The following is a 72,089-nucleotide window of genomic DNA, read 5'->3' as shown; positions in this document are numbered from 1 at the left end:
CAAAGTTCCTGAGCATCACAAGATTTCACTCTCCGCTGCCACACTCTAGAGGGTGAGTGCAAATGGATGTGAGTGGGTGCCCGTGTTGGTGTGTGCAGCATGTGCCCAGTGGTGCAGCAAGCTCTGGTGAGGAAGCAGAGCTTTGATGTAGGTCTATCTAAAAGGAGTACAGTCAGGTTGCCTCCATTAAGGAAATCAAGCATATGTTTTCTCCCTTTGTAAATAACCTGCAGCACCCAGCACACATCTTCCCTTCCATCACAGTCCGATAGGAGTCCTGTTGCAATTTGTGAAATAAGAGCCGGGGAAGATGTGATCCTGAAATCTGAAATGAACTTGGAATGGAAAGGAACGGAGAATGTCTTATTAAACATCTTTTCGCCGTGAAGCCCTCTGTCCAGTTCGACGGGGCTTAAAAGTGAAGTACTCAAAAACTCTTCAGCATGATGACAGCCCTGTGCCTGCTTTTAAAGTAGCTGTAGCTGCCGCACCTTTTCCATGACAGTGTTCTTTGTTAACTCTCACCTCTTGCTGTATTTTACTTCCCAGTAGCCCTTTGAACTGACACCTCCAAGCAAACAAGCTGCATGTCTGGGGCTGATGTCTGCCAGACGGCGGGATCCATCCGACTGTTTTATAGTTGCAGCACCTAAAAGAAGCGAGGCGGAGATAAAAAGCTAGACACTGGTGGGATAAAAGAATGGTTTTACATAATTAAGCAGATAAAAGTGATTACAGCGGCTTATCCATAGAGCACGAACTGCGCATATTCAGCCTCATTATGAAATCAAAGACTCCAAACTGTCGCTTATGACTTAATTACAGTTTCACCATGGAACAAATGCTAGAGCCATTAAGGCAATTCAGAACCTTTTCCTGATCACAGTCATCAGATGGAGTGCTTTCTTTCCTGTCTAATTTCTCCTTTATCTTTGTATTTTTTTTGTCTCATTTTTAATCATAAAATGCCCCTGACTTCTTAATGATCACACACCTCTTTATAATGTACCACCGTTACCTCTGTTACCAGTGTTACAGAAAGACGAGGAGGGAGGAATGAAAAAAAAAAAAAAAAAAAAAAAAGTAAAAAATTCCCAATAAACTAGCAGTATGTCCCCTTGGACTTGACATGCTTTCACAAGTCTTTTGCAGGGCTTCTAGCTGCGTGGTTGTCAAAGGCTGAGCTTGTCCCCCAGGCTTCCACAAGCTCCACAGAGGTGGGCCAGCAGGCATCTGTGTGTGGACTCAGCAGTTCCTGGGAGTTCTTATTCTCTGTTCTCCTTCTGCATTATTGAATCAGTCGACCGCCTTGAGCCTGAACCTGGATACAGCTGAAAGCAACATGCAGATTTGATGAATCAATATTTCCTAGTGGAGCCGTTTGGGAGATGGGGACGCTTGCATAAAAAGGATCAGAAAGAAACGAAGCTGTGAGTGTCTACTTAGTGTCTCATTTGCTTGTGTCTCAATAAAGGCGACGTTATAGATCTTGACACCTACGGACAAAGGTCCAAGCATGCTGCAGATTGCATATCATACCAATCTATGCAGATAAAACACATGCACATGTAGAAAGCAAACAAAGCACATGTACTGGTGCTCCTTCCCCTGAAGGCCTTCATTAGATAAAAGGAAAACAGCTCTTTCCAGAGCTGCGGCGCAATTATTCAGCGTAGTCAAGCATGTCTCTGTGTGACAAAGCAAATTGCTTTTTCAGTTTGCTGTTCCTGATACAGATAGAGCTTTCAAAATCTGAGGGGAAGCCTCGCGCCACTGCTCCCAGTGCTTGCAAGAGATACCAACAGTTATTTTCCACCACTGTGTGCGCTTGAATCTGCACGTCAGACGGCTCCGTACGAAACCGGTGTGTGTGTTGTTGTGCAGAAAGAGGTAGATGCTACGCTGCACATAGTGATGTGTGGCAGCCTTTAAGAAATCATGGCTTGATTGATAGAGGTCTAGTGAGGAGTGGAGCGTTATGCTTTGAATAAGAGAACCTTGTGTTGTGTACACTGTGAAGAGATTTTCAGTAAAAACAGGCTTTTAATGTGCCAATCCTTCATGCTTTGCAGCAGATAATCTAACCCCCACTAGAGCTGTTTGTTAATATTTGTTTATATGTGTGTGTTTGTAGAAGCAGTCTGCATGTGTGTGTGTGTGTGTGTGTGTGTGTGTGTGTGTGCGCGTGTGTTTCCTCTGTCAAAGAAATGGGCAATAGTACTGCAGTTTGTTTTCTAATGAATCTGTTAAAAATGTTAATTAAATCTGATTTTGCAGCTCTGTAAGTGTTGAGTCCTTGTTGTGAAGGTGATGGCTGAAGGGATTTATTTGAAAGTGGCCTGAGAAATACATGGCCTCTCCCGCGGGACTGGCAGATGATTATCCCCCTCCTTCATGGTATGCTGAGTGAGAGAGCTGTTCTCGGCCACTGACTCCTTATTTATCTTATCCCTGCACCCTCCAGCGGGCTCCCAATCAATAACAGGGGACCTGGAGCAAGAGAGGGAGACACAGGACCAGTCATCTCGAATGAGGCAGGGGGGGAGAGAGGAAGTGCAAGGACAGAGCCAGAGTGTGTAAATTTATTTACGCTGCCTGCTGGTTCGTGGCCACACACAGGGAGACAAATGTTTATGGGAAGCTTCAGAAACCTCCTGGGTCACTATGAGCGGTGTCAATTGATTTTGTAATGATTTTCATTTCTGTGCAACCCTGACTTTGTTTGTTACAAGTAATTTTTACTTTATGATCACGCAACTGATTGGAATCCTAATAAAGGGCAATGAAACATGTGCAGATGTTGTTGAGCTTTGCTTTATTTCTTGTTTAGCATCATTCAGTGTCACGGTAACTTGAGACTTTAACAATTTGCTTGTGAGTAAATCTTTTGTTATTCCTCCCTATGAATATTTTTAACCATTTCTGTCTATGGGAAGACAGTGCATTAGCTTCTATACTACATGGTTTTGCAACACACTCAATATAAAAAACACTACATATCAAACATAAAAAGAAAAAAAAATCTATTTTCTGGTTAGACCGTTGCCATAGAGACATGTTGTTGTCATGCCAACAAGGTGGCCAAAGTAAAACGTGAAAAAACAAAGGATAGGGTGAGTGGATCAAACCAAAAAATGCTCAAACTTTGCTGTGGATTGACGAGGTGACGGCTATGTGAGGAATCACTTGCTGCTCAGGCTGTGAGAGCTCGTAGCTTAGGTTTTTCATTTTAGCTCTAGGTGAAAGCTAATAAAACAAAAAATAAGTCTTTTGGAGAAATAAGCTTAGAAAATAAAAACTAGAATTGTCAAGACAATGGAGCTAAAACTCTCTATTGTGCTGTTCCTGGTCTGTTTAAAAAGGCTGAGGAAGCCTGGCCGGACACTTAAAAAAAAAAAAAAAAATCTCAATTCATGCTATTTGATGGTGTCCAGATGTGCTTGGAATATCTGATCAAATTCCACTGATGTAGTTTTATGCCTGCAGGCTGTGGAAGAGATTGAGGGATTGTGGAAGGCCAGATAAGAGAAAGTAAGTACATAGAGGAAAGCTGGGGAGGGGATGAAAGAGACAATGGAGAACGATTCAAAAAGAGGGAAAAAAGCTTTGACATATACTGATAGAAGACTAGGATGTGCTAAAACGAGGCTAACAATATTAGCGAATGGATGAAAGCCAGAAAAAGAGAGAAACTGAACAGTATTGGGCTCAGTGGAACCCAGTGACCACTCCAATTATCGTCTATTTTCCTCCAAAACGGTTGGAGTTATTGTAAGACTGTCCCTTGGGACCCAGACTGCTCCTCATTTTCTCCAAGATTCAATTCCACTCCATCTCCCTCTGTCTTTTACATATAAAACACTTTCTTCAATTATTCCTCCGACATTCATATCTGTATTATTTGACGCCTTTGCCTATTCAGAGTGACTGCTCATTTCGCCCCACTCCTGTGTGACTAGAATCAATCCCTGGCTCATTCCAAGATAGGCAGAAAGAATGAAGGCGAGCATTCGTGTGCATGTTTGAGTAGCTGTGTGTTGAAGACGACTGAAGGCACGAACAAGGCTGGCGCAAAAAAAAAAAGAAAAAAAAAAGAAAAAGGCAGACCTGCGGTGAGAGGGCAAATTCCTTTTACAGCAGCATGCAAATGAGTGTTTGTGAGAGGGGGAAGAAGGTGTACTGGAGTGTGTGTTTAGTGTAATGAAGGTGTTTTCAGCTCATCTGTGCTCTTTTCTTTCCCTTGTTTAGGACAGCATGGCTTATTTCAGATCAAATGAGGCTACAATTACACGGTGCATGGCTTTCTCTTGTAATTGATTTGAAGCAAAAGTAGATTCCGTCACAGGATTAAACCACAGGGTTTATCTTCTAAAGCTGCCTTCTCTCCTCTTCACCTCTTTTTCTTGCGTGGCGTGTCTTTAATAACTAAAGTGTTGCTTTGTTATGTGAATTCAGGCCACAGCTGCAACTCATTACTCTCCCTCTCCATAAATACCTGGCCCCTGCATCCGTCCGCTCCTACATGCTCGGTGCGTAACCCAGCAGTCAGTGAGACATTCTCTGTGGTTTTTGTTTAGTTATTAGTTACAAATTACTTTGTTCCTCCTTTGCCAAGAATCACAAATTGCAAACCTCCTACCACCTGCTCCTGGTCTGCGCCGTGTCACCCAGTTCATATTCCAGGACTCCCATGCCAACTTTACCTTGCATAAAAAATGTAGTCAAGCCATGCCTGACTTCTAAATAAAAATATTTGCTTTGCTTTCATGAAAGTATTACCAAAGCTTTTGCTGTCATCTCAAGTTTGAGGCAATGTTAGTGGTTAAAAATGTTATTTTATGTCAAATGATAACATTAAGTTGCAGATTTAGTTATCTCATCGCTAAAGTTTAAGTGAAATAATGAGAAACGGAGTTAACGGAGAGTTTGACATGACTGCGGAATAAACAAAAATTAGTTTGAAGCATATACTCAAAACTTACATAGAAAACTTTCTCTTTTTTTTCAAATAGCAAAAAGCAAATGCATAGTCTCCTTTGTGTTCAGCCCACCAGGTCAACTGTAAAGTTGTGGAGAAGAAGACGTAAAACGCCTGAAACCTTCTTGTTTATAAAATGTGGCAAAGTTCACAAGGTGTGAATAAAACTGCAAAATACTTTAGTAGAAAGATTCTTGGACCTTCAGGACTCTGGGGAGCTCACAAAAAGCAACTATGTTCAGTTCTGACTATTACTATTTACTATTAAGAAATAATAAAATGTCAGAGTAAGTAAGATAGAGAATGTTTGTTTTCTCTAATATGCTGAAATCACCTTAAAATATAAACAAAAAATTATTTAAATCAGCCTTTTATTATTTGCCACTCTTGTATCGCAGTATCGTTATCCCTCTCTGAATGTGCCTGCGCTTCAATAGGGAATATCATTCTCTTTACAGGTACTTCTTCACCACGACCTTGTGTTGCTCTCTGAGCCCTATGCAGACTTTACGTGGAGTGGCTGTTTCCATATTCAGTGTGGCGCTCGCCCCAGTGGGAGTGGTGTGAGCTCACAGGTAAGAAGACATGCTGCACTCAGGCTGTCTGGGGAAAAGGCATGATTGGTATTCTCTCGACTGCAGCCACAGGGGGCCCAGATGAAGGGGATATGAAGTCGCTGTCTATGTGTGTACGCGTGCACGTGTGTGTGAAAATCTGCATGAGCTTGTGTTTACGTGTGTATGTTTTCATATCTGTGTGTGAAAACATACGGGAAGGGCTGGGATTGGAGTCTGCTGGCTGACAGACAGTCTCTTGGTTAATGAGCAGCTGTCGACCATCACTATTCATGAGCCCTGTCACTCACCTCCTCTCAGAGCACAGACACCTGAAGCTCCACCACTCATTAGTGCTGTAGCATAGACACACACACACACCTTTACATGCACCCTTTATTCTACCCATGTTCATTCAACACGTGACTACTTGCATGTAATGATGTTAAAAATATTGCGGATCAGCGGAGGCTGGATCTTTGATTGAATTGAAATAGAACTATCTTGTTTTGAGCACGGCAGGTTTGTTCGGGTAGTGAAGTATTCAATCAGCATCCCTCTGCTCTTTCATCTGGTGCTGAAAAAGGCACACAGATGGAGCTTTAGCAGAAATGACTATTTGATGTGTTCTGGAGGAAATGGAGGAAGAACAGCAGGTATGCTTGAATACCTCACTTTTTACTGCTGTGTGTTAAGCAGGTTTTGAATACGAAACAAACACGAGAGCGCCTCAAAATGTCATAACCTTGCTTCTCTTTCATTGTCCTAATACAAGTCTGCTGGATATTAAAAAAATGATTTATTCTCGTGCAAATTAATTCAGACCTCTTAAACTTTCATACAGTAAGTTAGAAAAATATGGCTGCCTGTGACATTGTCTGAAATATCTGGCCATACAGATATTTAATAACAAGACTTTGTGGTGAGGAACAAATTGGGACACCCCCACATTTATTCACGTTGATAACGGCTAAAATTACACACAGCAATATTATTTTTATTAATAATACCCAGCATTTTAAAAGGGGGTTTCTCTGATTAAACCCCGGTTTGGTGTGTTTCTAGATATTTAAGTGAGAGTGAGCAAGACTGTTATATTGAAAGAGCTCTTCTGGTCCCTCAGAAAAAAGACAATAGTTGGTTGTATGTAGCATGTAAATTAAAGCACTTTGAAATGCCTTGCTGCTTAAATGTGCTATCCAAGTAAAATTTGATTGATTGATTTTGTAAAGATGATTCAGTTTACAGGTGGAGGAGCTTCAAAGCAACCACCAGGTCTGGTAATTAAAAGTGATCCTCTGGAGTTGGATGTACAAATATACAAAACTTAAACTATAAGTTTATATTTCAGTTGTGATTTTAATTGAAGCATTTAAAAGCTATTAATCTGCTTTAATCAGTTTCATTATGCTCAGCAACACTCTAGGAAGAAAAATAAAATGAAATTTCATATAAGGCCAGTCTTATTTATTTATTTATTTATTTATTTATTTATTTATTTATTTATTTAAAGATTGTTGGGTTTTTTTTGGGCTGATCTCTCTTTTTTTTTCAATAAATTGGAAAAAAAAATCTTAATTTTTGGAGACATGTTGTCTGAAACTGGCATTTTCAGTGGAGAGGATCGCCATGGAAGAGAATGGTTCTCTGTCGGTCCAATTCCAATAACATGCTGTGAAGAACAGTGTGTAGAAGAACAGCACCTGTTGCCCCTTCGGAGCTCAGCGCTGCCCTCTATCAGTGCAGCACGGTACTTTCTGCCTCACCTGTCCAACACCACTACACATTTATGGCTGATCTGAAAGACTACAATGTCACACATTCATTACATATCTTAGACAGACAGTGGAGCATTTGTGTGTGTTGTACATTTGTAATTAAACCTGCATGTTGGCACCAACTGCCTGAATAAATCAGGTTGAGGCACTTTTCTCATGGGTTTGAACATGCAGTGTGCATATTCAGTGATTTTCACCAAAAAATTTTTTGAAATCCTTTAGAAAACAAATTTATAGAACAACTGAAAAGCAGTTAGTAAGAAAGAAGCTAAAATAAATCTGTCAAAACCTGTAAAATGTCACCATTTGACATTTTACTGGTTTCCCCCTTTTTTCCTCCAAACGTAACTATGGTTACTAAAGTTAAACAATTCTGTTTTAGTTTCATCAGTCAACAGGACGTGTCTCCAAAAATTAAGGTATTTGTTCTCGAGTTCACTTGCAGAAAATTCCCTTCCTTAATTCTTGTTTACACTTGCATGTAATTGAACAGATGGATGTGACTGCTTTGGCCACCTGAAAATTGTACCAATTTTCTTCTTTTTTTTTTTTTAAATAAAAGCTTAAATTATGTGACTGATAACTTCTAAAACAGGCAGAAAACATATTGTTTTGTCTCTCCTCTGTATTAATGTTAACACATTTACACCTCAGGCAAACCAGTTTGCCTATGCAGCTCACTCCTACTTGGGAGGATTTATGAAAACGTCCAGGTGCCCATGAAATGCTGTCACTTCCGATTCTCCGTGACAGAGTAAATACCATATCAATTTTATCACTAATACATGACAGTGTGCTTAGATGATTCAGAAAGAACAGGAGACACAGGGAAAAAAAACATATAAGGGTGAAAGGGGAGGGAGAATGATGGAAAAAGAGAACGACAGAGTGAGCGGTGGAGAGAATATGGGTATTTCAACGCATTCAGGAATACAGGCGGGAGTAGCCAGACTCATTGATGTGAATGGAAACGATTAGTTTCCCTCCCTTTTCAGCTGAAGTCTGAGCCAGTGTAATCCCAGAGCTGAATCACTCAGTCTCTGTCTTTTGCTTGCTCTCTTTCCCTCTCTGCCTTGTCTGATTTATGGGAAAAAATCATTTCTATTGAGTGATGGGGTCATGCTGCTACACCGCTTTCTCTCACTGGCGCTCTCACTCCCTAACAAATCACACCAAACCACACAGCTGAATACAGATCTGCTCCCTGCTTTCCTGATCTGGGCTGAGACGGTTCATGAAGAGATACTGTGGCTGGTTAACACAGACTCCCATCCCTCATAACAGTTTAACACTTGTGAATGAGTGTGACTCTGTTTGTATGTTTCTTGATTCTTCATGTTTCTTATCCCAGTGAAGTTAAAAAAAAAAAAAGGCACCACCGATACATTTGACTGGTGGGAGAGTCTTTGCTCTTGTAATTGCTGCCAAGCAAAATTACTTTGAATGGCAGTTGTAGTGTTTGTGGTGGTAGCCGTGGAGGTGAATGCTAACAGCTGCAGCAGACAGCAAATTGCATCCTGGTGTTTGCAGGTGAAGGGGGCATTCACAACAAGCTGCATGTTTAAATCTGGGCTCTCCGTCTGCCAGATAATCATCTGACACTCCCAGACACACAGGGCCTTGGGCTTCCAAATCACTGTGAGCTGCTTGTCCAAATGCCCAGGGATTTCTTTTTTTTTTTGTTTTCCTCCCTCGCCTTCAGGCCATGTTTTTTTATTTTTTTTATTTTTAGTGCTTTACTAATGTTGGCTTTGTTGATAAGAGCTTCTGATGAGAGCAGCACCAGTGGAAATAATTCCCCCCTCAACCTTTTTCTGAGATGCACACTAATAAAAGAAAACTTCTGCTCAGCTTCAATTGCTCACGATTTCCCATCGCCACACGAATGCGTGTATGCAACATCGGGCGTTTTTAGCTCACGTTAAAGAAGATCCAAGTTATTCATCACCTCTTGCACAATGCAAGATGTACGCATGCCAACAGCATGCACGCTTATGCACACATCAGTGGCTCGGAAAATAATGTCTGTAGTTATCAAGCTGTGGCAGAACATTTGGAATTGGGTGGACGTGCTGAGACCCAGGGAAGGACGCTGTTCTCGCTAAAATATGGCAATTCCTGCTGAGTGTCTCTAATTAATCTGAACATCTGTTTAATTTGTTTATATCTCATTGTGACTTTGTGACATGTGCAGCTTGGGTGAAGTCGGTGTCACAGAAACAGAAGAGCTGAGAAGCAAGATGAGAACAGAAAAAAGTAGTGGGGAGGGGGGGACAATATTTTTAAATACAGTACGAAGAGAGAGAGAGAGTTAGGAGCAGATGACGGAAAGAGAGAAAGAGAGAGAGAGAGCTGGAGGGAGTGATGGAAAGAAGGGAGGAAAAAAGATGGAATGAGAGACAAAATCTTCCAATCATCTGTCAGTCCAGTACACAGCAACTATGGATCTTGCTGCCTCTGGGTTGCACTAATGTACTCCTGGGCCTGAAAGTAGCTCATCAGTGCCAACTATAGACTCACAGCTCTGTTCGAATCATTAATGGGACACTGAACAGCAGAGCAGAGCTGGTTGAACGCTTTGCTCAAACGTATGCCTCTCACTTCCAAACAGTAAGAAAGGGCAGGTGACAGAATGTTGCGAGTGTGACACATAATGCTTGCACATCAGCATGTTAATGTAAGCGTGTGATAAAATAGATACAAGTGAAATGTTACTGCACACAAGACCTTCAATACTTTAAAAAACCCCCAAAAAAGACAGCTTTACAGGAGTGAAGAGTTCAGTGCTTGGTTGCATTTAATCACAAAACTAATTTGTGGTCAAATTAAATTAAATGTAATTGAAAAGTAACAGAAATCTATTCAAAACTTTTGTCTCGGTGGGGAGAGTATGTCAGCATGGGGTGGGGAACTCCATTCCTCCAGTCCTCAAGAGCTGGTATTCTGTCCGTGTTTTAGATCCTCAGTCCAACACAGCTAAAATAATAGCTAAAAGACCTCCTCAGGAGGTAATCAACACAATGATCTCAATTTATAAAGTGAGGTAACATCTAAAATGTTGGCCACCCATGCTGCACACTGTGCTGCCAAAAGTATTTGCTCACCTTCCCAAATCATTGGATTAAAGCGTTTCAATCACTTTTATGGCCACAAGGGCATAAAATGCAGCACACACTCACACACACACACACACACACACACACACATGCAGACTGCTTCTACAAACATTTCTGAACAAATAAATTCCCAAAAATGGTACAAATGCAGTACAAGTTCAGTCTTGCTACCTAATATTACATAGTGAGCTATTAATGTTATTTTGGCCATTAAGTGGAACAGTTCATATGTACGCTGATGTGAATAGAGAGCAGAGGTCGCCATCTTTCTACAGAGTGAAGCGAAAGACCTCCAAACTTAATGCGACCTTCAGATTAGCTCAAAAATAAAGAGGCTAAGGAGATAAGTACTGAAGGTCTTGTATGCTTTCTAAAATGACAAATAATGGCCCTAACTATGTAGTCTGTTGTGACACATTTAGAGCATTTACACTTACTACTTAATATTTTTTGCCTCGAGAAGTACATCAGGCCTAAGTGGTTGCTAATAATGGAATCAAAATGAATCCTTTTATCATGTGAACTGCTGTGACTTTACTCACTGACTGCAACCTAAAACAGAGACGAACACAAAATTAATTTCAATGAAGGGCTTTAAAGGGTTTTATAAGCTTGAAGTGGAGGCAAAAGCCTTAAAAATAGTAACATGGTCATTATTTAAGGCTCATTTGACTTTTACTTTTCACAGTATTTCCACTCCAATCACAAGGGATTCAAGTTATGAGAGGTAACTTAAAAAAAAAAAAAAAACCCGCTGCAGTCCTTCATGTGTGATTAATAATTAGTTTGTTATCACCGTTTCATTCAGAGCTGTTAATGAAACACTTATTAACAGATTGGGCAGTATAACTGTGTATCAGTTATACTGCCCAATCTGATATTGAACTAATTTTTGTGTAACGATTTATTCATTAAACATTCCCCAGTCTGCTCGTTAGAAATGAATCATAATCTCATTACACTTTCAGGGAAAATTATTATTAGGAATGTGCTTGTCAATTCAGCATTTATCTTGTAATTTTTTTTTCTCAATAGTTCCATAAAAATATATTTTTATTCTATTAGGAACTACCTTAAAATAATTATTCTAATTTTAATTATCAGATAGGTCATTCTACTTTGCCTTCTCAAACTTTTACGGTGAAAAAAATATGCAGTGCAACCACAGCATCTAAATCAAGTTTATGTCCAGAGTCCAGGCTTAGACTAAGCTCGACCAAAACCTTTTATTTTGTTTTTCTGAGCAATTCAGAGTTAAGCTTGCTCGAGCTTGAAGTCACAGACAGATTTCCAAGCATTTTCCTTCAGGTTTTTGGTAGAGAGAATTTTCTGCTCTTATCAGCTATGACAAGTATTCCAGATCTTACAGAAACAAAACAGCCTCATAATAACACAATAACACCAACATTATGTTTGAATGTTGGTACAAAATGTATGTTTCCAACATACTTTCAGGTCCAATGGACAATATGTTACCAAATGCATTATTACTGTGTGATTATAAAACTTAAAGCAGCACTTTGTGTACTTTATATCTTCTTCATATCTTAAAAGACAAAGAGGAATAAGTCTAAAGGATTACTCATTGACTGTACATAGTGCATCTTTTGCTCTGGATTGTGTTCTTGTGAGTACAGATGAGCTAAATAATGTGCTAAGACAGATTAACAACAACAAAACTTCAGGCCCTGCTGAGTTAGATTCTGATTTATATGAGCAACATTTTAATCAATACTTGACTCTGGAAACATTTCAGATGTGTATGTAAGTTTATGTTCTGTGAAAATGTTAGACTCGATGTATTATGCAGCAGTAAGATTTGTATCTCCGTCTTGTGTTTGGTATGCATCACTGTTTCTGCTCGGCCTTCTTTCCACAGTTGTAAATGGGAACATTGGAACATTTATCTTTACAAGGCCATATTAGGCGTCTTGCCTATTTATTCTTGTTTATTCTTGATCCCTAGGAGTTGTAATCTTTGGTCAGAGACAATTATTTATGTTCATGACAATGTTCATTTTTCAAACACAAATTGCTTTTGGAGAAAGTGCCTTTCAAGTATTTCCACCTCATCTTAAATTTTATCACTTGCCTTGCCTGGCTTGTATTAAATATAAGACTGAGGTCTATTAGTGTGCTAAATGTATGTGCAGTTACTGGAGGATGCTAGTAATTATAGTGCTTTGCTGTAAATTGACTTTTATTTTCACATGTTTTATGATGGGTGTTTAACTTGTGTCTTTAATGTAGAAAAACACCTGAAAGTAAGCTACAAAACAAGACAGTACAAAAGTAAGCTTCCATATTTTCATTAAGTACCAAGCCAATCAGAATCGTTGCATTCATAGTACAGCACAAACAAAGCAAAGCAATTCTAATAGCTGGCTAGATAAAAAAAAAAAAAAAAGTTCATTGTCTATATTGTGTAAAAGATTCTTATCTTTTTCACACATTTGTTAAAACTGTCACTGTGTTTTGACGGTTTATTTTGAGGGAGATAATCTGTGAAAAGGTTGAGATCCTTTGCCTCCTCCTTGTAGTCCTACAGCAATCTTCAGGAATAAACCACTCAGGCAGAAAACAACCAATCATGGCCAGGGGGAGGGTCTTAACTCTGTCAATCACTTATGCACATGCTGCTCATACCCTCCTCACAAAAGAGCATGCCATCATTGCTCAATCTGGTTAACATGGTCACAGATTACAGTAGATAAACAGTTTTCCTGTAATGGTAAGTTGTTTCTTTGTTGTCTCTCTTAGCACATTGAGCAGCGCATGTGCAAGCATGATTGACAGCGGTAAGATCTTATGGTTACCCCATGACACAACTGCTGCATTTTTCTCCATTTGTGGATAAGAGCTATCAGTCATCTGTTGGAATCAAAAAATGACATTTTGTAAGTATTTCAAATCCAATGGAATAGAAATAATTTTTCTCTTTTTTTTATTGCTTTACATTTGGGTATAATGTGATATTTTAGCCTACTTTATTATGTTGTTGTTGAATTTCTTGATTTATGATTGCTGGATGTGGCTGGGTTGATGAAACTGAACCAAAGAAAACTTGGTCATTGGCAATTAATTGGATTAATTGGATGTTGCTCCCCTTAATCAATAAAACACGTATTTTCAAAACTTCACTTAGTATTTCCTCAGCATTGTCTGATATTGAAATATGTTTGATCTGAAACTGATCTGAAAGGGGGTAAATATTATTTTTTAAATAACTTTGAATAGAACCAACAACAACAAAAATAATAATATTAATGAATGAACTACTACAAAACCTTCCCTTGTTTTAGGACAGATTGAGCAATGATCGATAACTTTATTCATCCAAAGCTTTCTGTCTTTATGTTGTGGATCTAGTAAGTGTTTGTCCAAAAAGCTTATTTACTCATATTAGAGCAATTTCACAATGCCCCTCAAAGCTTTTACGGAAATGAACCGTCAGATCAGATGGATGAAGGGCTCCTCTTACTTCACAGGCTGCACGTGTTTGAAATGCAAAGCTTAATTGTAAATTCATTACAGTTTTACAAATCTCTGAAATAATTTTGGAACATATCACTGCATAGACCTGGGCTGGGAATTTCCTACACAATATACACGTGTAAACTTTCAATTTGTGAAACTTTTGATCCGCAATGTCACAGGAGTGGTGGAGCGATATTTTTGAATAAGAAAAAAGGCCATTGCATTGTTGAAATACCATAGTGCCAATCATTCTGTGCTTCTGCTATTATTATTCAAAGGTGGTGGAAACAGATGACCTTTCCTGGCCAAGAGCTTAGTCTAGTTACATTCAATTTAGTCCAAGAGGGTGAAAACAAGAAAGGAAAACATGGTAACCTTTACTTTGACATTGATTCTAACCTTGAACAATGGTCCTTAAAGGACATGAAAGCCTCGACTTGTGCCAGGATCTGGGGCAAGAGAGCAACGCCTGCGCTCGTGTGCATGTAAACATGCATGTGTTGTGCTTGTGCACTGGCAGGAGTCTGACAAAGTGTTTTTGTCGGCTTCAAACGAGGATCTCTAGTCTTAAAAGCTCTTTCTATCTTCACTGGCAAGACCACAGAAGCATTTCTTATCTTCAGTCATTTCATTACAGACATGGCTGTTTGTTCTCACCATTCATCTTCAAATACGTCCCTTCCATCTGTCTTCTTACCGCCTTTCCTCTTGAGGACTGAAACAAAGCTAATTGAAATAAATGAACTGGGGAGCAAATCAGACTTCATTACATCGATTGTGTGGGGTTTCTGATTGCAGCTTGTTGAGTGAATGTTCCAGGGCTCATTGGTAATGAAGAACTACACTGTCGCAACAAATTGCAAGCAGTCAGATTCTGACTGACTGGATGTTGTTTTGTGTTTTGTTTTTTTCCCCCAAACTTGTTCTGTGGTTATTTGATTAAAAAAAAAAGAAAACAGAAGAAAATCTTGTAGTCTTATTTGCACATCAACTTTTGAAAAATACATTTTATTGCAGGCAACAGGCTGTTGGATAGAAAGTCCAAGGAAGAACTGTACAGTTTATAAATTTAATACAATGAACACTATACACAAGAGGGGCAGTGCTTGACAGGGTCAGGAGGGGGAAAACAACTGTACTGCACAAACGCCATCAAACAAACATAACAGCAGGATGGAATAGTATAATTACACATGCTGTTTAAGCACTCTATTGTTTGAGTCAGAGGAGGTAGTTAAGCACTGAGAAATGACACTTGCTTGAGATAAAATTGGCTATAACAATGTAAGTCACAGGCATACTGTATGTTATTTCTACATTATCTCACTGCTCCGTTTGCCAATCCAAAGAACAATATTTAATCCAGAATGTAGAAACAGAGTCTTTGGCTCTTAAAATGCAAATATACTAGAGTTTGGAGATGTAAAAAAAAATGAGACTTTGATCAGCCATTTAATTTTTTTTTCCACATATACTGTAACATGTATCCTGTGCAATTACAAAGGGGAAAAAAATATAAGAAAGAATGTAAAATGGAAAAGCTGAGCTAACCTTGTTCCACACTATTAAGCGAATACTCAACTGAGCATTTGATTCAATTTCAGGAGTCAGACTTCGTGAGTTAACACCTATTATCAATTACAGTGAGTCTGACAAAAAATGAGAAACGGATCAAATGTTTGGAAAAGATTTTCTTTGCATTTGATTATTTTAATCCTAAAGTTAAAACTCTAGTTTGCAAACAAGTTTCAACGGATCAAAGGGATGTTATTGTAAATGGTATCAATAAGGAGAAGCATGTAAAAAAATAATGTATTAACTATAATATTGCACAATGAAGGTTAAAAATGAGGAAATATGGTTGTGTTTTAGATGAGATAAAATTTCTTACTCCAAATAAATATGATTAAAGACAGTCTTCTTTGAAACAAATGAAAGAAAAAATATGATCTGATAAAAAGTATAACTTGTTGTCTTTAGATAAATCTGAGTATTTTGCCAGAGTGGTTGGTTTCTGCTAGGTAGTTGAGAAAGAAGAGATATGTCATTTTTTTGGGATCACAGTGAATTATGCCAAAAATGCACTGGCATCACTCACTGTGATGCCAAGTGGATTACAATCTGTCAGCCTAATAGCACAATTGCCAAAGTCCCTTTTTTTTTTTTTTTTTTAAAAAAAGGACTTAGGCAATTATGCTATTAGGCTCACGAATTATAATGGACAATTGTAACCCATTGTCCATTACAATTGTCCATTGTAACAGATAATGGGTTTCATCCATTGTCTGTAACCCCTTACAGAGTGGTGGGGAGTTGGTGCCTGAGGTGGGGTCCACCAGTAAATTGCAGGGCACACAGAGACACACAGGACAAACAACCATGCACTCACTGCATGCAAATCAAGGACAATTTAGAAAGATTTGAAAGTCTTGCTTTTGGACTGTGGAAGGAAGCTGGAGAATCCACGCTTCCGGTTTAGACTAGGGACAACATGCAAACTCCAAGCAGAAAAACCCCAGGCTTCAAACCCAGGACCTTCTTGCTGCAATGTAACTGTGCTTCCAACTGCACTAATATGCAGCTCAGCATATATCCAAATGTTAAAGAAAAGAATGACCGTCATATGGAGAAAACGAAACTGTGGATGTTCTCACCAGAATCTATAGAAAACTTTTGAGCATAAACATTTGGGGTGACCTAAAGAATGCTGCATACAAGAGATATCCTCACATTCTTAACCTACACCTGCATATTTTGGGCCTGTGGCAGGAAGCCAGAGTGCATGGAGGGAACCCACACACGCATGACAAGAATATGCAAACTCTCGTTCAGAAAGGCCAGCAGTTTTTCTGCTGCAAGGCAACAGTGCAAGCAGCTTTTCCATCACTTATACAACCAGGTGCACTTTTATATTTTCCCCCTTCAGATGGATTTGATTTTTTTTTAATTCATAGCACAGGATAAATGTTACATTAGAAGGAAGTAGTTCATTTATAACAGTCTCAGTTCTGACATCAAAAAACCTGATATTTCAAGGCAAATGCCAAATCTTTGCGAGCCATTGTGCGTTACCTTCACAGTGACAATTAAAATGTGGTAGTTTCCAAATCAGATTATGTTTTTATGTTCTATGCGTTTTAGTTTAAAGAGATTGTTGTTTAAAGATACTAGGTTTTGCTCTGGAAATCCCTGGAATATCAAAAATTGCCTTAAAAGTGGGTTTTCCCCTTAAGAGCAATCAACCATGTTGCTCCGTACTGTTCAGTCTCTCTCTGCTGGCTGTGTGAAAATGACACAATCAGCCAGGAGATGTGCAAATAAAACGGAAATCCGTAGTCCCAGCCCTGTTTGAGTGTCTTGTGCTGCTGAAGGAACAATAACCTCTCCTTCTCCAGTCCTATAATCGTGCCCACAGAGACGCACAAACATCGTTACACAAAAATAACAGAATTATCTGTAGCACCACAGAAGAGCAAATTGTGCCTGAATAGCAATGCTGTCTGTCCAAAATTCAGCATGTGAACAAGAGAAAAGAAAGGGGAAAAAAAAAAACTGAGTTAGGCAATGACAATTAAACATGTTATGTAAGCAAAAGATGCATACAATGTTTCTTGGTGTATAGCTCTCTAGTTTAGACTAGAGAACATTATTATCGACATGCTCTTAGTTTGTCTGTTAATGTATTTTCATTCTCAGTGATTATTTATCTCTGCTAAATGAATGTTGCTCTGATGCAAACAAAACTCTGGTCGGCAGAAACACGACAGACTCGAAACCTCCATTAGGAAGGCTATGGAGGGAAGCAGTCCATAAAGGAAAACAGCCTTATTCGGTCAAGTAAGTGTTGGGTTCAATAGCTCACTGCACCTAATGAATACACAACAAGGTAATTCACTGAGCAAACTGCAGTTAAAGGGTAAAAAGGACAATTTATCATCTCTGCACATAGAAATTTAATTACAGTGCTGGTGTGGAATTAATATGCTCTGCTGATTCACAACTGCTTTGCAATTGTCATTATTGAGAAATGCAAACATGCAGATGAGTATTGCAATTCAGATTTATTCAGTCTTGGATTTTGCAAAAAGCTAGCAGGCGGGCATATTGTTTATCTGAAAAATCCAAACTAACTGTCCCATGCTGCAGTAAAAAAAATAAATAAAATAAAATCCTTACTCCACACATCCTTGTGGTTTATGACTGCTACTGCTTCTGTTTTCTGCAGCAGAGTAGTCCTTCTAAATCCAGAGAGTCATTTATAGCCTACAAGAAAATATTTCAAAGAAATTAAATATTTTTAAATGCAATAATTCCCTTTTGTCCTCACTGCCGCATATTTTTTTTCTTGCCATTTTCCTTACTGTTAGAAATTCACAAAATATTACAAAAAAAATGCTGACGAGTCTTAAATAATATACCAGAATCCCACAACAAAAAACTTGACACTGTGTGGCCAGCCCAGTTTTTTTGTTGTTCTTGTTGCTGTTGTTGAAATCATACTGTGAAGGTCTTCTGTGTTTGTGGCTCTCGATGGGTTTAGCCGTTGAAGCAGACTTGTCCAACTTGGAATCCAAACTTCTTACTGTTGCTGCCAAAGTCTGCTGGAGCAACATCTATAACGGGGAGCAGTTCTGCAGAGGGGGAGACGATCTCTAAAATAGTCCTTTCCTGGCCTTTGCGAGACTGGAGAAGAAAAATGAAAATCATTATTAGCATCCGCTTGGGTTAATTTCACTAACCAGCCCCACCCCTCCCCCCCTTTAGCTTGAATCACTAATTAGGTTAGGGATTTGATGGTTACAAATGTATTCAATCCAGCTGACAACAGCAACACTGTCGACATGCACATTACTCTAATTAATGCTAATTCCACTTTGTGCAGCCTGTCTTTTTCTCCGACACGTGCCAGCACTGACCTGGCATCCATCGTGCACTGCTGCAATGAAGGGGCTCTTGGCTTGTGTCAGCTCCTCGCCGTTGCTGCCCCGGAAGCGGAGAGCATGCTGGTAGGAGCGGGAGGCGTTGTCAAACCAGCCAGCTGAATTCTGACAGGTATAGGTGAAGCTCTGCCTGGCTGTGGCACTTAGCAGCTTAAGGAAGGTCAGCTGAACTACATGCACCGGGTTCCCGTCGCTGTCAATGTAGGAAAACTGAATGGCACACAGACACAAGCATTAGTGTGCGAAACTGGAGGACAAATGAAAAGAATTCTCGATCCATTTTAATAATAAAGCAGTACAAACAAACACAAATCGGGTTTTCTCTCGGAAATTAGATCACAAAAACCTCCAAGCAGCTGCTCGTGAGAAGCCGTGAATGCTCGTCAATGGGGAACAGCTGCGTATTCGTCTGAATTATTTTCACAGCTTAAATCAACCGCGGCCAAAATACAACTGTTTCTAAAATGACTTGAAATTGTCAGAAGTTTGATGAAAGTTGCTTACATTAAAAAGATTAAAAATGAAAAATAAAAGACTTTGCTTTTTAGGATAGGGTTAAAATTAGGTTTATCACTGAACAAATGAAAATAGTATGTTACTCTTAATTTAACATTTTGTAGCAATCACTGTCAACCAGCAATCTCTGTCCTTCATAATGAGGCTTATTTGTACCATCAAATTTATTATGCATTGGGGTCTGGAACGCTTGCTAATTACAGAATGAGCTAATTTTATTTTTTTTTATATTGCAGTTCAAGTAATTCTTTCCAACATTAATATTGTGTACACTTACACTTGCATGAATAAATTCCTGATATATTGTGCTGCTTTTCTCATGGAACGCTAACATATCTATCAATATTAGTTTATATATTTACGAAACAAATTGCAAAACCAATTTTATCAAATTAAAGGCATCCATTTTAAATGAATCCCTTTTCAACGTAAAATGAAGAACTGTCAATGAGCAGTAAATTAGTCTTCATAGGCCTTCACAATCATTCTTATGCATAAATATCAATTAAAAAGCCTCCGTTGATAACCTGAAAACACTGTGCTGTTTTTTTTTTTAAGATGCCACATTTATTCAAAATTGATTACTGATTGATTTTGTTTGTGCAGTTATTTTACCTGTTTTCCCCTCCTGTATTGGCTAAACCAACTTCCTGGTTTCTCTTTGTTCCATGAGGATAATTTCACCTGGGTACAGAGAGGTTTATTAAAGTTTTAGGATTTTTTTCAGTGTAACATCACAAAAGCCTGGCTTTGAAAGAGACCAAAGGCTCACCATCTCAATCTTTTTGTCAGGGTGGAGACAGGTCTCTCCAAAGGCTGTAAAGTTACAGAAGACCTTAATGGAGTCTCGGTGACAGCCCTGATTAGGATCTATCCAGTACTCCCCTAAAATGGCAAATTTGGAGACAATCATAAACAAAAAAGTTTAATTTTTGAAGAAACGCTGTTCTTCACATTCGTGTCAGATAAAACCCTTTATACTCTAACCATCTTTGTAGTTCGATTGAACCATCATGAGCTCTTTGCAGGTCCTGGCAGGGCTTTCAAATGTCCCCAGAGGTTTTCTCATGAGTTCCACATCATTCTTCATGGAAGAGAGGGTAGCAAAGACCTCTTCCATTCCCTCTACATCTTCCAGAGGCTGATCTCCCTGGAAAAATTCCTCCGCTTTGAAACGGACATCCTCCCCCGTCAACGGGGCTGCTCCTCCCGCCTTGTCTGAGTGCCTCCGTCTTTTCCTCCTCCCTTCCTGAATTGGCAATGGTTGAACAAATGTTGCAGGGGGTCCCTGATGGTTGGAAAAATTGTTTGTTTTTTTTTGGTTTTTTAAAAGTGGTGAAAGAGAACAAAAAAGGATGAAATCAGCAAGCCATGGAGTGGATCATCCAAAATACTCACTGGGGGTCCTGGAGGACCAGCAGGCCCTCGATCTCCTCTGGGGCCAACAAAACCCTGGAATAAAGACAACAAGAGACTGGGTCGACTTTCTCACACCTTTTATCTAAATCCCGAATTTATCCGGGCAGATACTGTATGGCTGCTGCTTACAGGATTTTCCAGCTGTGTGCATCAGCACTCAGTGGTCAAAGCCGTGACACACTCACTGTCAGGATACGCATTTCTTTTTTTGTCAACAATATCACGCACACCAGACCCAAAGCCTATTAAAAAGCTCTAATAGAAATAAATAAATAAATAAATAAATAAATAAAAAAATCAAAGCTGTACAGTTCGTTTTTTTGTTCCAAAGATATACTGTAAACACAGAAGTGTACAGTGATTAGGAAGCATAGGACATTTGGGCCAACAAATCTTCTTTCTTCTTTGTCCCCCGGCATATGGACCCAGCAGCTGCTTTCCGAGAAGAGGTGCGATCGCATAAATAAGACAGATTACAATACTTACCATCTCCCCCTTAGATCCCTTCTCACCCGCTGCACCCTGCGAGTTGAGATAACGAATAACTAATCATTAAAAACAAGCACAGTTAAGAAAAAATTGAAACAGTAAAGTTTTGACATGTTGAATTATTCCAGTACTGGAAAATATCAACCTGACAGCTACTTTTTTCCTACTTTTTATGGACTGTCAGAAATGTATGCAGCAAAGAACCAAATCCGAGAGGTCATGTGAGTGTCCTTTTTGTTAGTCGTTTAAAAGCAGAATAATTATACATTCAGTTATGAAGGAGAGCAAGAACTTGTTCAAGTTAAGCCACTCACAGACAGTCCGGGTAAACCCGGGGGGCCGATTGGACCAGATGACCCGACCGCACCCTAGGAGTAAAAACAATAATCTTTATTTGTTGGGAACTGGGTTCCCCTGGTGCATCATACTGTGACAGGTTACCACTTACCCCATCTCCTTTGGACCCTGGCAAACCTTGACTTCCTGGCAGGCCCCTGTCACCTTTCTCACCAGCCTCTCCAGGAGGGCCGATTAAACCAATCAACCCTCCGTGGCCCTGCAAGCAGTGACGGACTTTATCATCAATATCCTCCGGGGTCCGATTAGAGCACACAGCTCCAACCACTAATAACTATGCACTCACTTTCTCTCCCTTTCTTCCGGGGTCTCCTTTTAATCCCGGTAATCCTGGCGGACCCTAAAATTGAACGTAGAGAGTTGGCCGGTTGAAACTGTGCTGCAAATTCCGTACGGCTTTATTTAACAATGATCATCGCAATGGAAAAATCTTCTGTCTCATTTCATAACATGTTCATTCCTCTTACTATTGGTCCGGGCGGTCCGGTCTGTCCTGGTGGTCCATTTAAACCTTGTTCGCCCTTTAAAACGGCAACATGGGGGTGAACGTGAGCATGGTGAGATGGAAATAGCAGCAATATTTTTGGCTTCTGCGGTGCATTCATACTAACCGCAGGACCTGGAATGCCTCGAAGGCCTTCTGGACCGGGCCTTCCTGGATGGCCTTGGGGTCCCACTGGCCCCGTCTTTCCCACTGGACCCGAAGTTCCTGTGGCTCCCTTGGGAGCAAACGCACAGACAGAAACAACAGAAAGCGATGAAGAAAGATTATAAATGAAAAGTGGAGCTCATAGTCAGAGCTGTTCCTTACTTTGACTCCTTTCATGCCTTGTTTTCCCTCTTTTCCTGCTGCACCAACATGACCCTGGCGGAGATAATGAATGTGGTTGGGACAGTGATTGAAAGTATTAGCTATGAATAAGCACATAACATTGTTTACAGACATATATAGGCTCAATAAATTAATCTCACCCTCCGACCAGGTGGCCCAGGAGGGCCAGGCTCTCCAGAGGCTCCTGGTGGTCCCTGCACGAAACAGTAGAAATCAAAACAACAGAAACATCTACTTTACGTAGCGACAGTTGAAGGGAAAACATTCCATTATTTTCAGACTTTCCCTTGAGCTGCAATTAACTAGAAATCTACACCCGAAGGTGGCCCTGACGGGAGGTAGCGTTTTACAGGTGGAGTTTTATGGTGAGAACTGAACATTTCCTGCATTCGTTTCAGTCATCTCGCACTTTAAACTCATCTACAGTTCTTGTGTTTTGGTAGCATCCTTGTAATCACAACTTTACAGTTTACCGTTTACTCATCATGACTTTCAGTGTTTTGCAAATGCTTACATCCAAATGCATTCATACAATTAGCTCTAACAGTTTTTTTTTTAATTACATTTCAGGTTCAGGCAGTAAACACTGGCTAAGACTGGTCATGTTTAGGGATTTAAAGTGGTAATTGTTTAAGTGTTTTGCAGTGATGATGTTGAAACAATCACAACCCGGTATGATTGTTCGCCATTAAACAATTCTTAGTTTGAAAGAAACAATGCATGCACCGAGATGCATTTATAGATGTTAGTGCTTTTTTGTGATATGTAGCAGAGGCTTTAATTAAAAACGGATTAATGTCACAAACGCCCTCTGACTTTGGAGTGACATTAATTCTGCTTTGTAGAGTAAACACTGTGAAATAATCACAAATTATGGCTGCAGAACAACAGATTGTAATCCCAGCTGCAGCTCTAAACTCTGCTGTCAAAACAAGATAATACAAAGGTCTGTGTTGGAAGTAACTTTGTACTTTCCATAAAGTCTGAAGTGTCTTTACATGAGTTGAAAAGTGTAATTGTTGCTATGGAATCAGAGAGAGAGAGAGAAAAAAAGTTTTGCGTTTGAAAATCGTGGCTTTTATTTTAATGATGGGAGCCTCTCTCCCTCACACTGAGTAGTACTCTAACACTAGGAGGGGTGGCCATCTCACTGTCAGCATGCATAATTTAAAGAATTGGCTCAGTTTTGGATCGTACAGTGGGGGGGAAAAAAAATTAGCCTGGGTAATTAAGTTCCACAAGAAAAGTGTTCCAGGTTACATAGTTGAAATTTGGCTCTAGACTTCTAAGAGGTTTAATTGAGGAACAATAAAAATGTTCCTAAAAAGGACTCCTTACTGTTTTTCCAATTTCCCCATTGTCCCCTTTAGGTCCCGGTGAACCATCAACCCCCTGAAAGACAAAAATACTAGAATTGCATCGGCATCAATAATATAATTCATAACATTATCAACAGATGAACTAAAACAATAACTCTTACATTGACTCCTGGTTCACCTGGTGGGCCAGAATCTCCAGGAAATCCAAGAGGACCCTAAGAGCAAAAAAAAAGTTGGTTTGAAAACGTCTCGACTCACATTTTGGCTGATTTTAACAGCTGTAAGGAAATGATGCATCCGCTCACCAGGTTGCCTTTTGGTCCATCCTCTCCAGGTGTTCCTCTGGTTCCTGGGGGCCCCGCTGCACCGGAAGGACCAGCATCTCCCTTCTCACCAGCATTTCCCTTAACGCCCTGCAAAGAAAAGCATTACAACGTTGAAAATAGTTTTGAAAGATCAAAATTAAATTAAAGTTTTAGCTTCTGAGCAATAAAACAAAAAAAAAAGAGAAAATGAAAGGAAAGTCACTCACTGGAGGGCCCGGCTCCCCAACCAACCCCGGGTCGCCTGCTTCCCCATCCTCACCCTGACGAAGAAAGAGCATTTAACCATAAAACACAGCTTACAGTATGTAGGGAAAAAAAAAGAAAAAAAAAAGAACACCGGGGTTTGCTGACCTTCTCTCCAACAAGACCTGGTTGACCGACTCCTCCAGGCAAGCCAGGTGGGCCCTGCGTGTCATGAGAAAGGAAAGCTTGAACTAAAACAGGGGCGGGTTTTAAATATTCATTTGATTTCTGAAAATGTGATTCCGCTGTATTTTTTTTCTTTGCTTGTCAGCATCTTTGCTCTCACAATGCAGAAACTGGAACAGAAAGAAAAAAAAAAAAGACAACACACAAAGAAAGTAAAGAAAGGCAGTTGCCGCTTTAGCATTTTCTCCGAATAATGTTTAAATCATAAAAGTTTCTAGTCACTTTCTTTTCTTCATGTTTTTTTTTTTTTTTTTTTTTTTTTTTTTTTTTTTTTCTTTTCGTTTTTGCATGCACATGCATGACTGAGTGAAGTTTCTGTCAGGCAGAGGCAACCATGCAGAGCCACTGAACCCCTGCTGCCACCGGCTTTTCTCAAATCTGTCTCTATCTCGTTCTTTCCTATCTTTTCTGTATCAATCTATTTATAGATTGAACCATCTCTGGAGTGCTGCATGTCCATGTTCCTTGTGATAAAGCACTAGCGTGAGTCTCACAGCTCTCTGCAGCTGACTGCTGAATAATTGAGCAATATAAGAGGCTGCAGAGGGACAGCCTTTACTTGAGGTAAATATAACTGCCTCTCCAGGATAATAGCCTAATGCCTCTTAATGATTCATGGAGGCGTAAATATAACTATCACAGAGATAACATTCTAATACTTTTTAATCATTAAACTTTCAAAGGCCGTGGAAAGCATGTCTAAAGACGTGCTTAGAAGAGATGAAAGGATGAAAATAAGCGCAACTACATTGACATTATGATAATACAGCCTTTTGAACAAGGGCATTGTTTGAGAGAACAGGATCTCAAAACCAATTTCCATAAGGTTTCTAACACAAAAAAGTTTAAAAATACTGCGCTATCTTTTAACATTTTTTACATGGCAAATTAAAACGGACAAGTTCATGTTTTCAAACCCCATAGAGTTGTGTTTTAAACAGAATGCAAAACCCAAATATGACAAATTATGCACATTCATGTATCATGAACAGGCCAGCTTGAAAATACAGTGGTGTTGATTATGTTGATTGCATTACCTAATGAAACGGAGCTTTTTGTTGCATTTACTGATTCATCTAATTGAATACAAATTATCTACATATGCTCCACTTGGATGTTTTCATGGATGTTATGAAGGGGAAAAAAAACATTTTGCCAGCAAGGAAGAAAAAGCATGCTAATATGAACTAAAATAAACCCTGAGAAGAACAATATTCTTTTCAGTGCGTATTGTTTCTGTTGAATCGAGCAAATGGCCTAAATCTAATGTAGATATGTTTGTTTTGTTTTTTTTTAGAAACGATACCTCAGCTCCAGAGGGCCCCTGAGGGCCTCTTGGGCCATGCTGTCCTGGAGGCCCCTGAAAAGAAAGAAAGGAAACATTTTCATGTGGATCACATAAAACATTCAGCGTTACAAAGTGAATGTGAGCTGGTGCCTCCTAAATTAAATAAGAGTTAGATGTCAGCCATCGCTAGATTGCTTATGCAATGGCCCCAGTATCTCTGATTATTATTGCACTGACATGATGAAGACGTCCAGACAGGTCATTACCCTCAAAATGACAAAAACTCCGACTCTTTCCCATTTCGCCTCCCACTGCCTCTCTCTTATTCTCACTTATTAATAAGAAACCTCTCGCCCGCAATATGCTCGAGCATATTCTCTCAGCCAGGGAGAGCATGTGATTTGACTTGTCTGTGCAGCTTAAGAGAGCACCAAGCAATTAATCTTAACAGTCCTTGGCTTCGGTTTTAGTTGAGTTGATGTTGAGCTGTGCTCTGAATCACTCTCAAGTCTTAGAGGGAACCTTGTGTTGTAAAGACTCTGAAACAGAGAGACAGACAATCTGCCCAGGGAGAGACCGTGTGGGACTGAAGGAAACACATATCCTTCTGGCACAGAAACATTTCAGCGTTATGGGGAGAACTCTGTGATCCGCAACAGTGACACATGAATAAAACTTCCCCACTGAGTCCTCAGCATCTCCCCTCTCTTCCATCTCTCTTTCTCTCTCTCTTTCTCTCTCTCTCTTGTTTTGGTTCCATTTTAATGCATTCCCTCCCTAATCTGACTGCAGAGAAGGCAAACTATAGAGAATCTTGTTGAGCGAGTGTTCATGGCTGACAGCGTTGCAAGATGACTGTCACAAAGGAGGATGCTCATTAGACGGCCAAGGCTGAGGCTAATCTGATTAGCAGCTGTCACACTGTCTTCCTGCTCACAATGAGCGCCCCGCCTTTTCCTTCCACTCCAATGCTCCTTTCTGTCACTACTTTTCTCTTTTATGCTTTTCCTTTTACACGCTGAGCCACCATGTTCACTCTTTTGGCTCATCTTTTTTTCCACGTGAAGTGGTGGACTTTTTGCTGTTGAAAAACACACTGATTCAAACTGTCAATGTAAAGCTAATTCTTTCAAGTAAACCTCATTACTATTCTGATATTTTTTATGGAATATAACCAGTGCTGAGATACGACAAAGAAATAGCAAAAGACACAAAACTCGTCAGAGAAAAACAGAGTTTTAATGACTATTGCTCTTGGTTAAGAATCATTTATTTGTTAACGGTCCTGTTGGGCAGTGATTGTGATAAATCCCTGCTCCAGTCTCTCCATTTGTCTCTGCGTACGATGGCATCCTGGTTTAGCTCACAGCAATTATTACCAGAAGCTGCGGCATAATTAGCATTATTAGTTACACCTATGTTTATTTCTGTAACAGAAAAATCTAATTATCTTCTCTCACAAAGGTTTTTTCCAAAGGGAAACACAAATTTAGATGGAACGCTCCACATTACCAAAGCTGTTGGACTGGAGAAGAAGCTCAAAGTATTAGAGCTTGAGGCAAAGAGTACACATTTCCTCCTAATTTCTGTGCATTTGCCTCAGTTTACCAATCGAAATGTAAAGCCCAGATAAATGCGTCTTTAAATATGTCTGAAAAGTAGCTTGAAAATAATGAGACTCGGCACAAACTCATTCCCACAGTTAGAAACCACTTGGGATTGGAGGAAGCCGATGTTAATGACAGTCATCAGAGTTTGACACCCGGCAACACAAACAGCACAGCTGTTCCTAATTAACTTAATGGCTGTAACTAATCAAAGTTTAATAAGATTAGGTGGATTGGCCAGGTACTACATGTTGTTCATACAAAGCCGAAACTGGCTTCACAATTATAAAATCTTGTGCTGCATGTAAGGAGGAGTGTCATGATTTGCAACGTAGTTGGAGACAAATGAAACAAGATGACCTTGGATATCCAGGAAAACCCAAAAAGGGGTGAAGCAGTGACAAGAGGCAAACAAGAACATTAGGGATGACTGGCATGACTGGCAATGAAAAGAGAGAAGAACTGGTGAATATCTGGAAAGATACTAGCATTAGACAACAGAAATCTGACAGAAAGCTAAGCAGCAAAACTTCATCCAAAGGTGATTTCTGGATGTCTGGGAGGAAAGAAAATGTCTTGGAGTAAAAAAAAATAAAAGATAGACAAAAAATGTAAAACTGAGAAACTGAGCAGGGGCAGTAGGACTAGCAACAGGGGTCAGAAATTAACCAAAACAACTAAGAGTCAATGGTGGGGAATCAAAAGGGTCTCTGGTGAATAAAATGGAACTGATCAGGTCCAACAGAAAGACTCTGAGCAGCATAGATATGATGCAACCAAACCACAAATACAACCTAGCAAAAAACTAAACTGACAGCTATAGAAACCCATCCCTTTGTGGATTAGTGAGGTCATTTCTGGGTTCCTCAGGAAGGTGGTTTATGTTCATGCTGGAAACCCCATATCCTGTGGGACAGTTTTTTTAAGAAACAAAGTAAAAACATTTGTGCTTTGCCTGGATATAGCATACTATTACTCTCGCCATGAGTCCTGGCATCCCAGTATTACCAAAACTATTCCAAGCTCACTGGTGTGAAGCGAATAGAAAACAAAGCTGAGTATTAGTATTTGAACTCAGTGGAACCTCCGCATACAAATTTGATTCATTCAAGGAGGTAACATTGTTTCTTGGAAATTTGCATGGGCAACAGTTCCCCCCTTAGAAATAAACAAATGTAAAATGAGTAGCTCCAATCCCCTCTCTGACCCACTAACAAATTTGCGCAACACTACATATAAAAATAAATTTAACAAAGTAGAATCAGTAATCTTGTACGAGAGGTACAATAGCAGCACTAAAAACAATGTATGGTGACACCTCAGAGAAACAAATATTGAAAACAGGAAACAGTTTCAGTGGAACATCCATAGGTTTGAGTTGTGGCTAAAATGGTAAGAACAGCTGACAGAAGGGGGGTATTTTTTTTAAGCCTGGCACACATTATATAATTTCAAAAATCACAGCGCTATTACCTGAGTATATGATATAAAAGACATACATAAATTATAATAGCTTTTTTTCACACGGCACGATGGAAGACGCTGGAATGCAGACCTCGTTGTTGCAGGACAATCGCATCAGACAAACGCAACAGACAATTAATAAATGAGGACTAAGTTATTAGAGTTTAATGTTGGCCGAGGATGAGGAACAGAATGAAAAGTAGGCAGCAAAAGACGTGAAGAAAAATGTACAAACTCCCCAGAAAATATCTGGAACTGCTTGATATTTTTCACAAGGCATCTTTAGTCATTGAAGCGTCAAATCAATTGTCAATGGTGTCACATTGAAGGACTGTTGATTCCAGCTCAAGGCCATAGATTTTAGGTTATTGACCGCATGCTAAACTCACCATTGAACCAACATGCCCACTCTCTCCTTTCTCCCCAGAGGGTCCTGGCATTCCCTACAAGCAAGAAAGTGAGATGAAATTTTAACTGTTAATTCACAACGGATGTGAAGTTTTAAGCTATCTGACTGAAATAATTATCTTTACCTGCAATCCGGAGGGGCCAGGTGGTCCCTTAAAGCCCCTAGATCCTTCATCCCCTTTTGGTCCATTCAGGCCCATTTGACCCCGAGGGCCTGGCTCACCATCTGTCCCCTGAAATAACCAGAAATAGTTAGCACACCAGAAAAAAAAACAAAAAACACACATATACACACACACTCTCGCTTATGATTTAGAAATGATTCATACAGATGGTCCTGGTTGGCCCACAGGTCCTTGAATGCCAACAGGTCCCGGAGGTCCCTGAAAACAAATTCAACCCACATTTGCCATTTGCAGCACAGGGTGAGTTATCATTGAGATTCATGGTTAAGATGCCGAGAAGTGGAAATTTAGGCTTTATCACCACATCAACTTAGCATCCATAAAAATAAAGGTATTGTTATTCCATGTAAATCTAACTTACAGATTCTCCTTTGCCTCCTTTGCTGCCCTTTTGACCTGGTCCGCCAGTCTCACCCTGCAGATTTAAATGTATAAAACAACTCATAAATAGCTAAGTCATAAAATCTGCTTGAACTCTACAGTAGAGCTGCAGTCTAGACTTACTGTCTAATACAATTACCTTATCTCCATCCTCCCCTGGAGGTCCAGGAGGTCCTGCAACCCCTGGCAACCCTGCAGGTCCCAACTCCCCATCACGCCCAGCAGGCCCAATGGTTCCCTTCTCTCCCTAATGAACAGATAGGACCACAGCACACATCTAGCAATTGCGCAAGTGGTACCCATTGCTCTCATATCATAGAGTGACATTTTGATTAATGTGTCATATCATGCAGGAAAATCACTACCAAGATTGCATTTGCATTTTGTCCCTCGAACTGTCTTCCCTCGCTTTTCTCATAATGACACTTTCAAAACATTTTTATACCTAGTGGTAGGAGGTGAGAGTGAACTGAGGAAAAAAATAAAAAATAATTCCCAGCTCTTACTGGCATGCCTTTCTCTCCACTCGGCCCACCAGGGCCCACACCGCCTGCTCGTCCTGGTGGGCCAATTGCTCCAGCAGGCCCAGCGGGACCCCTCTCTCCAGCAGCACCCTGAAAATAAAACGAGCTGAGATGAGCTGAAGTGAGAATGTCACATGAATCACTGTTTTATTTAATGCAGTGGCCACGATCAGTGGTCACCATAGGAACAGTCTGTTGTTTTATGAGTCTTACCGTTCTATATTACATCAACACAGGTCAGGAAATGGCATGAAAGGCAATTTTCTCAAATTAAACTTACAGTAAGCCCTGCAACACCAGGTAGACCTTCTCCACCTTTGAGACCAGCAGAGCCCTGCAAAAAAAAAAACCTAAAAATTATCATCACAATCAAGTAACCTTGTACCGTTCAATGAGTTTGTAATTATTTTAGCTTTTTATATAGAAATCTATTTCTATATAAAATCTATTTCTCTAATACTCGACCTGTAATCCTAATCGAAGAGACACATTTCTGTTAAATGTCAGATCAGGCAAAGACATAAGATGTTTGAAAGTGTGTGTTACCATTGCACCGGGGGTCCCTCTGCTTCCTCTGAAGCCTTTCAGTCCAGGAGGGCCACTCTTTCCTGGGATTCCCGCTGGACCCGGATCTCCCTAATACCAACACACGACCACCCCTGGGGTTAGATACATGGCAAGTAGCCAGCAGACACAAGCTGTCAAAAATCACACAAGTCATATTGAGAAAGTGCGTATCAAAATACGCTTAACACCTCAAGCTTCCCTCTGTAAAATTATCACTTAATTAGAAGTCAGGATTAGACTGAGAGGATAAGATATTCAGACAGAGCTAAAGAGAGTCCTTGGGCTTTATCTAACCGTATTATTCATGATAGTAGGTGACCTGTCAATGTGATGAATAGCACTCACCTTGGCCCCCTCTTTTCCAGCTGTTCCTGGTAAACCATGCTCACCTGGTGGTCCTGGTGAACCTGGATGGCCTCTATCTCCAGCTGGCCCTGTCTCGCCAGACTTCCCCTGAAGATAAAACAAGCTATGTAACAGCTAATCAAAATCACCTTGTTTAAACAACAGCTTACTATAAAAATCAACATCTGCGAAATGCTATAGATAAATCTGCTTACCTGTGGCCCAACGACTCCTGGGGGGCCAGGAGGCCCAGTCTTGCCTTGAAAGCCCTGAAGAAAAACATTAGGTTTGTTAGTCTGAACTTCAGTTAAGTTGAATCAGAGTACTTTCCAGAGTTGAAGGCTTGTTTTATTAAAATCAATAGATCATGTTTAATCTCAGCAGAATCTACTCAGTGAATGCAATGCACTCTTAATAACATTTTTAATCCTCTCTTTGGGGCGTTTTATTTATTTATTTTTTTTTTTAGATAGAAACATGACTCACTGCTTCTCCTCTCTGACCTGGATGACCCGGTAATCCATCCTTTCCTGGTAGACCCTGAAAACAAAGGTTGTTTTTTTGTTTTTTTTTTACTTTCTTTGCTGTACCCTGGATTGGTTTAGGTGAAAAGTACACATAGAAATTGAGTAACAAATCAAATCAAACGACAAACGCTTAACCTACTCACATTGGGTCCTTTAGGTCCTGTTTCTCCGTTTTGACCCTGTGGCCCTTGAGGACCCTAAAACAAGAACACAGTTTGTCAAACTCCCTTTCCAAAAGGTTTATCAACCTTCAGATTATTTGCAGTCAGTTTCATCCAATAAACAAATCTTCACCTGTTCTCCGGGAGATCCTGGAGGACCGTCTTGTCCAGCAGATCCCTTCCAGGAGGAAAAAGCAAAACATAAGACAGAAACTCAGTTTAACGTCATTCGCTTAAATATTTCTTTTCCTGTTTAACTCTCCTATGTGAGAACGTAAACTGAAGCACCCCCTGCCAGACAGCATGTTTTCACTATGCCAGATGGCCTGTCATCTAGAAGTGAAAAGCAACAACCCGCTCCATCACGGTCGACGCATTCATCCATACTTTATGAGGCAGCCAGGTGTGTTTATGTATGTATAACTGCAAGTGCATGTCTGTGTTTGTATGCCACGAAGCTCACCTTTTCTCCAGGCTTTCCAGTTGGCCCCTTTGCTCCTCTTCCCCCCCGGGATCCCTTTGGAAAACAAGCATCTGTCTTATTAGTGCATGTATGTCTAGAGGTGGAAGATAAATATCTAATGATCTGAAAAGCAAACAGAGATCTGCTGGTTCAAGCCACTGCCACAACGTGTAATTACCTTGTGGCACCTACTTAGACATAAACATTGTACGTATACTTAGCGTTCTTACATTGGGACCTCTTTGACCCCCAGAACCCGACTGACCGGCAGGACCCTGCATTGTAAAGGTCAACAATTATTTATCACTTACATGATTATTTATCAGCAACATGGAGCTGCATGCGATGTGATATCGACTAAAATGCTAGGGTAATATTTACCCTTCTTCCTTTTTCTCCGAGGGATCCGGTCACACCAGGGAAGCCAAGTGATCCCTGAAGACACAAGTGGAAGTTAATCAGCCTTAGCGCTCCATTTATCATACGTCATCCCCAATGTCTCATTAACTTATAATTAACCACTGTATCAAATTAAAGCAAATCTAATCCATGAGCCCAACACAGCCTTAAATACATCATTCATCAACATGTAATGAATAGATGTCACTAATGAACTATAAATAAAATAGTCTTTCTGAATATGCCATTTATCATACTTTATTTTTAATAAGACAGGAAACAGTCTAGCAAAGGCACATATCTATAGCAGCCTAAAGCTCTGATAGAGGGACGTGAGAGTGCATTGACTGATGGTAATAGCCCCTTAATGTAAAATCACCTTAGGACCTTGTCGTCCGGGGTAACCGGGCAGACCAGGCACCCCAAGTTTACCCTGGAAAGAGAGAAAGACATGAGATAAACACGAGAAGTGACAAAAAGGTTTGTTCAGCACTTTTCTCACAGCAAAGGTCGACAAAGATGGCACCCTCCAATCTAAATATTTAGAAAGGGTGTCAGTAGAAGGACATAATTTACTTATTTTTGCAGTGACATAATCTCACAATGGACATTTAAAAAAAAAAAAAAAACTTATGGAATAAACATATTTCTGACAAAATCTCAAAACGACACACTTTAACACCTCTAACGCTGAACCCACCAGATACATTTTGGAATCCAATCTGATGGAAAATAGGGTCAGATGGCATACGCAGCAATTAGACCATGTTAAAGTCAACGAGGCGTAGCGGAGCGGTCACGATTCACTGCATCTCCGACTGTCTGACCAAGATGAACCGGAGGTGTATTTTGTTTGGAGCTATGCAGCAATGGGAACGAGACAGGAAGTGAGCCACAGTGGCAAAGTAAAACACGTCCGCTTTGGGAAAAACAGAAACTAAAATATTTTCCTCACAAACAAAGTAGGACCTCAGAAGTACAGAAAAAAAAATGAAAGAGTGAAACCGCAATCAGCTACAGCTTTCTGTTTACTGCTGGACCAGCTTCTGTTTACGCTGGTGGGATTTCTGGTATTTACTGTTGCATGAATACTGTCCAGTGGCGCATTGACGGACCGTCAAGCAGGAGTCTGCAATGTAATCCCTGCATGTCAGGCGGGAGATCAGAAAAAAATCAAGATCCGATTTTTCTGACTGGACCATGAAAAATCGAACACCGGCGGTGTATCTTTGGCTTTACACTGCATGCGTCTCCACTCTGCACCGGTCTGCTGTGAACTTCAGAAGTGCTCTGAGAAGCATATGTGGAAAATGTGAAAACCAGAAAATGACTGGTCACTAATGTGTGACAAACACTTGGCAAGGATGGAGAAATTCTCCAGCTGGTGTCTTTTAAAAGAGAGAGAAATTTGGATCTCATCGGCTTAGATGTGATAAGAAAAAAAAATAAATAAATTAAAAAAAAACTGAATCGTGCTGTCAAGAGGAAGAATGTGAAAAGAAGATAATAATGGGCCCAGAATCTAGCCTTGTTGAACTCCACAGTTCAGGGGAGTGGTGTCTAAGGAGCAGTGCACAACAATCAGTCTAGCAGAAATGTAAAAAAACAATAACAACAAAAAACACAAACCTTCTCCCCTGCTATGCCAGGCGTTCCCACATCTCCCACAGGTCCAGACTGACCTTTTGGTCCTTCTGGTCCATCTTCTCCACGAGGACCAGGAGCACCATTATCCCCCTAAAGTCCAAATATGTGAGGAAGATTGAGGGATAATTCTTTTTTTTTCTCTGCAAGTAGCTGCTGAATAGTCACAACGAGTGTTGCAATTAGATGGGATTCTCACCCTGTCTCCTTTAATACCCATGTCACCCTTTGCTCCTGGAAAGCCATCTTCTCCCTAACATTCATCAAGGAGACGTGACAAGTAGTGACAGCGTTTACATCTTATCATTGCAATACAGTTTGAGAAGTCGGCCACAATTTACAGTCTAAAAACATGGCAGAAAAAAAAAAAAACAATTTATTGAATTTTCTCACTTTTTCTCCCTTGCTCCCCTTCAGACCTCTAACCCCATCTGCTCCCTGTGAAAAACAACAAGGAATGTAATTATATCAGGACAAGAATCACAATCAAATTCTGTAGAATATACCATCGATCTAATTTTGGATCTCAGTAATATACTCAGTCTAAAGCATTTAACTATTAATGAATCCGTTGATTTTCTCTTGATATGACACTGGGTTGCTTTTTTAATCTCAATTATCTCTTATATTTATTTATCACAACCATTCTACAACAAAGTACAACAAGCCCTAAAGACAGTTGAGCCAAACTGCCGTTTACAATTCACAAAATCAAACAGTAAGAAGAAATGAATTTAATTTGCTCAAAATAGACTTGTGACATCTCAGCCCTGCTTGTTTCTCCTAAACATCCAGTGCTCTCCACTCTGTAGATAGAAGTCCCTTGAGAACTGAGGAACTCTTCCTCCACCAGTCAGCTGTCACTTATTGACACTAACAGCTTGTCCATCAATGGTAGACATGTGGACAGAAGAAACAGCAGAGGGAATAAATATATCGGTGAACATCAGAGATCATGGACAATTTATGCCTTACCTTGACTCCACGACTGCCTGGGTATCCAACAGGTCCCTGGGAGCCAGGTAAACCCTACATACAAAAAAAATCATTTTTTTTTTCTTTTTTTTTTTTTTTTATAAAAAATGAAATGCTGTTTTAATGTCACCATGTTCCATCTTTTAAGGTCAGAGAAATTGCAAATGTTTCTGAGTGCACAGCACCGCCTCTAATGGGCTAATACTTTAATAAAGATGATGACATTACGGGAAGAGAGTGGTCGTAATGACACGCCTCATTGTGACTGAATGCACTGTGACAGCAGACCGGAAAAAAATGAATGATTTGGTCGCTTTAAAATCTCCCTATAACACCACGGCAGATGAGCCTCAGACATGCAGTTACCCACTTGGACGCCTTTTTCTCCTGGGGGTCCCTCTCTTCCCGGGTGACCCTAAAGCAGAGAGATGGATTGTACATTGTATGATCACTGCTAGTGATGCATCATTTCATATCTCTTCATAACAGCATTTTGTGAATGTAACTAACAAATGAGAAGGTGTCACTGAAAGTAAGAAATCATTATGAAGTATTATTCTGTCACAAAGCTCTGCAGGAACAATGGAAAGGGCAATATGTGACGCTCATACAAATGTGTTTGACTGCAACGGAAAATTAATTCCTTGTTATGAGAAAAGCCTCCCTGCAAGAAGATCTGTAGTCGTTTCAAATGCCATACTGCGCTGGATCAGCTTACAACATTTGCTACCTAGCATACAGTGCATGTATCTTATAGTGTTTGGCCATGTTGCAATATATAGAGTATGCTAAATTGTATAGCTCTACTAAAAATATGATAATAAAATTATTATCTCAAGGTATCATATGACCTTGAGACTTGGGTTTCATGAATGCTTTGTGTCGTGCTTTGAGAAAATATTTCACTGAAATTGTCATTTACAATTTCAGTGAAAAATTTGCATTTACTTGGGTTAGTATGGGACAAAGAAATCTGTAAAGGGCCAGGCACTTTCTCACAGCTCTGCATGTACCTTCATATATTTGTTTACCAGTGCTTACTTACAGGAGGACCATCAACGCCTGGTAGGCCCTGGATCCCGTCTTTACCCAGGGGACCCTGCAACGAACATGGACAGTAAAGAATACTAAACCAGTAGAGATATACTTAAGGGACCAATTTACCACTGGTCAGGTTACATATCGTACTTAGGAGAGTATTTTATTTCTTTTCCACTTCTTGCTTCACTAACATTGGCTTTCTTCAGTCTTAAATGTCTTTGTTTGTTTGGGGAGTATTGATTTTCTGTCTAAACCCGTTTTTCTTCAGAATTCTAGCTAGAAGTGGTTGGTCATACTGTCCTGCTTCCCCTGGGTGTGGGATGACAGGGGTTGAGAGGTCATAGCTTTATTTCATAAATCAACTTGGAGGCATGTAACCTACCTTTTCTCCTGGCAATCCAATAGGGCCCTGAGGGCCAGGAAACCCCTGAAATCAAGCGGAGTAACAATCAGATTAGGTAATAGCTGATTTCAAAATGTTTAGGAGTCAAAATGCTGCTTAAATGTTCACTATATGATTGTGTCTGGGTAGGATATCTGCGTAAACAATGGTGGTGAAAATGTTAACATATGAAAAGTTAAATAAGTTTCCAATTTGCTTAACTTAGATCATTAACTGGCATTAAGGACAAACAGCCTCTCAACTTCCAGAGAAAGTAACCGTTTTGTCAAAGCACACTTTAAAAAAAACTCTGAATGTAATAAAGTATAACATGTTATGAGTTAGGTATTTCTGTGCACTGTATAAGAAATAACATTTTTTCCAACATTTGATAAGAAACGTTTCCAGCATTACTTCATTTAGGATTGTTACAATTAATGCTATTTGCAAACTACCACATTATTTATTCAGAAATATGTGGATACATTCCTTTAATATCTGGTAGGATTGTCTTAAACTACATGACTTGCTTCAAATGTTTTCATTATCTTTAATGTTTGGTCACTTACAGAGCAAACCGTTGCTGAGTCAGGTTTGCTCACACACAGCTTTTCAGCCTTGAACATAAATTTCCCTGAGAGCGAGATCAGGGCTTTTCCAAAACATTGACTTTATTGTCCTGAAGCCAATTTTATAAAAAAAAAAAAAAAAAAGCAGACTGAAAGCTATTGTTCATTTTGAAGACACATTCCTGCCCAAACTGTTACATCCTGAAGTTGAAACATGGTAGAAACTGATTGCATTTGCAAACCGGAATATGGCTTTTTAATGCTGTTTTTGCAGCTTATTCCACACTGAGTGGCCTTCCAGCCCATGTCACTGTAGGACTCATTACACTGTGGATAATGGCTCTCTCATTAGTTTCAGCTTTGCTTTTGTTCTGTAGCTGATAACGGCATCTTACACTAAAGCATGCCAATCTCTGAGATACAGAACATGTCTTTTGTGAGTAGTACGATATCACCTATGGTGTTTGTACTTACATATGAATGCTTGAAAAGATAAACGTGACACTTTCAGGCCACTCGGAAATTGTACCAAGGATGAACCAGACTGCTGTTCTCTTCCTGATATCTTGGTTGATTTCTTTTGATTTTCTCATGCCGTCCCGCAAAGAAACAGTGTGTGTGAGTTGTTGATTTCAAATACATCCACAGGTACGCATCATAACTCAAATGTTGTAAATTAGCCTATAAGGTATATGGCATCATATACCTTAGGCTTTCCCAAATAGTTTAAAGGCATACTAATATTGTAGGGAAACTTTAAAGTTTGAACAAAGTAATAAAAATAAATAATTCTGAAATTCATCAAATTAAAAAAGAAGCTAATCATTATTGACCTAAAACAGAAGATGTTTATTGCAATCAAATGGTGAAAAATATTTCTTGTGGCTTTTTATGCCGTCTATGTAAACATCTGGTTTCAGCTGCATCTGTTACTAGTGCTGTGATATTTCAGAGGCATTATGAAACATGTAAACTAAATGAAAAACCCTTTGTTTTTACCTGAACTCCTGGATTTCCTTGTTGACCTGGGGGTCCTATTTCTCCAGGCGGACCCTAATAACAGATACCACAGTGAGCATACTTTGTATGTAAATGTTCTTTTTTTTAATGACCTGTATTAAATAAAAACATTTCTGTTTCATCAGGGAATTACACTTTGACATATGTTTTTGTATTTAACTGTTAAACAAATCTCTTGCGTTGTTTCACATTTAACCACAAAGAACTGACATGTAATCCGAAGCGAAGCAGAAAGACTGACCAGGTTGCCTTTTGATCCTTGGACTCCATCAATTCCACTAATCCCCTGTTAAAATAGACACATTAACATTTTTATTTTTAGATACTGCAGTCTCCAGAAATATTATTTACTATAAAATAACTGGTGGCTATGATTTCCCTTACCATTTGGCCAGGTTGGCCAGGTGGCCCCCTTGACCCAACAAGACCACGAGGACCCTGGAGAAAAAGCAGCAAATATTCAGAAGCTAACCTGGAGTCATGATCTGGCTCCACAAGAGTGGAATACCAAACCACAAATCAGAACTAAGGAGAGGGTCCAAATGTAAGGACAGCAAAACGTCAACTATGTATTTCTGTGACTGAACATGTCATTTTCGTATGTGCCTGCCATGAAGACTGAACTCCCTGGCTTGTGTGTGATCTGTTTCAGCCTCCCTCTTTGTAGGCTGGCCAAGCCACCTGTTCCAAAGCCACATCTGTGATCTCCTGGGAAGTGATTGATATGGAAATATAATCATTCAGGCCAGGATTTTGTCTTTTACCTTGCCGAAACTCTCTCTTTGCTTGCTCCGTCTATCTCATCTCATTCACCACCGACCGCATTTCCGTCCTCTATTTGTCTCCCGCTGTTATTCTTTTTCCTATCACTCCCTGTCTCTCTTCAAAACAGACCATTCCTTCCCAATGTTTCTACGGTTTATCAGACTCTCCCTTACATGGTACATGGCAGCTCTATTTCCTCAAGCACTGAGAGATCCATTTGGAGAGACAAAACCCTGCTGAGCTCTAACCCTACCTACTGGGAGAAAGATAGAAGCGAGTCGTAACCAATTAACCAGTTTTCACAGCAGATGCCCCAAACAATGGCTTCTACAAAAGTGGTGTGAACTTTTGGTCTGCTGGAAGGCTGTCAGTTTCCTGGATTGTTCACAGAAAACAGTGAGAATCTTGATGACAGACGCTAAATGTAAAATGGAGTGCAGGGCAAATCAAACGGATTTCTTTTGATAGTCACAGTCTTCACCGTGGTAAAGTGGGAAAGTTATTCTTATTTTTGTTTTAATCCTTTGTTACAGCAGCCTATAAAATGATGACTGACATGATAGACTGACTGGATAGATTTGAATAAGAGCCATTAAATGAACTGTTGTTATGAAGACCTGGTGACCAAAACATGCGACTTTTTGCTTCTGTACTGCAGTAGTCACATTTTGGAGATTTGTTATCCTTTACTTTCCTACCATATATGATAAAAAAAAGAGTTGTTGCTGAGTATTTTACAATAATTACTGTCTGAGATATGAGCAACTGTAGCTATGTCACAATTGAATATTTTATAACTTATCAATCAGCATACATCTATCTTACTACAATATCAAGTTTTCTGGCAGGTTCTCTTTCCAATTTTGAATAGTGTCTATGTATTAATGGAAAAAAGTTATTCAAACCAATCTGATCATATGAAGAGCAAACTGCACCCCTTGTTAAATCGAAAACCAACCACAGCTTTTAAAAAGCTAGTTATGGTTAGGGAGGAGCTACTAGCATCACACAACAGAGTATATTGTTTGGGAAACAGAAAAACAACATTGCTTGCAGCAAGCACGAGACCTACCAATATATTTTGTTTGTCATTGAACTGGTATAATGCTACTTTAGCCCTTTGGGTTTTACCCCGGCTCAATAGTGAGAATCCTTCTGGTGGTGGAAATGCTTTCCTTATACGGCGAACCATAAAATAACACTGCGAACCGCACTAATGATCAGTGGAAACAAGGCATAAGAGCCATTATGCACAAATAGAAAAATTGGAAATGGTGATGAATCTTCCTAGGAGTGGTTGGCCAACCAAATTTAATTCCAAAATACCACCAAATAACCCGGATCACCATCACAAAGCACTTCGCTCCTGATTGGGAAAGGACGATGCTTACGCTTCAACAATAATAAAGAGACTGGGCAAAAATTGCACTAATAAACTAAAGAAAAAAAAAAAGCCTTGACTCTTTCAGATTAAAGGTACTGACAAGTCAAACTGAATGACTTGTTGTAATTGAAGGAATCATAAATTTGGCTTCACACAGTTATAAGCTCTTGTTTTGTGCAGTTGGATTCTGCAGCAGGATAATGTTCCAAAGAACACCAACAAAGTCTACATCTAGACATCTTAACAAAAAGAAAAAGGTTTTGAAGTGGCTTACTCAAAGTCACACAAAGCAGACTGAGATGCTGAGGAGATTTTGTCTGATTTTAAAAAATCTTTGCTGATCTGAAGTATTTTAATTCCACAAAAAAAGACCTGAAAAAATCTTAAAGAGGAAAAGCACAGTAGGCATCAAGAAGGGAACCAAAATCACATGAGGGTCTGCTGTAGTGAGCTGTCCACATGATCTGAGATAAAAAATTAAATTAAATTAAATAAATAACTTTTTTCTACATCTGAATACTCACTGGTTCACCTGGTTGACCTCTTGGTCCCACAGGTCCATCAGATCCCTAGAATAAAGGGGAAATAAAATGATTAAATCCAATGCAACTCTTCAGTTTAGCCTCTAGTTTGAGAACATTTATGACCATGGAATCAGTTCATTAAAGAAATTCGCTGTGGGGACAGATGACAATCTTCAAGCAACGACTACCCGTCCTCTCAAAGCTACCCGACCTTCATCACAGGTTGGCTCTGTGCTGCCTGAGCTGCTAGCTTTCATTTTTTAAAGCTTGTATCAGGGATGCACCAGACAGATTTGATGTGTTTTGCGAGCCTTTGTGCTGAATGAACTCCAGCCAGCAGAGAAGAGTTAATAATGCAAGAGTATATGACTGTATGTAATCTAAGCCTGCTTAGATCTGGGATGATTTTCCCATCTAAATGGTTTATCAAATTGATTTATTGATCTGGAAAGGATTTCCATTTTGATGTTGAGATAAAAAGAAAACATCAAAATGAGATAAAGAATCATATTTTTTTTTATTGTTTGTGGCAAGTACATTATGAAAACTTTAGTGCACTCACCTTCTCTCCTGACTCTCCAATAGGCCCATAAGGACCAGGCCTTCCTCTGTCCCCCTACAAAACAGAAGCATTTTTTTTGCTCTAAAGGAAATAGCTCATTATGTTACCTTTTAATAAACATATGTTTCCTGTCATAAAAAAAACCATCATAATTACTAAATAAACATTCACCTTAGGATTTATAAAGTATTTATGCATGACATGTTAATGAGTTCATATTTAAAGACTGAATGAATACAGCAACAATGTCAAAATACCCAACAAAACTCACTATGTGTCCCTTGTTTCCTGGGAGACCTGGCAGGCCGTCAAAACCCCTGTCACCCTGAGACGTTAAAAAAAAACAAAAAAAAAACAAATGCATTAAACCCTGGAAAACACAAACACATTCGGCAGTGTGTAAACATTAGCAGAATTGTCTTAAAAGTCTCTCCCCTGGCAGATCCGTCTGCTTGGAGTGTGTGTCAAAGAAGGAGAGGGTGCTTTGAGATTAGCAGCAGGTCGGCTAAAACGCTGCTTTGACTGATAAAGACCTCGTTCAGCCACAACCAGCATCAAGGGAGGCTGATTTATTTACTAAGCTCTTCCTGCAGCTGTTATGTGTTGAGGTGCCTGGTTGTCAATAATACGTTATAGGCTTGGGGCTGGTCGATACCAAAAGGCTTACACTAGCCAGCGGAGATCGCTGGCTACTGTTAAAATACCTCACTGCTTAAACGTGTGATGTTGCTGAATGAGGACCAATAAAAATAATTAACGTTGACATTATTAAGTGAGTTGATTGGGCATTGTACTTTAACAGCATCTGCTGCTATTGCGTGGTGGTAATATTTACCTTTGCACCTGTTTCACCAGGAGCTCCACGGCCGCCATCCACACCTGCACGTCCCTATAAGAAACTTAATCCAGTTAATGTCGGTTCTTTTTCTTTATCAGCACATTTTGTACTGTTTTGATCATAATATCCAGAAAGGAAATATATCATCAGAGAGCACCTTCAGTACTCTAGATATCTCACCCTCTTTCCTGACTTTCCATTAATTCCAGGGGGTCCAGGCAACCCACGGGGTCCCTATGTAAGAGACGCAGGGGATAAGGCAAACGGAAAAGAGTGAAAAAGGGGAGGCAAGAAGACAAAACGAAATCGATATTCTGAGAAAAATTGTATAATGGAAGTGTAGAGAAAACAGTACAGTGGGGCCGTTGTCTCCACTGTCTCCTTTGAGCCCGGATGGACCTGGAAGACCCTACAAAATGAAACATATGTTCCCATTCACAACAATCAAAATTAACCCCCGTTAAGAAAAAATGTTAATTATACACTTACAGGTTTTCAGACATAAAGATAAGCAGTGAGTGTGTATTTTGTTGGGGTTAGAGATGCAATGACAGATAGAAAAGAGTGTCTAGAGTTTGAAGCTGGAGGAAAAAAAAACTTGCACCCTTAATGTTAGAAGATAGGCAAGGCATTGGGGTTTGGTTTAAATTTGATCTGAGTCACTTACCACTGGGCCTGGTCGCCCTGAAAGACCCAGTGGACCTGGAGGCCCCTTGAGTGACAGCTGAAAGAAAAACATATGTATCTATTATGTCACATTAAGCCAAACGAAATACTTCAAATTTCATATGGAAGGAAACTATCAAAAATTTATCAAAAATGACATTGTGATCATCAGAGATCTTTTATTATGACACCAGTGAGGGGGAACCTTGGTTTGTTGCAGGATAGCTTGTGCCTGTGCCTCTTGGGGAGACACTACCGGCCCCTTCTGTGAATCACCTCCAAAGTGGAACTGTTGGCAGTGAAAGGAGAAGTAAAGTCCCAATGCTGAATTCCCAAATGTAAATGAAGCTCAGTCACACAGCCCCCCCTTGTGGTCATGCCAATATAAAACATTAAGGGAAAAAAGATGTGTGTGTTTTCCCATGCATTTTGGTGTGCAACAAAGATCTTACTGGCAGCATCAGTAGGGTTCCTGGAGGACCCGGGATCCCATCAACCCCAGGAAGACCAGAGCGTCCCTGGGGACCCTAAAACAAGAGGACGGGAAAAGGGTCAGTGATTGTGCCTCCTGTTACGGGGAGCCAACTATCTTCTGAAAACAGAAAGTAATTATGCATGCATACTATTTTAAGGGACAGACCTTCCTAATCTTGGGGATAGAATTAGGCAAATACTGCTCAGAGTTAGGTTAAATCTCCAGGAAATTAATGTAAGGACATGGTTGGAAACGAGCTCACTTTAGCAGATGTTTAGTCCCATCTGCCAATGCAGATCTGAACAGCCTAGATTTCAGTGACTGCTCATTTGTATTCATGCACAGAAACTGGTGTGGGAGATAAGGAAATGATGTTGTGTGTCATGATAGTCATTTCTCTGAGGTTTTAAGTGGACAGGCCTGTGTTAGCTTCTTTTTTGAAAAAAAAAATAAATAAATCCATGCAAGAATCTGCCCATTTGACCTCTGAAGTAATAGATGCAAGATGTATATTTTGTCATATAACAAAATTGAGTATGGGAAAAAATATTTGCGATTATTGACTCATTCATTTTCAGCTACCTCTTAGACAAAGATATGCTTTGAATAATATGTCAAGTTATATATATGTATATATATATTTTGGGGAGACAGCACACAAACCCCCTGTCTTCACTTGGGGGAACAGGCTCTTTATCCAGGAGCTTTGGACACAAAATGGTTTTCTGTCATCCATTGAATTTTTGCAAACAGAACCTTGGAGTTACAGGTTCCCCAGTCGATGTTGGCTGCTACTCTTCTCCCGTGGGTTTGCTGATGCAAACAAGATCTAAGAAGACGTCCCAACTTTCAAGCAAAGGTTGCTACTGCTAACCTTTGCTTTTGTTTCCAGGACCTGAGCTGAAAAGGAGATTCTGGATGCAGCTGCTTTCACCACCAGCTTCTGAGAGGAAACAAACCCCTGACCAAACCTTACAGCCCATTCGAATCAGAGTGGAGCCGGCCATGCTGTAAGTACCTTATGCATTTATGTGGTGTTTTTGCATTAAACACTTAAGAACTGTTCAGAATGGAGCTGGTCGTGCATGCTGTGGCCAACGCTACCACAGAGTTTGGACTGTTAGGACTTAATTTCAGGGAGTTTTTAAATCACCAACAATCTACCAAGGTTGAGCTCATCTCTTTTTATGGATCTTTTCCTTCCTCTTCTTGCCACTAAGTTGCATAAAATAGCAATAAAAACGTTTCAAAAATGTCCCTCTTTTTAAGCTAACAGTAGCTAAGCTATATATGGTGACAATGAGCTCACACTGATAAGAGCCAGTATTCCTGAGTGTGATGAAGAAGAACTGACTTTCAATCAAACCAAGTTCAGTTTATTCACAATGATAAAATAGAAAATATGTAGTATTTGTATTCCAGTCACATAGATTTAATGTCAACAACTTACTGTCCTAATTTATTCTATTTACAGAATAAGACAGTCAAGTTAAGTTTATTAGTCCCTCCGGTAAAAGGTGAATCTCAAATCGCTGTAAACAATTGTGTCCTCCAATCTTTGATTTGTCACATAACTGTGAGTCACACTCACCAGATCACCTGGATCTCCCCTGGGTCCTGGAGGGCCTGTTGGTCCAGCTGGCCCAGGAAGTCCCTGTAAACAGAACAGTATTTTGCCACGAACTAACAAACATGGCTATGTTTCAACATAAACTTTACTTGAACAATAAATGTTTTTGATTCTCCAAGTGCTTAAAACAAAAAAAAATAAGTAAAATTCCCCTATTCAGCTAGTTTACGATGGTGCACCGATTTCCTCATAATCTGTGCAAGTGCACCTCAATGAATTTAAGTTTAATGTTAATATATTTCTGGAATTCAATTTAAAAAGTGATGTATTATAAAGATTCATCACACAAATAGCTACACATGTCAAGCATTTACTTCTTATAATTTTGTCTTTCAACTAACAAAAACCAGACAGCTATTTCTCAGAGCACTACAGTGTTGCATAAGACAAATAAAATATATAGGTCTCACTAAGCCACACCTCAACCACAGACAACAACAGAAACAACTTATCTGAGTTAGTTGCTCAGTTATCTACTATTCCAGTAAAATCTTAAGTAAAATGTTGAATTCAATTTGTGAATTAAGGTCTCAGAATCTAGAGGAAGAGTGGAGATACACAAAATACAAGTGGGTGGAGGTGCTAGGTGTGACATTTCCACAGTCTGTGATTATTTGTGGAGCCATGCACTCTGCAGGTGTTGGTCCACTATATTTTATTAAACCCAATGTCAGCACAGCTGTCCAACAGAACATTTTGGAGCACTTCATGCTTCCCTCTGTTGAAGTTGTTTGAAATAAATCCCTGTGTGCAAAAAGTATATATAATAAGTTTAAGTTTTTATGAAATATTTGAATTCAATTCAGCTTATTTTTGTAGCAATAATTCACAACAAATTATCGTCTTGGAGGACAATAATTGGCGTCATTTCAGTTCAATGTCGCATACATTCCAACTGATCCCACGTATCCAGCTGTGATTTTAATGTGATTTATTATTCAAATCAGTTTAAAAAGTGTTAAAGAAACTCAACAGATTGTATTGATTCATTGACTTGCAGTATTCCTTCCTCCTTAATGATTTTTTTAAAATGCATTTTCATGTGAAACATTTTTTGATTTGTCCTTAAGTTATAATCACTTTGATGCACTTGTTTAATGTCTGTGTCTTACCTCTGGGCCTGGTGGACCTGGGGGTCCTTCCACTGAGAAACCCTAGAAATAAACAAACTGCATGTAAAGCAGATTCGGAAAATACAATATTCTTCACTTGCACACATAACTGGAACTGCTGTACTATTAAATTGAACCCTGTAGCAGCTTACCGGTTCAATAATAGCTGGTTCTCCTTTCTGGCCTTTCTCTGCTCTGAGTATAGCCTGCAGTGAAGAAACAATAGATACAAATTCCTATAAATGAATCATAGGAAGCAAGAAAAAAACCAGGACTTTCCAATTTAAGCACCAGATTTACCTCAACATCCAGTGTCTCAGCTCTTTCCCGCTCTGCAAAGTCAAAGTCATCTTCATATATTTCATATTCCTCATACTGTGTGTCGTTCAAAAAATCTTCGTATTCAAGAATATGCTGAAACGTTAGAGACTTGTTAGTGAATGAATTCATCAGCGTTTTTATTCTGACGTGAAGTCAACCAACTTTATTGCGTTTTGTGTGATTCGTCCTACCTCGTAATCGGTAATATTCGGGACCACAGTCACTGTAGAAACCGAGAGGTCTTCATGTAAATCTCCATAAACGTCATCTTCGTACTCCACCACCAGAGGTGTGTTCACGGCTGTGATTTCCTGCTGGCCAGCACACAGTTTCAAATGAGTTATCTTGAAGTCAAACCAGAGAGCACTGAGACCTCTCTGAGAGACGCAGTGGCTCCCCGCGAAGGCAAATCTTTAAAGAACAATGGATGTTAGGGGGAAAGGATGACTTCATTAAAATGGGTTGGATAACTGAGACACAGGTGTGCAGTTAATTACAACACAGAAGTGTAATTAGCTGATCAGATTCATGTGACAACTGGAAGAGTCTGACAGAAAACAGTGGGAACAGGATAACGTCACTTGACAAACTGGAAGTAACAAACATGGAGGAGTCATACAAAATATATATTTTTTTATTTAATAGAGAGAGAAGTTAAAACCTGGTAGTATTATCACGAGTCGTTGTGGCATGTCCTTAATTAGCCGCCATCCAAGCACAGAATTCATTTTGAGTGAATTTTAAGATATGTAATTGCTGAGAAGAAATTTTAGATTTGCTTCTGTGTGTTTTCCAAAATTAAAAATAGACATTCAATAAAGATGAAACACTTTTTTTTGTTGTTGTTGTTAATTAGGATGCAGTACCCGAATTTGCGGGATAAAGATGAAGATTAGGTGATGAGTAGGATGGTGCTGGTTAGTTGTGATAAGCAACTCGAGCGATAAGAAGAGGAAGAGGTGTTCTCTACGGTTAGAAGGGCAGTGTCTGGTTAGAACCACAAATGGTTGGAGGGTATTAGAGTGGATAACATCTACTGATAGATTTGTCTACCTCCTTGATAAGCTTTGATACAGGCAGTGTACTAGGCGGCACCACAGTGGGGCCCTCAGGGACGAAGTCGGGTTTATGCGTTGGCATCACCGTGGTGGTTTGGTCAGTGGGGAGAAGAGTTTCAAAGTCGCCCTCAGTTTGTGGTAGTTCTGTGGGCTGGAAAGGTTCCTGTGGCTGAAACTCAGCAGGCGTTGTAGTTACTCTGTGAAAGTCTTCCTCTGGACCCTTCTCTTCATGCTTCCTCTTTCTGGACCCCTTCTTGCCCTTTCCCTTGCCTTTGCGTTTTCCTTTAGAGCTTTTGTCCCTCTTCTTTTTGTTTTTTTTGCCTCTCCTGTCCTTCTTAGAGCGCTTACTTGGTTCAGTTGGTTGGCCACTTTGCATCAACTCAAGATGGGAGCTCTATTACCAAATGTTGAAATACAGAGCAGAAGCAAAAGTGGAAAATGGAAAAACAAAAGCAAATAGTACGGTAAATAAAAACACAACAGAGCTCTGTTCTTTCCATCGTTTGTTGATGAAAAGCATATGGAACAAGTTATTAACCTGCAAACTTACTAAAACAACCGGAGAAACAAAAAAAAAAGACCCTCGTGGTAGCTTTTGAAGAAGCTGAAGAGATTTAAAGGTCAGGTAGACCTTATAAAAACTATTAGTCATTCACTCCATAAATCTGACCTTTACAAAGAGTTGCAAAAAGAAAGCTGTTGTTTAAAGGAAACCATAAGACGTCCTGTTTGCATTTTCCCACAAGCCATACAGCTAACATGTGGAATGATGTGCTCTGGTTAAATGAGACTAAAATGTAACTTTTGATCATCGTGCAGAGCTATTTGCGAAAGAAAAGTTTGACTGAACATCACCATTCTCATGGTGGAACACGATAGCAAAGCCGGCCGGTTGGATCGAAAGATGGAACGGGAAACCTGAAGGTTTGTCTTCTTCCAGCAGGACGACGACACTAAACAATGGCGTGGTTTAGATCAAAGTATTGTAGTCATGTTTTGGAATGACACAATTGAAACCTAGTGCTAAATCTGAATAAAGACTTGCAAATTTGATGTTCAGAGACGTTTTCCCTCCAATCTGACTGAGTTTGAGCTACCTTCCAAAAGAGAGGGCCGAGTGCAGTGGAGGCACACACCCAAAAGACCTGAGTTATTATAGCAGCAAAAAGGAGTTGCTGCTGACTCAGTGCCTCTGAATACAAATGCACAATACATTTTCAGATTTTATCTGTAAAAAAAAAAAAAAAAAAAGCTTTTCATAATTTTTCTATCTCTACCAATTTCTGCTCCACTTTAAGTTGGTCTGTCACAGTACATTCAATGAAGCCCTCTGAAGCTTGTTTCTGTAGTGTGAAAAATATGTGCTAAAGTTTGTATTTATTATCATCATATCCAGTGGGTTACTTTCAAAGACTCTGTGTATGATCCAACAAATCTTAAAACTATTACTGTTCCTGAAAAAGTGTGTCCCTTCACTGAGAGATCTATGATGCATGTCACTTATCTGAACGGCCTCTGCCTGAAAATGCTGCTGTGAAATGTGACACGATTTAGATCCGCTGGTAAACATGGGCAGTGAGTGAGACTGTGATGGGAAGTAGGTCAGTCTGGTGAGAGATGTGGACACGCTCTGGATTAAGAGCTTCTTATTCAGCTGTACTTCTATGAAAGGCAGCTGTGTGACTACCAAGATGGCCTCATCCTTCATTCCTTCATTGATGATCAGCCGCATTGTGCGCCGTTCATTTATTTAATTATTTCTATGTACAAAACATGAGCTGACTTAAAACTATGTGCTTCCTGGAACCCGTCCACATGTGCAGCTGCGTCCTTTCCCCTTATCTCTTTCATTTATCACCAGAAACCATATATAATCATCTTTATCCCTGATAGAATCATTTTTTATTTTATTTTTTTTTACATGCCTCGAGGAAAGAATGAGCTGTTGAGTCATTTGCTTCTGGCTTGCTGTACAGATGTGTGGTCGGATGTGTGTTCTTTTTGGCTTTCCTTTCCTGTTTTCGTGTTTTAGTGTGAGAGTGTGAGCTGCCAAAAGTGCACCTGATATTAGAAATGCTTCCATGCTGGCTGTATTTCAAAACAAGCCTGAACAGCTGGTGTATTCCCTCTTTATCTCTGTACAGTCTCTTAGCAGACACACTTTGCAACACACAACTGTGTCTATTAGTAAGCTAATACTTTTTTGAGTAGTTTTATGATATGCAGGATTCACCAAACCCTTTTCAATAGCCAAAGGGACTTGGAGTCAGATGCAATAATCAGAAGCCTGCAGTGTCTCTTAGACCATATTATAAAAATCATGATCTCTAAACATTTAGTAAAATAACTGGAAAATACAGGAAATTCAAAATACAGTGCAATATATATAAAAAATAAATAAATAAATAAAAAAAAAAAAAAACTTTCATATTTCACTAATGGGTGTCACAAGATAAAATGTAGTTCAAACAAAAAACTTAGAAATTTCTAGATTAATTTCACATTTTACTGGAAAGAACTTGGATATTCTCTTATATGAAAAGTTGTAAACTTGCAAAACAAAGTATAATTTTCCATGAAAAAAATAACATATATTTGCAATAGACATTCTCCAACATTGTGAATTCAGAAATATGCATGGAAAATCTCAGACGTTTACTAAGATTTTAAAGTCAGACATTTGAAATACCAAAAGTAGCATAACGTTTGAAGTGGTAATTTCATGAGATGCACATCTAGATATTTACCAAAGTGTAAGTGGTACATTTGGGCTCTTTCCCTTGCAAATCTTGCAAATATGTGAAATTAATCTAGAGCTAAACTGTGCAAGCATAACTTTTTCTGATTAGCATTGCTACGTCTCTTGCAGTACTGACCTCCTGCTGGCCCACAGTTTGACTGTTGTATGGCAAAGCCAAGTCACAATCTGGTATGAAGTTCACGCAGTAGTTGCCAGCAGCCTGGGGGTCATCCACAACCATCAGCTGCTGAATATCTCCCTGAAATCAAGAAATAAAAAATGTATGCTTTCTTTAAATAAGTGATAAAAAAAAAACTGCTACAAAGTGAAGAACCATTTTTAAAACACCTTAAGACTGGGCTGGTAATCATTTGGCTAAATCAAAGTGTCAGATTGATAAAAGTGAAGCATGGACAAAGACAATTGCTCACAGTGGTCCTATAACCCCAGGAGGGGGTTCTGTTTTGTGCAAGAAACAGTCAAAAAGCTTTCTCTCGCCCACCCCCCTGTCAGGACCTTTAATTTCCCATTGTGCCCCACAGGCATAATGCCAGAGCATATTTACAAACATGGACAAAGACAGCACTGCTGCACCCTGCAGCTCTGAGCCCACAGGCTCCACTCGCTTTAGCATCTGCACACGCAACATCTCCCTATAAGATTACTGAATTCTTCATGGCATTTAAAGGACTGGAAGAATTTTTTACTCATGCTGTGAAAGAACATTAGGTTACATCTCAAGGAATAATTGATCAAGGACAATAGTAAAGACTATGCTTCATACAGCAATGTTACAAGAAACACCGCTAAAAAAAAAAAGTATCTGCTCCATTATGGATTTTATTGTTGTTGTTTTGTTGCACTTAAATATTTCATATCATCACACAAATTAGAGTAAATATCCAAGCAAATTAGCATGATTAAATAAAAAATGTAGTTTCTAATAATAGTTAAGCTATTCTAACTAACCGGGCCCTAGGTGAAAAAACTGAAATTCTATCCGTGTGAAATCATGATTTCCTTTGAATTTGATGTCAAATCCAGATCCAAGTTCTAACATCATAGCAGAGTGGCACCATAGTTTAAATGTTTCCCTGCTTTAAAACGCCTGATTCAGCTGAATGTAGCAAGGAAACACCTAAAACATGCAGGGCCGTGTGCCTTGGGGACCAGGGTTTGGAAACACTGACCTAAAGCACTGCAGGCCTCAGTTTAGCTCAGTGTTCATGATTCAACAGCAGAAAACAGACTTGGTAAAACTGGCATCCATGGAGTTTCATCTGCTGTAAAATATCTTGACAATCTCCACAACATTCTGACACACAGTGTAACTTTTTGCAAGTTGTTCGTCTCTCTACATCTAGCATTAAACTAACAAGGCATTTTACAAACAAGCCTCGCACCAAAAGTCAATTGTGGAATTTGTACAGTGATAAAAATGTGGCTCCTTTTAATGGGACTCCATTAAGACCAATGCAATTTTTTTTTATTGAACCATAAAAAAATTATGAATTCTAGTTGTTTAAACCAAGTGTGACAAATATATCAGATTTAGGGGCTAATAGAATTTTCACACATTATGCTATGTGTGAAAATTCACTTTTAATTTTTTAAGAAATTAAAAGTGCCTTTTGTACTTTATAAAAGAAATAATAACTTGAAAACTGCAGTTTGTTATATGTTCTGACATTAATATTTATTGTATGACCTGAAAGACGTAAGTATGAAAAGAAATTTAAAAAGAGGATAGACATCAGGGATGAATACTTTTTCACAGCTCTGTGACATCCAGATTTGTTTCTGAATTTAATTGTAAAATAATAACTGGGAAACTGTTAAAAAGTAAAAGTCAAAAGGTCACATTGATTGCTGTTTGACAGCAGTAAATTAATCAAAGGAGTCAGACCCTTTGAAGCATAACTGTCAGGTGAAATGGAAAACTGGGACAGCTGGGCAGCAATGTGGGATAAATTATATTTGACTGAAACCTTGATATTGTTTTAATTAATGTCCCGTTGTAATCTCTTTAACTGGATTTAGCAGCCACAGGTCAAATAAATCCGAAGTAATAACATCACTGTTTCACAACACCTGAAACAGCTCAAGACAACCTTTGTCAGCATAATGTGATCATGCATAGTCTCAACCGCAGAGCAAAAGGATAAACCTAGGATTGACTATTCAAACTGCATGTTATGCTTTCAAAACATCAAACATAAAAGGAGTACTTATCCAATTATTCTTTCTGTTTTGGCCACAAGCCAGATCCAAGGAAATAAAAAGATTGCACTCAAAGGTGAGAGACAAAGAAGAAAAAAAAAGCAAATGGGAGCTAATTCAAGCTAATCCAATCACAATTTGAAATCAAAGGAAATTCTCATCTGCACTTTTCTTGTGCTTTTAACCCCTCTTGAAAAGCACAAGTTATAAAGCTAATGCGCACCATACTCTGTTTAGTACAAGGCACAAACATCTGAGGAGGAATTGCATACAGAAAATGAAAACACATCATCTGAATTAGCATTCAGTTTATTCTTTTTGGCAAACACTATGTTGTTGTTTTTTATCCACTGCCTCCCTAAAAGCCTGCAATCATAATCACCCATATCAGAAGAAACTGAACTCTCAGTGAGGATGAGCAGTGAGCCCTTCTGACATGCCTTAATCAGATCAGAAAACAGTCCCTGCCTGCACAATATGTGCATAAAATAACAAGAGTAAAACTTTTATTTTTGCCTAAGTTGCAACAATTGCTACATCTAAAAAGCTGACAACCATTTTGAGTAAGTTTTTTTTTTATGGTGCAAACACCACATTTACTACACAACATTATGCACTGTAATAGTTGTTTCAACATGCCCAGCACACTATGCCAATAACTCTCTTATTGCTTGCACTGTCTGAGACAGAATGGATCAAAATTTCCTAACAATGCAATCCAGGTTTGGATCTTATCTTCACAGTCCGTGTACTGGAGGCATACAGCAGCCAAAACTAAAACGCAGCAGGGCCAAATTGATGTTTACTTTACTGCAACTCCAAGCAAAAATACTGAGTTTGTGTAGCCGTTTGTAGGCAATCTGGAAGCAATAGGCGGACCACAGTCCCCGTGCTCCCACGCTAAGGTCCCATGATGGGAGAACTGGGCCAGAACATTGGCCACCTCCCCAGAACCAGGGCCTGGGAACAGAGGCCCAGAGGTCAGCCTGCTTAACTTTTCTCCCTGTGGTACCAGCCTCACCCCATATATTGAATTCTGCTGGTGAAATACAGCATATAAAAAGTAAAAGAATGCACAATTTAATTGAAAACACAAAAAAAAGCCCAAAACATAGAGACCAGTAAGGAGGTTCTTTAATTTAGAATTTGGTTCCTCAGTAAATTTATTGACCGATATAAAGGATGATTTGGATGACACATAATACAGATTGACTTTAACGTATTAGTCATAACCACACATTGGATATGATCATCATCATGACTCTTTGCATAAGATGATAAATTAGGGCATCAGAGTGTTTTTGGACCAAAGCCAAAAATTAAGAGGCCTTGGTTGCTTTTGAAAAGGGAAATTTATGCTGCCCACAAGGAGACACATTTCCCAAGTGGGATTTAAAGTAATTACATAAACTGGAAAGCTACAGTCACTGTCTGCAAGGGAGGGGGGACGGAGGTGAGGGGAACAGCGTGTGAAGGCAGCTGAGGTTAAATAAGGACGCAAATGGTATGATGTTAATTTGTGGGCAAAGTTATAAATTAAGTGTTGAAACCCCAAAAGCTGCGAGTTCATAAGAAGACAATATGCAAAAAAAGAAAAAAACTAATAAAAACATAGTAAGCAAGAAAAAATCTGTTTGCAAATAAGTATTCTGATCTACAATTTTTTTCAAGAATTTTTATTGCTTTGTTGTCATTGAAACTAAGAATAAAAAAAACTCCCTCTGCACATCCACAAAACCTTTGAACAGGTACAGAATCTTATCTTACGCTTCTCTATCTTCCGTTTTCTCCTGTACTCCATTAGGAGGATTCTGAGCCCTGAGGACATGGAAGGGGAAGGGGCTTGAGCTGATCTCAATTTCATGCTGTTGGTTAGAGATTTAGTTGGGCCTCATTGGGAATGACAATGGAGAAGGTTGAGTATTATCATGGGAAGCACAGAGAATGACTGACAGTAAAGGTTACAGCAGTGAAAACGAGAACTGGTGAGACTCAGAGTTTGATTTGATACTCCCCGAGTGAGCTTTGCTGCATATTAATACATATGTGGCCATTCATGTTAATGTAAAAAGCCTGCCTGTTTCATTTTCCAGAAATCCCTTAAATAGTAGAGATTGAGCTATTTATCGCAACAGTCACTCTACCAAGATTCCCCATGTGCAAAGTCAGATCTTTAAATTAATGCTAGTATTTTTTATTTTTTTATTTATTTTTTATTTTTTTTGGCTTTGCAATGAAAATTAAACTGGACAAGTTACAATTCTCCTTCTCAAACATAATTTTTTTTTTTCTCACAGTCATCGCTCCTTTACAGTAACAACTGACAAACAACTCACATGTCACCCATATTCTACAAAATTATCTTAAAAAATTGTTTAAACCCTCAAAGTCTGAACTTGATTCAATTTTGTCTTTTTTTTTTTTTATAAAACTTTTTTAAAAGTATGTGTTGATTCCTTTCCACTTCCGAATTATCCATTACCCTGTGCAGATATATTCGGTATATCTTTTTTTTTTTTTTTTTTTTTTTTTTTAAGAAATTAAAAGTGTCATTTTGTGGTTTTAATGTGACAAAATGTAAAAACAATTCCCAGAAGAAAGAAGTTACTGTGGATCATCTTCAATGGGATCTATGTGTCAGAACTAATAGAAGTTGCAAATCCCAGTTTGCCATAATTAAACAGGGACCTTGTAGATATAAGTAAGAAAAAAATCTATTAAAAAACTGTTGCAGTAGAGCACGTAATCTAACAGTATCAATAACTAGTTTAAATCCCTGTTGTTTAAACTACTTGACAACTTTAAAACCACATATGTTTGTAGCACTTCAGATAAGCTCCACTCCATCTGGTTGTTTTTAAAACAACCCTGAGAGGTTTCCAAATGAAAGAATAAAATAGGTCATGCATGATCACCAGGAAGTCCCCTACTGAGCCTTGTCATCTAATATAGACTATATAACCTCAGCAGAATAAGCTTCCCACACACATGCAATACAAAGATAAAAGAGACGTAAAGTTTTAGACATTTTCTTTTTGTTTAAACCACAACAAAAATTCACTCAGAACACAGAGCTGCTGCTGCATAGAGGGCCACAGCACACAACACAATCACATTGTTTATTCTTAGTATCTGGCAAACCAGATCTGCTGAGAAGAGATCTAAACATCATAGAAAAAAAAGCAATAGAGTAACCATGAGTCCGACCCTGAGATCAACTGTTTTCATCTGTTTTGTGGTTCACGCTCTTTCATAATCTCGTACCTCGAAAACTTCTTCATCCAGCAGCCGTGTTCCAAAAACAACAACTCCCTCAGTGCTGACCACGGCATCGTCCCCCCGCTGTAGATCCAGAGTTTCCACCTTCTGGCAGTCCAAGTAAAGGGTCACAGTCTTGTCGAGGACGCTGTAGGCTATCCTGTGCCATCTGAAACGGCAACCAGAAAGAATGAACACAGGTTAGTCTTAAAGGAGGAGTTTATTTGTTTGTGTCCATAGAAGATGCCCAATTTATCCCAAGTCTTTAAAATATATTGCAAAGCATTTAGACAAGACAATTTGACTATGAATCTCATGTTGAGTTTGGTTAAGAATAATAGAATTAACACATGAAATCAAACTAACAGCTTAGTTCTGTCAGATCACTTGGTGTCACATTCAACAGGGAGGATAAGGCCTTCATACTACCCACTTTCCATCTGCTGTGTTGATCTTCCTGAAAATAGGATACTCATGTGGAGTGGGCTGCCCATGCTGGTCTTCGTACACAAAGACAGGGGACCGACCCACCTCGAGCCCCACCTGCTGCACCCCCCCGTCATCATACACTGAAAAAAGGAAGAACTGGGAGCCCTTTTTAGCTCTTACGGTAGCCATCAGGGAGAAATTCTCAGGAAAAGTGGAATCTGCAGGTGGAGGAGCAGAGAGGAGAGTTGTTAAGAAATGAAGAGCGGCGCGCAGCAGGGAAGCACGCATTTCATCACCTGCTGGCAAGGACCTGGATGAGGATAACGATGAAAAATATTAACCATGAAAAGACGGAGTGTAGAAGGGGGGAAAGTAGGTGAGGTTCTGTCACATATATTATGCTTCACAGAGTCAACATTCGCACTTATTTTGTACATCTTAATGTTTTCAGACATTAAAGGAAATGATTGAGAACCCCATGCCTGAAGTGGATTAAGAGGATTTTTCTCTATGTTTTCATATAGAAGGAAAAAAAAAAAAGTCTAGACAGTACCATGGAATAGCTGTTTAGTGGGAGTGCTGAGCTGGATCTTTTTGATCTTGTAAGCCAGGTCCGTCTCCTCCGTGCCCCTCCTGCTAGTGCAGAGACCAGCCTCCAAGGAAACCCCCTCCATGTTCTCTGACAGCCCGAGAACTCGCAAAACATCAACAGGATCAGCTGTGAATGGAAACCAAGAGAAAATGAACCATCTGTCCGTGGTAATAAAGGAGTCTGAGAAAACATGGAGTGTGCTTGCACACTCGTAAATTCAGCCATTTCAAACGACTTAACACACTTTAATAAACGATGTCTTGCTTTCTGTTTGTCCCTCCGTCTAACATTGCATGGAAAAAAATTTTCCAAACCCTTTTAAGACAGAATGAAACTTGTAGCATACGGGAGAATGCTTTTATCTTGTCAGATCAAAACTACAATTCTGCCTTTGTGACAACCCGCTTTTTTTTTTTTTTTTTCAGCTAAATACTAGCTGTTACTTGTCCGATGAGCAGGACTTATTGTGGCTGGTAACTGGTTTTAATGCGTGGTGCCTTCCTGCTTCCTGTGAGTCAAAAAAAAAAAAGATGAGGTCCCCTGCGATGTGGTGGCAGGTGGTCCGGCTTCTGTGGATGTTATTATAGCATAAAAGGTGGTACCCAGACTAACCTGTAATTCTGCGGTAGCACAGCTGACAGCTGACACCTGCACAGATCCCCCCCGTGCCAGCCAACAATGACACATCTGGATTTCATTTAGAGGAATCTAAACCAGTCATCCTCAGTTTTTACATGCCACAAACAAAGGAAGGCTATTTTTTTTTTTTTGTATTTTTTGCAAGCCCAATAACATAACAATTGTTTAAATGCATTTTCTGAACCATAGCTGATCAAATAATGTTTATTACAGTAACTTTATCCCCTGCAGAGAAGGGCTTCCTTCAAGACGACAGCCTCCCAGCTTCCCTCCTTTCAATGAGCCTGTGTTTTATTTGCAATCTGCTGCTCATGTTATTAGATGTCTGCTGATAAAGTGCTGCCGTGAGCATTAGCCAGGATCAGAGCTTTGCGCGCATCCAGTCTCCCACCAGCTGCTACAGAGCGTGGCTCAGCACTTTGCATTCCAAGCATCTGAAATGAGGATCCTAAACCCGAATTGCCTCCTGAAACTCTCGCTGCTCAGAGTTTGCCTTTTATTCTCCTCGTTAATTAAACATGTGGGGAGAGTTTACTATTGCCCAGACACCGCTTGGAGAAAAACACAGCATTACATTTTATGGCTTTATTTATTTGCAAAGCAGACTCTGTCTTTTTTTTTTTTTCTTTTTTTCCCCCAAACATTTTTAACAGCTCCATAACCTCACATAAGAGGTTGTTGGTGGACAAGGCAATAAATTAACTATGTTCAACAATAGAAAACATGATCTGATGGGGCAAATGTTGACTATATGAAGAGTACTACACACCGTTCAAATCAAATCATTATAGAAATGGCAGAAAATGGCAAAAACTAAAACATTTCTTTAGCTTGAACAGTAAAGTACTGTTTGAAAAGCTTCAGTTGCAAAATAATCAATTCAAGTAACATCATTGTAAGCAAGCTTATATTTTATAAATGTCCACATCAAGAAATTTTGCACAATACACTTGAGAAGTATCTTCTCCAGCAAACTTTTGCCGACAATTGAAGCCAAAGTCCGGAGGCCTCAGTGTGATGCACAGCAGAATTTTTCTTCTTATGTAATATATTTCTGCAGGAAGTCAGCATTTTGGTGGCACTGGGAAATTTATTGACAACGAATGAAATATTTTGTGTGGGCTACTGTTTACAGTCATGCAGCAGAGCTGTGATGGCCCAAAAAAACCTGCCAGGACAGCAGAAAAAGAGACAGCTTGGACTTTGTCCTAGGCCTTTCAGAGATTTCCTATAACTGTCACTTTCCAGAGGTAAAGTGCTAATTCAGCAGTGGTTAAATATTGCATGTACTTATAAATACATAAGTACATGTATTGCTCTGTTAGGCAGAGCAATGCATGTACTTGAACTACTGAATGGACCAAGGACTTTTTTATAAACTAGCGTGATCATTTTAATTGCAAGTATAAAGCAAATAATGCCTAGCAAACCTAAGAGCAGCTGGTTTTATTTGAACTGTTAAAACAGTTAGTTAATTAAATACAAAACAAACCTGTAACATCAAATTGATCACTCTGGGCTTTAGAGTTTCCTGCTTTGCAATACAAAAAGCAAACAGTAAATAATTCAGCCAAAAAAGGTTAAAATTATGACTTCTCCAGCGTATTCTTCATTTTTAGTAAGTCTTTTAGTTAGACTTAATCTAATGCTCTCTTATTTAGCACACATTCTTTGGTTTTCATAGTCCTATGTTATTGTTACAAAAAAAATCGTATTGTATTTTATTGGGACCAACAGAAAGTAGTGGAGGGGATTCCCAAAGTTTTCACAAATAAAAATCTAAATAGTGTATCATATTTAGCCTGTGTCAATGTTTTTCACCTTTCACTGCAGGTTGGACAAACAACATCTTCCATCATTAACTTGCCAGTCTGATCACAACTTCTTCATTGCATTCGGGTCTGGTCTTAATTGGGTTTTTCTAAAACAATATGTTTTGATCAAAACCACTGAATTGTGGTTATGGCTGTATGGAAGCTAAGCCTCCACCCCCGCCTTATGATTTTTAAGAATCACAAGAAGTCCTTTGTTGTTCCTGTATTTTTCCATTCCTCTTCCTGTCAACTGCAGTACGATCGACTGAACATGACTCTGTGATGTGTTCAAAGTTTTGGATATTGTTTGGTGCCTGCATGCTGCGTGACCAGTCCTCCGCGATCTTCATGATTATGTTCTCAAATGTTTTCTTCACAGAACATCTGTTTTCATAATCAGAATATCAGGTAAAACTCTAGTTACTAATAATGTGGCTTCTGAAAGCAGTTGGTTCCATTGGATATCACTTTGGGGAATCAGAGTAAAGCGGGATGAACACAAATTACTGACAAATCTTTTCCAGACTTATTTTTGCAAAAACTTTTTTTCTGACTTTACATTATTCAAAATGTTGTACTTTACCGCATAAAATCAAAACAAAACACATAGAGGTTTGTGGCTGTAGTGTTACAATTCAATGAATATGTATACGTTTGCAAGACACTGACCTACTTTGATATTCAATCATCTGCATTGCTGTTAAAACACTTTAAATTTGCCATGTCCTCCATAATATGTGATTGTTAATGTTCTTTTTCATTCTCCGAGTTGTTCTTCACTATGAGACTAAAAGTTAGCTTTTCCTCTCCCCAAACATCAGAATCCAATTCAAGTCCAAAACAACTGACAGTGAGGAAGAGAAGTCATAAGGCCCTGATGTTTGGAGCATTGCTCCCTTGTGATGATCCTAAACAGAAGCAACATGGGGTTAATTAATTTACAAGAAGCTGACCGCCAAACTATATCACCACCTGACAAAGTTACTTTAATCTTATCTATTTGGACTGTCCAACAAAGACATAAAGCTGTTATTTTTGAATGTTGTCGTTTTCTCCAATGAAGTTTGAGGTTGACAAAAGATTGTTGACCTCTAACACTCATATATCAATAAATGAATAATAAAAATCTGTATCTAAGTCACAAAGAGGCATCTGAAACAAGCAGCAGACACTGTGTGTTTCCAATAAGTGGTCAGGGTGACACCTGTAATTAGATTTGGGTGGAATCATAAGACTCCAACAGACCAATGTGCGAAAGAACTCATTGGTATGGGTGTGTGTGATGCTGAGAACCTGGACATAAAATATCCACCAACCTGTGGAGAAGTCAGTCTAAAAGCTGTTGATGCAATGTGGAAAGCTTACTAAAGAGCTTTACCCTTGTAAAAAAAAAAAAAGAAAAAAAAAAGCCTATTCCACACATGCATCAAGAAGAAAAGCCCAGAGAAATGGAAGGCTGCCTTTAGAAGTTTGGATACGTGCACCCATCAGTGAAAGAATGTTATCGTTTCCATGCTTAAGATCCATTAAGTCAGTTGGATCTAAATTCTAACAGCTTCTTTTCCTTTCCTGCAGCACTGACTGTCTGAACAAGTTTCACTTGCATCTCATTATTCTTTGTTGCAATGTCCTTACCTCCCCTTTCAACTTATGTCAATTCGGAGAAAGTTGGGAAGGTTGAGCAAAGATTTAAAAAAAAATAAAATAAAAAAAAAAGATCCAAATCTTCAAAAATTCTGGAATTCTACTGATAAACAAGCTGTGCATGAAGCAACGGTGCTACATGACTTAAATTTCACAAACTCTCCATGGACCGGGGTGTTTTTCCAACTACAGCAAATGTCAAAGTACTTTCCAACCTGCTCATAGATGTTTTTGCAAAACAGAACAGTCAGATTTAACATGCAGCAAATGGAATGCTGCGAGGATGCAGAAAATGCACATGTAAAGCTGAAAGAAACTTGCAGATTCTTACTTTCTCCAAGTACGCTTTCCTCCCTCCCCCCCATTGTACTTTTATCTGAGAGATAACCACAACCGTCAAGTAGCACTGACATACAAGCTTTATTAGACAGAGAATATTTGAGCGGTCTGTCTTACAGATTGCGTCCTGTTCCCAAGAACTGATAGTAAACACTTTTTATGTGTGGATCTTGTGGTCCATTCTCTCTCTGCCCTGTGGCGACACAACTCAGCACCATTTCAGTCATCAGTGGACATAATGTGTTCTCTGTGATTCTAAAGCAAATGTCTCCGAAGACATTCTTTATGACTCACACCACCTACACTCCAGACCCTGCCTGAGAACACCCCTCTCTCATAGAGACAGTACTACACTGTCAACAGTGATTGCATTTGCGAACTGGGGGAAATGTAACGAGAAATGAAGCCAAGAGGAAATCTGCGCACTTAAATATTCCCACCGTATCTTCTACCACACCCTGGAATGAGAGGAGGGAAAGAACTGACATTTACACTTTACATGACACGAGATGCCCAGATTAGATCAGCTGATGAAAAATACATGCTTGGATCAAGAAGAAATAAAAATCGGCTCAGTGAAATTAAATTGTCTGTAAAAAAGTGCAGCATGAAGAGAATTTATTCAAAAATAAATAAATAAATAAAGGTCCAAGGGTGCCAAGCTCTAAAAGGTGGTGATTAACAATGGAAAATTGATGAAAGATCCAGTGCAAGTGGTTGAATAAATCTAGACACATTTTCTCTCAGGCACTGGGAAGAGATAATTTAATTAGAACAGGATGTGACCCTTTGTCTGGGTCACATCTGTGTGCAGACAAGAACACTGCAAGTTAAGAGGAACTAATACATGTAACACAGATTAAAAAGTAAAACACACAAATAATCTTGACAAACTGAGCACATGATCTGCATTAACTGCTTACATCTAGCTTGATTAAGTCAGCTGCAGGGGGAAAACTAACATGGAGCATTTTGTCTTATTAAAACTGCTTTTGAATCTCTGTTGCTTTATGTGAGGCATTGAAAAGAATCTTTTCAAAAGTATATTCTAAATATGAGAAATGTAGATTAAGGCATTTGTTTTGCATTATTATTGGAATGTAGTGACACACTGCAGTAGAAATATTAAATGTTCATCTGTATCATCATTATTATAGCGGCAGGGTCACAAGGGGTGCTGTTGCCTATCTCCAGCAGTCAATTTAGAGATCAATTGAGAGTTAAAATCTTCTTTACATGGGTGTCCTGGACAAAAACAGCAATAAAACACATTACACATAAGATTCTACAAATGATGAAGCATCAATGATCAACAAAATCTAAATAAAAAGAAAGGAGTCAATTAACACGTGTAAATAATTCATCAATCAAACATTTGCATTCAAATCTTTAACAATTTAAAAAGTCAAGCCTTTGCTTTAAGGTCACTCAGAGAAACAAGTTCATTCATAAATAAGGGGCAAAATCCTTGAATGCTTACAATGACAGCCACAAAAAGCATGTATGATAATCATACCCACTTCTGAATGTGGGTCAGGGACTCTGTCGTGTTTTTAGAGCTAATATTTCCACATCCATATCAGTTATACTTTTGGTGTTGAAGCAAGAAGATTTAATAGGAATCTGGTTGCATGATTCCTCCCAGTTCACATCAGCACCACATTCTTGAATCTCCACAGATTTCCATGATCTTGTTTTGTTCCTCCGCATGATGAGCTGACAGGCCAATAGCTACTTGGCCCACAGAGAAAACACCTGCCCCTCAAGGCCCTGAACCAAACAGCCGCCCCTCAGAAAAAAACCCAGAGTTAAACTTCTGGACATATGACGACTTTCTTGAGCAATATGCGTGTCTTTTCTGCATGACTTTCTTGGCCTGTTTAATGTTAAAACTACCTGACGATTGTTCATTTTACTCTAAAATGCTAAAAGGAATCACAATGTCTCACCAATGGGGAAAAAAGCACAAATTAACAAGCAATCAGACAGAATTTCATACAAACCAGACAGAGTCATTAGCGATTTTTCATTTCTTTGTAATGTCCTTTAACCCTTCCACAGAGCCAGACGTATTAAATATATTTTCAAAATATATTTCTTTTGGTCTATCTGAAATAATTTCTTTTTTTGTTGCTATCATTGCTCCTGTTGTGAGTCGATCATAGGGCAACACTAAGACACAGAGGACAAACAACCATGCAATTTAGGGCAATGTAGAGCAACTAATTAACCTAATATTAGCTGCTCAATATCAGTAAAACATGCAAATTGAAATAATAATGATGAATACACAATAGTCATGACTTGCACAAAATAAATAATAAGTATAAAGTATCAATGTCTGTATGCTTTAGATTGGTAGCCAGCAAAGACTCAAGATAAAAAGTTGTCATGGCAACTGCTCCAAAAAAAAAAGAAAAATAATAATTTCTGTCATTTTTAATCCTTGGTTATTTCGATTCCACCATGTTTTATGGATAAAGCCGCTTCTGTTTTCAGCTTTAAAACAACTTGCTGTTTCCAAATGACTTTACCACCATGTGACCTGTTTACTTTTTAGAAACGTTTTTTGCTACATTAAACAACTAGCATCACCAAATATATCACAGGTACATAAATTCTCATTATATGGTATTTAAATATCTGATATTAATTCCAGTCCAAGCAGATCTTCACAAAATGTGTATCGCAGACAGGGAGGTTGTGATAATGACACATTTGCAATACATTGTGCAGCCCTATCAAAAACACATATTCAGACTGTGGAAGGAAGCCAGAGTACCCAGAGAGAATACACACACACACACACACACACACACGCACAGGGAGAAAACTACATGCAGGTGAAAAAAACTAGTGGAAATTAAGATCTCTCATGTTGTTTGTTGTTGTCACGTATGGTGGAGAAGTGGGGAGCATAAGAAGAGCTTGGGTCTTGACTGCTTTAAATCCTATTCCTGGTCATTTCCTGAGGAATGTGTTTCTGTTTGACCTATGAATCATTCCTAGATTAAAAAAAAAAAAAGCTCTTAAACTCATGGGATGAGTTACACATAACTTCAAAAATTAAGCTGGACCTTTAGTTGCTCTTTCACAAGTTGTCACAAGACACAATTTCCTCTCTCTCCTTTTTTACTGAGTTAATTAGAAATATGAAACATCAATTTCATAAAAGGGTGTTTTAGGACCAACAGCGTGATTTTCAAATAGCCATTTTCTGAACTCATCACAGTTTATCAGTCATAAATAAGCTAGAAAATGTCTGAAACTAAAAATGGTACAACGAAATATTCTGCTATCACCTTGTGTTACTAATACACTGGTTGTTGGCTTGGCCATTTAGATAAACAATCAGCAGTTCTCACTGACTTCTGACTTGCAGGAACAAAGTCGGGTTTAATTCTAATCTTACATGCGAGTTGATCCGACGGTTGAGGTAACGCTTTTTTTTTTTATCAACGGCTTTTGTTCTCTTCTCATTGACGTTTCTGGAATATACCATCGCGATAAGGCAGAAAGACTAGACTGAACTGAGTGGAAAAGCAGCCAAAGAAAATGCCTGGCAAATAATAAATATGACTTTGAAAGATTATAAGAATGTCTGGCTTGCTGGAAGAAAAATAAAAACACACAGGTTCCAATCTTGTTTTCGTAATTATGACCTCCACACCAATGAGCACTGGGCTCATGAACTTGAATAAAAACACAGATGACATAAAGGGACACTGCAAAGAGGAGAGATCCTCTGATGTCTGCTCATTGCAATTCTACAGGAAGCATCTCCAACCAGTCCCACTGAAAGCTGCTTGGAGCTCTCAGTGATCAGAAGCTCAGAGCCGTAGAACCCTGAAGGGATAGGGACTTTCTGGAAGCCAGATGTGCGTGGAGTACTATAGATTGCAGTCCGGCGCCACAACGTGTTTAAGCATCACTTCTACATATTAAAGACTTGGGGTGGTTCCAAATAGTTTGGCTCATCAAAAAGTCTGAGAAGCAGTTTGATGTGAATCTTGCAGAATCAGCAACTATAGGCGCAGAGTTCGTCATTTCCGACACTTCTGATGTTTGATGTTTCCAGTAATGTTTCCAGTGCAATAAGATAGTCACACAATGAAGCACAAAAATCCCTGTGTTCTGCATTTGAACAGTGCCTAATTAAACTGACCTTAAAAATTGTTTTCAGTTGACATTAATTTGTTCTTTGATCAAAGGAAAAACTCTTGTTCTATGCTTTTGGGAGTTTGATCCTTTACAAGCAAGAGGACAGGATCAAACAGGACACAGTGGGGGGTCTGCATGGTGTATGTTTCCCCTTATTAGCGAAGGACAAGACAGGGCAGAAGTCGTAGGAGGAAAAAAATATACACAAGGAGATAAGGCAAAGAAAATGACAAACTCTCCACATACTTAGACTTTGAATGCAAAGGAAACCTTACTCAAATGTGTGGAAGTAGACGAACATGCAAATGTAACTGAAGTGAATTGTGCATGTGCCAGAATGTCTCACTTCCTGTCTGTACATGAAACGCTCTCTCATGTCTCAAACACACAGAGACGGCATGTGCGAGAGCCTTCTCCTGCTGGAACATACACATGTTGATGTCTGACATTAAAAGAGTCAGAGACGCAAACATATTATCAACTGCAAGCACAAAAGTAAGGCCACAATCTCAACACAGCCACATGTGCAGCGCGCTTTGAAATCGTCTCAGTCTCCGAGTGCACCAGACCCTCATTAGCTGTGGACACAGCAGCTACTGTGCCACTTGAATGTGATTAGGTCAGCTGGCTCACTTCCTCGTTCCATCACTTCATTTCAGCCAGTGAACAAGAAACGCTTCCAGCTAGAAAGTGTGTTGTAAGCCATGGGTGAAGATAAAACATGTTTAAGTGATAACCGTTCCTGCTGCTGAGACGTGTCACTCCATTAGGGGTCTCTGAACAGCAGCACCTGTAGAGGAAGTGGTCTGCACCTCTTAAAAGCAAACATCAACAGCCATAGGCCATAGGCCATAAGAGTGGCAAACACCAGTGAACCAAATGGCATATATAATACACAAACTATTGGACGTGTTTTTAAGTGCAGCATGACACGGTGATGGAGGAGCCCACAGCTTTGTTTTCTCGCAGGTGTACAGAAAAATGAGCCCACTCTGCCGTTACATGCAATGGAACTATATGTGCAGGATATCACATAAAAGGTAGAGGCATTAAACCTGTCAAGCATTTCCGTTTGTCAGAATAATCAGGAATATGGCGGCTGAGACTACTAATGCTAAACGCTTGAACATCAGACATTTGCAAGGAGGAGATACATTAAACAGATTCGTGGCAGGAATGTTAATCTACTCAGTTCCTTGCGGTGTTCAGACATTCAGCTCGTTCTCAGACCGACGTTAAACCTTTTCGCGGTAAACCGACGCCGGTCGCAGGCAAACTCAAACATGACATCACAGCCTGCAGCCCACTGAGACGCAGAATCCTGACCCGACGCGGAAAGGGGCTCATTCAAATTCAAGCATTATAAATTATGTTGCATTAAAATGCAAATGTGGCAACACAAGCTCATTTAATCACAGTATGTTCGTTGACCCGAGAATTTTTAACTAAATTAGTTATTTGCGCTGTTCTCGGAAATTTTCGAGAGAAATTTGAGCCAATTTATTACCAGCCGATATCAACTCTGCATAACAAGTTGCAGCCTACAACACGTTCGCACCAGCCTCGAATTATTAAAAGCAGCTTTGCATATCAGATAGAAAGTTAAACTTAAGAAATAAATAAATAAATAAATAAATAAATGCAAATTAGCCTACTCTGTTGGGATAAAACCAAGTATTGCTTGAGGGCAAAGTGAGACAAAGACATGCCCGCAAACAGTGAAAGAAACTTGGATGAATTTTAGACAAGAACTGAAGGAACTTTCTATGTTTCTAAGGCTCCATAACCTGTTTTAGATCCTTTCTTATTGCACAGTAGTTAGTTTGATACTTTACCAGTTTGAGCCGTTGTTAGGTGAAGTAGGATAAAAATAAATAGCGGTATTCTTCTGCGCGACCTGCTCCTTATGAAGTGGTCCATCCTTTAGAGCGAGGACCCCCGTCTGCCTCCGCGCCCAGAACTTTGTTGGCTGTTGCAGAACTTCTGTTTGTTCAAAACTACACGGCCATGTGTGGGGTAAAATGCACTCGGTATTTCCACTTCCTTTGATTGTTGGAGACGTTTTGTTGTGATGGATTCTCTTAGTTTCCCTGTGTGCCTCTCATTCAATCTCTCCCTCTCATCATCAATCCCACCCTCCGCTCTCCACCTCTTCCCTCCCACAGGACGCAGGGATGAGTGGTGAGCCGGCGGGAACCCCCCGCTCTCCCCCTCATAAATCAGGCCTATTAGTTGAAGTAATTTGTTAGATCTCATATCTTTGGTCATTTCCACCAGATTCATCTAAATAAATAAGGAAATTGTTGAAACATTTATTTGTTTCAGCAATTCAGTTTAAAAAGTGTGGATTCGAAAGAAGCGTATATGTTTCAGCGATTATTTTCAATCATTTTGAGATTAATAACAGATGGAAGAATGATGTCTTGGCAGCTGTCCAGCAGACGATTCCTGACGCACTAAGCAAAGTCAAAAAAGCCGTGCTCTATTTCAAAGTTATATGTGCAAACCCTTATGAGTTTGTTCAATTTCAACATGTGCTAAACCTCAAACTGGCAACTAAACAAAAGTGTAAAATTCTCCGTTGGGTTTAGATTATGCCTCTACGAGTTTTTAGAGTTCTACGTGTGTACCAATTTTGGAAAATTTAGTGGAAGAAAAAAAAAGGGGTGCCGAGCAACAGGGATAACAGTAGCCTAGACAATGTTACTTGATCTTATGGGTGAAGTTTCCACAACCAGTAATGATTTGATCACACATGCAAACCTCCTGATTTTGATTTCAATTTCTGAGTAAACATTGGCACCTGTCTAACTGCTTTAATCATGGTGTCCTTGTGTTTGACTGGCTAGCAAATTGGCCTTATTTAAACTACATAGAGAATCTATGAGGTGTTGTCCAGCAGAAGGCGAGGCAACAGACCTCACAATGAGCCGAAGGCTGTCAGTAAAGCAGCCTGTGTTTCCTTACAGCAGTAACCTAGATTAATGGACTTCATGACATTGAGGCAACAATTCATGCAAAACGAACTCAGTGATTAGCGTATGCAATATACATAAAAATGCATTTGAACAGGTTGCCATTTCTCTAGTAAAACATCTTTGTTTTACTCCTGTGAAACGTTTTTCCTTTCTTTTTTTTTGATAAGCTGAATTTGAGGTTGTCAACCAATTTTACCTATTTGTATGAATTTTGTGTCATTAAGAAATGACAGTAATCTAAGAATCATAATGAAGACTATTATGATTGGTTTGGTTTGGTGACTATTTAAAAGATTCTCAGTTGACTTCATGTTATGTGACTAAAGTTACCTTTTAACTGCAGTGAAGATTAACTGTGCTAAAGATATCAGAAGGTGGAGAATGGAGCAAGGCTTTACAGACTTATCTCAATACTGCAACACCCTAAGCAGGTTCAAGTGTTAAGCTAAAAAACATAGTTTATTTTCACCAGCAGTAGCTGGAGCCGTACTTTCATCCCAGTCTCTGAAATGTTTGTTTGCACGTTGGAGACTGAAAATGTGAAGCTGGAGGCTGAATGACTTGCAGGTCAAAGGTTAACTGACAGGACTGGGCAACCATTCAGACACAGGCGCATCTGGCTGGAAAACATTGTTTAAATCTTTAACAGTGTATATGTTACGTTGTAAATATCTCGTATTTCTTCAAAACTACAATCTGAATAAAATCAAAAGATCAGTTGTCAAAAATTATTAGGGATCAGCTTGTATTGTGTATAGGTTTTGGTTTGATTTTTGTGTGTATGTTTGTGTTTTCTAGTTTATTTTAATACCCCTTAGGTGCAATCCCAAACATGTCAATAGGTGACAGTCAGAACAACAATTCAGGAATCTTTCACCACTTATAATTGATTGGTTTTTCAAAGAGTAACGGTTGAATTCTTAAATAGTTAGGATGCATGCTGACAATTGTGGAAAAACATAGGCAGCTTTGTTGTGATTTCATGCTTAAAGGCCAAATATTATTTTTTTACAGCTGGACACCTAACATTGTCAAAAGTATAAAACAGAAATAAATTACAATCAGCCTTCCTGTTGCTTTATCAAAACAGATATGTAACATTACATTTCCATCTTTTGTAACTTTTGTCTCATGCCCTTTAAAACAGAAAGCCCTTCCTGAGATCCACAGTCATGTAGCTTCTGTAACAGCAACTCTCCATAGCAGTGGGCCTTTCTAAAAAGAATATGTCAAATGAATGGATGGCTGCTTATTGTAGAAAAAGGACTTGCGAGCAGAGTTGCTACAAAAATAATTTTCACAAATGTAAATAATGAAGGAACTGATTTTCTCCTCACCAACATAAAAAGGTCTGTTTGATGGAAACACTTTTTACTCCAGGATTAATTAATAGAGAAACAGTGGAGGTCAGAGCCAGGGCTAAAACTGTTTATCTGAATGATGCCAGGATTTGCATTCATTCATTTCTGTAGTGAATAACAGACAGACTGTGCTCACATCTAAGCATTTTTAAACCCCAGTTTGGTTAGCTTTCCACGCTCTGTCCTCAGACAACACTTCTCCACATCATCATATAAACATCGTCATCTTTACCTTACCATAAATTCAACTTGGAGACTTTGCTATTTAAATTCAAAGTTTGTTGCTGTTGTACTTTGCGCTCCAGAGTCAGTATTGTCAATCTTTGCAACTTTTTTCCGCATTCTCAGCTTTGTCTCTTCACCAGAGAATAATCACTTTAAAAAATATATCCCTTAAAGCAAAACTGCAAATAAGATTGCTAATAACAAGTTTACAGTGTTGTAAAATACCTAAAATAGGGAAAATATTTAGGAACACTCAGGAAATCAAGGAGAATGGGCTTTGCTGGCTGGCCTGCAGTCCATATGTCTATTTCCTTCTGAAAATGTGTTTTGCATTATGATGAGGAGAAAAACGACATTACCCACAGACTGCTAGCCAGTTGAAATTATGGATTATACAAACAAAGACACATCTTCCTGGCAAATCTGCACCTCTCAGCAGTGTTTTTTCAAATGATTAAAAAGAGAATCAACTGAAGAAAAGATCTTTCTCAATGTACATTTTCTTAAATGAGTAGAGGGAAGATTAAAGATTCGGCCAATTCAAATCTGTATTGTAGGAAACAAAAATTACTTAATAAAAACATTGCAGAAAAAAAAAATCAACTCCCAACCCACTTACGGTCTGTAAACACCCGTGACATCTATTAAAATCTCTTTGAAAGCTTGAACTGACAGTAGAAAATTTGCAATATATGTGGACTGAATTAAGCTTGCCAGAAATTTAATTGATTCTCAGACTCTTATATTCAGTGGAGACATGCTCAGAGATAAGGTATGTAAAACCCTCTGCTAATTGGAAAATGACCAAAGATAATGTTGCGGCAGTCCAGGCAACAGCAGGATTTTTTTTTTAAAGGAAACTCCAGAGAGAGAGAAAATGAGCCAAATCTCATGGGAGAAGATTCACTAACCACATAAAAATTAAAAAAGCACATCCATCTCAGTATGCCAGTATTCTTTCAAACTTGTTTTACCTTTTAAAGTAACTTAACATGAAAATTTCTAATCCACTTTCTAATGGTATAAAAATGTCAAACATTGAAAAGCTCTGGAATTTATGTTGACTCATAAATCTTTCCAGAAATATTTGGGTTTAGAAAAATATTTTCTCAACTCAAAAGTTGAAAATTTGAAGCCATGTGTTGATCCGATTGAACCCATCAGAAAATAATGGAAGTGAGAGATTAAAGGAAGTTTGACAAAGGTATCTAACTAAACAGGCTGGAGTTAATCTGTTGTGTAAACACCTCTGACCTCCTACAGTGTCCCCACTCAGCACCGGCTCAGCCGGACTGAGTCAGGATCACATTCCTGGCAGCTTTTAGCAGATAGTTACTAGGAGTCCAGTAGCTAATCTAAAGTCTTGGTGAGAAATATTTCTTGAGCATGTGCTACATAGCTTTATCCATCTACTAGACGGGTCTAACCTTTGCCACATACACCACACCAACAAAAAAACCGCTAATGTCAGAAAAACCATCTTTTGTCAAATGAGAAATACTGCCCACAACTAAAATGAGATGCATGCTCAGGTTCTGTAAAAATACACAGTCTTGCGCTTACCATAATTATTACAATTGGAAGTAACTCAGTCCAATTATCTCATATTTCATCATCCAGTGTTAATCAAGAGGTTCTGATTAATCCAAACAAATAGTAGAAGGTAAATAGATTCTATTTGTCAAGTTCATAAAAGCATGTTCGCGCTGATGAAAAGACTGCCGGTACGATCCAAAATCATGTTGGCAATCATTTTATCCTCATAATCAAATCAGCAGAAACCAGTCGAGTGTATTTACTTTGTTCTCATTAACATACAACAGGAAACGTTCAAACAGTAAATCACACCTCGAATGTGTTTTGGCACGTATTCG

The 72,089-nt window shown here is 39.1% G+C and overlaps 1 protein-coding gene across 4 annotated transcripts; it reads right to left on the bottom strand.

The window, feature by feature from the left end:
- Positions 1-15,368: 15,368 nt before the first annotated feature.
- col5a3a (collagen, type V, alpha 3a) lies at positions 15,369-67,780 on the bottom strand. Of its 4 annotated transcripts, none has more exons than XM_016675510.1 (67): positions 67,487-67,780; positions 57,016-57,180; positions 56,467-56,680; positions 56,040-56,202; positions 50,692-50,814; positions 47,811-48,209; positions 46,949-47,071; positions 46,737-46,850; positions 46,589-46,642; positions 46,437-46,478; positions 45,286-45,348; positions 43,672-43,746; positions 43,425-43,508; positions 43,221-43,277; positions 42,909-42,962; positions 42,734-42,787; positions 42,551-42,604; positions 41,987-42,040; positions 41,716-41,769; positions 41,154-41,198; positions 38,865-38,918; positions 38,722-38,766; positions 38,460-38,513; positions 36,892-36,936; positions 36,514-36,567; positions 35,839-35,883; positions 35,469-35,522; positions 34,887-34,931; positions 34,693-34,746; positions 34,479-34,586; positions 33,229-33,282; positions 32,832-32,885; positions 32,681-32,725; positions 32,451-32,504; positions 32,121-32,165; positions 31,970-32,023; positions 31,786-31,839; positions 31,515-31,568; positions 31,300-31,407; positions 30,934-31,023; positions 30,668-30,721; positions 30,370-30,477; positions 30,003-30,110; positions 29,844-29,897; positions 29,627-29,680; positions 29,423-29,530; positions 29,279-29,332; positions 25,837-25,890; positions 24,453-24,506; positions 24,308-24,361; positions 24,081-24,188; positions 23,937-23,990; positions 23,795-23,848; positions 22,597-22,650; positions 22,436-22,489; positions 22,236-22,343; positions 22,092-22,145; positions 21,911-21,964; positions 21,716-21,823; positions 21,582-21,635; positions 21,265-21,300; positions 20,758-20,811; positions 20,347-20,647; positions 20,132-20,244; positions 19,975-20,043; positions 18,820-19,053; positions 15,369-18,586 (listed from the first exon to the last, which is right to left on the bottom strand). In XM_016675510.1, the coding sequence occupies exons 1-67, from the start codon at positions 67,569-67,571 to the stop codon at positions 18,440-18,442; spliced, it is 5,604 nt and encodes a 1,867-aa protein (XP_016530996.1). In that variant the 5' UTR covers positions 67,572-67,780; the 3' UTR covers positions 15,369-18,439. The 4 variants fall into 4 exon arrangements, with proteins under 4 accessions (XP_016530996.1, XP_016530997.1, XP_016530998.1 ...); XM_016675511.1 differs by having other exon boundaries at positions 46,949-47,068; XM_016675512.1 differs by lacking the exon at positions 47,811-48,209.
- Positions 67,781-72,089: the final 4,309 nt, after the last annotated feature.

The sequence above is a fragment of the Poecilia formosa genome, unplaced genomic scaffold (assembly GCF_000485575.1).
Source record: "Poecilia formosa unplaced genomic scaffold, Poecilia_formosa-5.1.2 Scaffold115, whole genome shotgun sequence".
Taxonomy (NCBI): domain Eukaryota; kingdom Metazoa; phylum Chordata; class Actinopteri; order Cyprinodontiformes; family Poeciliidae; genus Poecilia; species Poecilia formosa.
Note: the sequence above shows the minus strand (reverse complement) of the source record. Positions and strands in the feature narration are given on the sequence as shown.

Bases quoted from the DNA above. Each gene is read 5' to 3' on its own strand.
- col5a3a (XM_016675510.1), bottom strand. From the start codon at position 67,571: ATGGACCACTTCATAAGGAGCAGGTCGCGCAGAAGAATACCGCTATTT. The intron at 41,199-41,715 runs GTGAGTGCACTA...CCTTTATTCTAG, and splicing joins TTGGAGAGTCAGGAGAGAAG to GGATCTGATGGACCTGTGGG. The intron at 20,245-20,346 runs GTTAGAGTATAA...TTGCCATTTTAG, and splicing joins TCAATCGAACTACAAAGATG to GGGAGTACTGGATAGATCCT.